This window comes from Xenopus laevis, chromosome 7L (assembly GCF_017654675.1).
Source record: "Xenopus laevis strain J_2021 chromosome 7L, Xenopus_laevis_v10.1, whole genome shotgun sequence".
Classification (NCBI taxonomy): Eukaryota; Metazoa; Chordata; class Amphibia; order Anura; family Pipidae; genus Xenopus; species Xenopus laevis.
Genome location: NC_054383.1, coordinates 80,779,340 through 80,851,428, shown reverse-complemented (window position 1 = coordinate 80,851,428; position 72,089 = coordinate 80,779,340). Strand labels below are relative to the sequence as shown.

The 72,089-nt window shown below is 38.2% G+C and overlaps 1 protein-coding gene across 1 annotated transcript; it reads right to left on the bottom strand.

Moving 5' to 3' along the window:
• Nucleotides 1-19,135: 19,135 nt before the first annotated feature.
• On the bottom strand, nt 19,136-49,955 carry trim29.L (tripartite motif containing 29 L homeolog). The gene is given in 9 exon segments (NM_001086106.1): nt 19,136-19,396; nt 20,294-20,370; nt 23,751-23,843; nt 25,587-25,679; nt 28,291-28,380; nt 31,005-31,191; nt 32,842-33,075; nt 37,806-37,901; nt 49,236-49,955. Coding segments are annotated over 9 exon segments (1,494 nt in total). The 5' UTR covers nt 49,800-49,955; the 3' UTR covers nt 19,136-19,336.
• Nucleotides 49,956-72,089: the final 22,134 nt, after the last annotated feature.

Below are 72,089 nucleotides of genomic sequence, written 5' to 3'. Positions count from 1 at the left end.
TATAATCCTATGTAGCACAATGTGATGTTTGTGAGCAACAGTCTATAGCAAAAAAAGGTGGATTTAAGGTATGAAGATTCAAATTACAGAAAGATTCATTATATGGAATGACTATTCTGCATAACAGGTCCCATACCTGTCATTTTAAAATAAAATCAGATTAGTCTGGAGAAATCGAAGGCATCTGAAGATCGTTAGCATTTTTGGAATTTGCAGATCTGTCAGCCATTGAGCCCTTTACTATAAGCCAATTTCTTCATAGAACTGTCCACATACCAAACACAGACTTTTCTGACTTGTAATGACCAAAGACCCATATTTTTGAGTGACAGCCTGAATGTGAATGGGGTGTAATGGATTGCCACATCATTTGATCCTACTAAAGCAACCTCATACAAATGTAAATGGGTTTTCCTTATTTTTGACATGTGTTTGACCTTGTATCATGTCATTTGTCTTCTTGATGATGGTCAAAGGAGCAGCATGCAATGCAAAGCAGCCAAACCAGCCCTTCAAGTATAATGCATTTTTAACAGTCTGTCCGCATACCTTATATGAATGGGGGTTTGGGAATGTAATAGTTGATCCCTATATTGTAGTGGGTTTAGTACAGATACCAGAAACTGCAATCATGTTTTTCTATAAGGCTTATACAGGTATTTTAGGGAAGGTGGGATATGATTTCTCAGTGACTGCACCTAAAAGTTGCTCCACCTATGCTCATATTTTATTAATGCAGCCCTGGAAACTCCCAGTCTATGTGGAAAAGCCCCTGTATTGTGATTTCACCGAGGTGTTTGCAGGGTAAGAGGTACTGCTGCTCTCACTGGGACTGGAGTGCTAACTCCCATTCTTTCTTAAAGCAGTAGATCACAGCATTTTTTTGACTGCAGACATTTATTATTTTTATCTTTTATTTATACAACACCAACATATCACCCACACTGCTCAGAGATTAATCATCCGTCATATCTGTCCTTGCCTGAGTAAAGCTTACAGTCTAAGAAGGATTTATTCAGACTGGTTTGTTAGCTTTTTTTACAGCTCAGCAATCAGGTAACAAAACATTAAATTGCCCCACATTTATTTATGAATTCACTTGTGTTTTTGATCGCCTGACCTGCAGGTGCACCTATGATTTCATACAATTGCTATAACATATAATGGGGAGGGGGTGATTGGGAGCATTGTCACTCATCCATCAAGCTTTTAATCACCATGGTGACAAAATGCTCTTAGTTGTCCCATGTGCCATTGCCCTAATACCCATACCCAAAGCAGTGGCATACTATGAATATTACTGCCCATCCTATGCCACACCACCATCTGCAGAACACAAGTGAGCAGGCTGGTGATGAAGTAACAGACTGGCAATTTGTGGATTCTGGCAAAATGCCAGAGGGGTGGCTGTAAGATGCCATATACAGTCACTATTTAGTGGGCTAGTGGGGGGCTTTTTGGGCCTCTTTGTACTTGATATGCCGGGTCTATTTGAATCCCTGTCCCGACCTGCTGGGTTCCCTTGTATCCCATGGGGTTTGTTGTTTAGTAGTTACACCCCTGACATACTGTGGTGTTCATGCAAATGACTTGTAGATGTCACTGTGCTCATACTTATATTGTGCATACTTCCTGGTAGCTTTAAAGTGAAAGCTTACTGTTGTGTAATGCCTGCATGACTCTGCTAATAAAGCACTGTTATATTCTACTAATCCTCGGCTACCCAAAACATAACAAATGTCGACAAGGATGGCTCTTCTACCTCTGCAGCAGCATGCCCCTTTTCTTCCAAACCCTGGTGAGCCTACCATACCCTTTACTGCTTGGATCCGTATGTTTGAAAATTACATTATTGCTGCTGACCAAGGGAAGGTTTCTGCTGCTAGAAAGCTTGCTTTACTTATTCACTGCCTGGGAGCAGAGGGACAGCTGATGATACTTATGAACTGCTCTGCTATAAAGAGTAAATGTGGTTGCTGAAAGATATAAATTCCGCCAACGTGTACAGCGTAATGGTGGATCCACAGAACAATTTGTAGCAGCTTTGAGAGAGCTGGTTGTTACCTGTGAGTTTGGGAATCTAACAGATGAAATGCTAAGAGACCAAATAGTGAAAAAAAAAAAACTCACCTCGCATTAGAGAGAGACTGCTCCCAGAGCAGGATTTAACCCTTGCAATGGCTATTACAGTTGCTAGCCAAATTGAAACAGCAGTGGCAGAGGCTAAAACTCTCAGTCAGGGAACTGCTGGGAATGTACAATAATGCACAGTCACAAACAAAATACAGTGCTAAGAAAAGGGATTCACTGCAAAACTGTGCAGCAAATACAAATAAAAAATATTGCTTTCACTGCAAATTATTTTACATGTCCTGCAAAAGCTGTTCAGAGCTGCAAATGCACAAAGGTAGGTCATTTTGCTAAGATCTGCTAAACATGTTCATGAAGTCACTGCTTCAAATGTCACAATATTAAGTGTGGATAAAGCTGGTACATTTATTCCAGACACGTTTATAAGCACTGTTAGTGTCAGTACTGCTTCTGCTGACAAGGGGCACTCCATTAACCTGATGCTTGATACAGGTTCAGCTGTTTCTATACTAACAAAGGATGTTTTCTTCAAATACTTTGCAAAAGATCCGCTTGTTGCACCTGCCCTGAAACTGGTCAGTTACTTAAAGGATCCAATCCCTGTGCTTGGTTGCTTGTCAGTGACTGTACAATTTGAATCAAGTACTGCAAAATTTGACTTTTACATTGTGAATAAGGGTACTGCTATACTTGGAAAGGATCTCTTTGCTGCATTAAACGTACAATTAGTTGATGGTCTGATTACAACAGCACCAGTGCCTGCCACACAACCAGTGTCTAAAATTTCACCACAAAGCAACACTTCACTGGGCTGTGCAAAGAACCTTGTACACAAAGTTAAGTTGAGACCAGATGTAAAACCAGTACCATTTCCGGATTCAGAATGGCAAAAACTTGCTATTGATATTGTTGGTCCTTTTACAAATGCTCCTATAGACTGTAGATTTGCTATAACCTTGATAGATTATTACAGTAAATGGCCTGAAATTGCATTTGTTTCTCATATAACATCAGCTGCAGTAATAACATTTCTGTCTACAGTCTTCAGCAGAGAAGGTAATCCAAAGGAGTTAATATCAGACAACGGACCACAGTTTGTCTCATATGAGTTTGAATCCTTTCTGAGAGAGAGGAATATTGTGCATAGGAAATCTTCAGTGTATTACCCACAAGCAAATGGAGAAATCAAGCGATTCAACAGAAGTCTGAAAGAAGCACTACAGACAGCAAATCTTACTGGGAAAACTGCCAGTTCCTACATAACTACAGAGCAACATGCCATGCAACAACCCAATCATCTCCTGCTGAATTATTACATGGCAGACAGATGCATGCAGACATGTTGCAGACATCACACTTCCAAAATACTGTGCCTACAAAATCATCTACTGCTGACATTGTGAAACATCAACAAGCCAAATGCAAGGCTTATACTGACAGAAAACGTGGTGCAAGAGAAGTGCACTTTCAGCCTGGATCTTTAGTCAGAATTAAGAAACCAGGAATACTGAAACAAGGACAATTAAATTTACTACACCGCTTGAAGTGAGACGCTAGCGAGGACCATACACATATGAACTGTCTGAAGGACGCATATGGAATGCAAGTCGTCTTGCTCCTGTTAGATATGACTTTGGAGAAGCTCCATTTGATGAAGGACATTTTCCTACTCCTGATGTCAACTGCAATAGGCCTGAAGAAAGTGAACCTATAAGGCATACTGAGAGACTCAGAAAACTACCTGCATGGACCAAGGACTTTGTGATTTAAAGAATGTATTATATTGTTTTAAAATGCATACTGTTTAATTGTTGCTGTTATTATAGTTGTCCAAATGCTTTGCTACTATAGGGGAATATGTGGTGTTCATGCAAATGGCCTGTAGATGTCACTGTGCTCATACTTATACTGTGCATACTTCCTGGTAGCTTAAAAGTGAAAGTTACTGTTGTGTAATGCCTGCATGACTCTGCTAATAAAGCACTGTTATACTCTACTCATCCTCGGCTAACCAAAACATGACACATACCCTCTGTTACCAACTTTATCAGGGATCAATTATCCTTCCTAAATAGATTGAGTCTGGAAGTAAAGTGGAGCACCAAAGGAAACATCCCAGACATGCTGAGACCACACAAACTCCCATGCATTGTCCCGTTTGGAATGAGATCAGGCAGTGGAAGACAATACAGCACAAATGATGAGATGGACAGCACTCCAGATAAAAGCAGGTTTATTGCAGCAAGCTGCTGGTGTTGTATGCCTTACGTGTTTATGGTAATCTGTAAGCCTATGATTAAGGGAGCAATTCCCGAAATGCGTTAGGCATACAACACCAGCAGCTTACTGCAATAAACCTGCTTTTACACGGCATGCCGTCTATCTCATTATTTGTGCTGCATTGATACTGTGCGAACACCTGGGCTTTTACAAGATAGGAGCTGCTTAGGAGGGAGAGCTTGGAGTAGTCTTTTTGATTGTTGTAGTGAGTGTAAGACAATAATACTAGCCACTGTATCACTAAGGAAAATGAATAGCATTTAGAGTCAGGACAATTAGTATAATCACTGTGGCAGCATTGATACTTGAAATGCTTAAATACGCTCGATGTGTGGGAACCTACATAATGACAAAGACACAGCAAATGTATTTTGCATTGCACAAGGAATTCATACAGATATTAAACATTTATAAAGGAAGATTAAAAAAAGAGAAGAAAAAGGTAAAAAAAAAAAATGTAAAAAAAAAAAAAAGAAGAAGAAAGTAAGAAAGAAAGAGAAGGTAACCGCGCTCAAAGAAAGAAAATGAAAGCAAGCAAGGTCCTAGAGCAAACTAGGAAGTCAAAGGCTAAACAAAGGGGAACCAAACAAAGAACCATGTGTAAAAGTGAAGAGAATGGAAATGAAGCACAATAAAAGAGGAAAAATTATATTTGGTTTGAGCTATGCTTTCTGAGTAGAGCAGTAAAATGCTCCATAGAAACTGAGTCTGTAAATTGCTTTACCTGCAGGTTTGTTGATAGACTACCCTGAGCAGTAATTGAGTGGATTTATTCAATTGAAACATTCTGCAGGTGTTTAAAGCTGAGTAGTGTTCCTCTAATGTATTAGCAAAGTAAACAGCAACACAGTGCATATGCAGCTTTCATTTACAGCAGACATATTATCTGGTCTTTTATTTGTGCAAGTGCTGGCATAAAGGAGGTGGGCATGGGAGAGGGCTGCTTGCCTGGGATTTAAATACCATTCTATCCCTCTGTTCCTCGCTCATCCCTGGATGGCTTAGCAAGTCAGGATTCAACATCTCATCTCTTTCTTAATTATTCCTGAGCAGCCTTACAGAGCCTGCCTTTCAGGATCTTCAGATGTTTGAATGCTAGAAAAGATTATGTTTGATTGTTTTTTAATCGCAGTAATAACTGTAATGGATGCAGTCAGTGGAATTGGTATGAATGCAATGTGATGGGGACAAGTTATTGCTGCATAAATGTAACAACACAATGGTTATTGTTCTGATTCTGTAGGCAAACATAATGCAACGCTCCTGGTATTTTTGGGACTTACGAAATATAAGAATAATTAACTATTACATAACTAGAAGACAGCATACTTTCCAATGGCTTTTGTTTACAATCCAAGTTTAATCTGATCTTCCATTTGCTTTTTAGTATGCCAGGAGGTTTATAAAGACCCCACATCTCTTTTGGTCCCCATTTCTGCAGGAGACATGCTGAAGGGGTAAGGTGGAGGTAGGCCTCAGTTGTATATGCTAGGACGTTTTGTAATAGCTCTTTCTAAGAGTGAGGTGCTGGATAAAGATAGTTAGCAGAGCAGCCAGAGATTCCAAGGAGGAGGCCAGAAAGGGTTAGTATAGGGACTCTACTGGTCACGCTCAGAAATAGTAGATTCCTGGATTTAGACACCATTGTGAGGATGCTGGGGAATAGTTCCCCAATCTGCCAATATTACCTGCGAGGTGTTGTGAACACTAGAGCTCTAATTGAGAAAGAGTACCATCCAAGGGATGAAAGTATTTTAGCAGTTCTAAAGCAATTGATATGTGTATATGTGTTGCCTGGTTGTCTGACCTAATACATTAAAGTTTTCACTTTTTGCAACAAAGAGGTGATGCAATGATATTTTTTTTTTTTTCTTGTATGTCTATGCAAATCCCTGGCAAGGGTCTCCAGACTGCTTTGCACCCAACTCACAAGATTAAATAAGATGGTTTAAGCAGAAGTCAAGTTTGATGGTTAATTATAGTGAAATTTAGGATGAAGACTTATTGGCAGCATTGAATATACATGGAACTATAACTGAATCGCTGATAGATCAGTTTTTTAATATATCTGTAACCTTGAGCTAAGATGTATTCTGAACAAATGATGGACTTCAGTGGGACTGGAACCAGAAAAGATCAAAAACCTCCACTTGAGTTGGGATAAAAATAAAAGACAATATGAAAGTTGTGAGAAAGGCCTTGTTAAAGGCATTATTGGGTTGTTATTTAAAGGTTTTATATAGTCAGAGTGCATAGCCAGCAGGGCAGTCTAACATCTGCTTCAAAAATTAAAATAACAAAGCTATTGGGTTATATAAATACACTTATGGGAGAGATTAGGGATTTGGCAGAGAAAATGGGCCACTACATGACTAAATCAGACCAGGTGCATTATTAATATTCCACCATTGCATCCTAAAACAAGTCAAAATGTGTCATTATAATGAGATGGAACATTGGTTAGCTGGTGTAAATGTCTGTGTGTTACACAATTCAGCCATTTAATTGCTTTATTTCCAGATCATGCTGCTAGTTATGCCCTGAAACCCAAATCTAAATAATTTCTGCCAGTATGGGACTTTTATCATAATTATTATTAACCTTTATTTATATAACAGCAACATATGCAACTCACAGAGATGCAAATCAGTCCCTGCTCCATTGGAGCATACATCAAATACTCCGATTTGTTTGCATTGCTCGTTGTTGAGGAGGGGAGATCTTAGGGGTTGTTTAGCAATGCCTCCAGTGCAAAATGCAGCCATTGTGTGCACAAGGCATACTGTAAGGACAGGGCTCCTTTGTAATATGTAAATATTGGCTCCCTAATTTAAGCGTCTGAATGATGTGTATATTAGGGGGTGGGATAAATACCTCCTCTAGACCCCCCCCCCCCCAGGAAAATGACACTGCTTCAGCAGACCATAAAGTGCAGGAAGAAAACATGGAGACTTGACTTGCACCTAATTTTTGCACTTTGGTCCCTGTCCTACCAAATGTAAATTACCCCTCTAGTCTTTTTGAGGTCCAAAGGTCAATACAAAGCAAAGTTATTTGATCAATGTTTCTACATGACCTGCTGCAGTTCACTTCTCATTGGTAACAGCAGAAATACTGCCCTTTAGACCAATGCTTTTCATTTGTGTAGGCAAAAAATGTTTTGGTAGGCAAAATAAATGCTACAATTCATTCTTAATGTATAAATATACTTATAGTGGTTTTAGAACATGCAATCTGTTTTTATTTTTGCAATTCTACTTCTTCTACAGTATAAGAGTAACAGTAACCTTAACATCTCCCCTATAATGACTTTGCTGGTTGTCTGTGAGGGTATTTGTATTAACCTATCTAGGCTATGTCTTGAGTTTCTTTTTTGCCTGAGCTGTATATTTTTGGTTCATGCTTAATACCTAGCTAACAAGGTAATCTTGCCTAATTTTGGAGTGTGGGGCTGCATCATTCATTTGTCCCTTTTTGTACTATAAAAGGCAGTACCAACATCTGGAGAAGACATCTTGTAGAACTAAAATAATTTGTAAAATTCTATAAAACCTTATACAACTTAATGCTCAAAGGAAAACTATACCCCAAACAATGTAGGTCTCTATAAAAAATATGTTGCTGATACGTAAAACCCTGCTTCATGTAAATAAACCAATTAGATAAAAAAAAAAAGTTGCTATTTTAAGAACTAAGGGCCTCCCCCTGGAAACCTACGATTCACGGTGCACACAAAGAAACCAAACGAACCATACATGTTAGGTCACATGATCCAATTAATGCTCTGTCTTTTGCTTCCACATCTCTTCCTGTTACAGTTAGATCTGCAGTACTTCTGGTCAGGTGATCTTTCTAGGCAGCAAACAGACAATCAAAAAATGGTGGCTCAAGGCAAGAGATGTAAAAGGGAAATATTTACTGATATATACTGTAAATTCCAGTTTGGAGAGATTCTTTAATAGGCTACTTAATATGATATAAGCTATCTGTTGCTTAAGTATTCAGTTGGGGGTAAAGTTTTCCTTTACTTTTTTATCAAGGGCAATAGTAAACTGCTTAAACTGCAGTCCTTTTATCCGTATAATATTCCATTTGTTAAAATGATGTTGTTGGGAGGTCTCAGCACTAGCAATATATTCACCACCCAATCCATGCATCTCCTTAGACATGCTGTAACAGCACTGGATGGATTTTTTAGCATCTATGTAAACAGCAGTTTTTAAAGATATCTCTAATAAATGATTAGTAGACCCTGTAACACACAAATATGCATTGTGCCATTCTGTTTATAAAATGAGTGGCATGCCATAAACAAAATTATAGTTATATATAGAACAGCTGCATACACATACTCTTATTAAAAAAAACTAACAACAACAAAAATAGAATGGACTGTTTTAACTTAATTACAGTGCACAATAAGGAAAGGTTGGTATATCAAAGCAGAAGGGCTGGTTCTGAGACACACCCTTTACCAGTACAAACTAACCAAAATGATGGAGACAGTATAAAAAACTATGCACAGACATCTTTGTGAGATACAGTAAGAACAGATGCCTATTGTTAGGCAATAACACACACACACAATTGTTCTGGGTGCAAGCAGGATAGCATGCTAATGCCAGCAAAAGGGCAGATTCTTGGCCTGTGTATTTTAACAGGCTGATTTTTTGGCCCTGACTGGCATTAACTGTAAAGGTGGCCATAGACGCATAGATAATGTTATAAGAAATGTAATTTCGTCCGATATTTGGTGCGTGTATGGTGGGAAGGAGCCGACCGATATCGGCAGAAGACTTGGATATCGGTTGGCTCATCGAACGGGCTGGATGGAAAATTTTGATCAGGTGCCTTTGAAAGCACCCAAACATCAGCCATTGTTTTAATGCTGAATCGTCAGATACAGGTGGAATTTTATTGTTTCTACCTGTATATCTGACGATTCAGCTCTACACGTGTGTATTGAAACGAACAATCTTTCTTGGATAAATCTTTTCAAATTAAGATTCTAATTGTTACATCTATGGCCACCTTAAGTCTTTTTGTCACCTCCTACTTATCTATATGCAGAGTTATCCTTCCCTCTGTTCCTACTGCTAGATTATTGAAAGGGGCCATAATGCTATTGCCACATGGAGCTGATTCTTGGCCTGCAGGAAAAATCAGGCCCTACGCTGGCATCTGCCTTCTTCCTAGCCTGCGCTGGCCTGGGTGCAGGCACATGTGGCAGATGTTGGTGCCAAACGCATACACATTTTGTGCCTGCACCAGGCAGTGGTTCAATGGGCAGGCAAGGAACAAGGCTATATTGTAAACTGAAATCATGACACCATTGTACTTTCCTAAGGGACAAAACTAATCGTTTTTAAATGCTTTCATTACACAAATATTAAGAGGAAATGAAAAACAACTGAAGGTAAAATGGATGTGTTGTGGTCCCTTAAATGCTGGCTTTTTTTTCTTGGCTGACTAGTGTTTGGTAGGAAATTCAGTCTCCTTTTTAGTATTTTACTTCCAATAAATTGCCTTGCTATGCTCTGTGAAATCACAAACACTTTAAAATAGAAAGTCATGACCCTTTATTTAATAGGGCGACATACGGCTCTGACAGGACATTAACTGAAGTATATGAGGTGAGATGTCACTTGCATTTCTGACACTTTAGGACTGAGTATGAATGACACAAACTAAACGAGACGTATGGGATCTAGATGGAAATTCTGATATGAAATGATCCCTCACTGAAAATGACATCCTGATAGATACTGTTGAAAATACATAAATGTCAACACAAGTCAGTGATGGACACCGAAAGTCAGGTAAAGAATATACAAGCTTAAAAAGATCATTTATTTCTGGTTTAGAGGTGTAAGTCTGGGCTACTCAACCTGGTGCTCCAGGAATCGCGTGACCTTACTTTAGGATAATCAACTGTCCTTCTGGGCCAGGTTTTCAAGTTTATAATGCAAGTGTAAATTGTGCACACAATTTCTAAATGGATGAAAATTTGGTTCTGCACTGGTGAATTGTACTTAAGTGGCATCTGCATTTGCAATGCATTAGTGTAAGTGCAAACTGAATGGTTTCCAGCACCTTTACATGTAAAGCACCCCAAAGAGGGCCATCTTGCTATTCATTCAAAGCATCCATTATAATTATTATTCATGAAGTGCCAACATATTCCACAGCACTGTAAAATAAAAATGCCCACTACTTTGCAATCACCTTGCAAATACTAGTATTTTGGTAAAAAAAAAAAAAATATTCAAGACGGTGTACTGACAGAAGCACCTCTGACAAATGCATTTCAATAGATTTGCACCATGTAATGGTAAATCTGCACTTTGAGTTATAATGGAAGTTCGGAAGCTCAAGTAAAGTTTGGATGTGCAAATAAATTGATCACTTAAGCAGGAGTGCAATTGAAATAGCTTAACAGGCTGCATTTATGAAAAAATGACCAGTTTCTAGCTGTAGAAAAATAGCCCAAAATGGCATCTCAGGTAAAAGCACTTATTGCATTATGTCAGCACAGTGTCCAGAATGGTGTTTGTGTGTGCAGTGGGTATCTATCTGCAAATGGTTTACTGATTTATAATGAGAAGAAGAAGAAGAAGAAGAAGAAGAAGAAGAAGAAGAAGAAGAAGAAGAAGAAGAAGAAGAAGAAGAAGAAGAAGAAGAAGAAGAAGAAGAAGAAGAAGAAGAAGAAGAAGAAGAAGAAGAAGAAGAAGAAGAAGAAGAAGAAGAAGAAGAAGAAGAAGAAGAAGAAGAAGAAGAAGAAGAAGAAGAAGAAGAAGAAGAAGAAGAAGAAGAAGAAGAAGAAGAAGAAGAAGAAGAAGAAGAAGAAGAAGAAGAAGAAGAAGAAGAAGAAGAAGAAGAAGAAGAAGAAGAAGAAGAAGAAGAAGAAGAAGAAGAAGAAGAAGAAGAAGATCCTATTCAGCTGCCTTGAGGTTTGCTTTGAAAACATTTTCTTGTTTAACATGAATTTCTAAGTTAAACAAGTTGTCTCCCATGCCTGTAAAATATTTTGCTCCACTGAAGGAGCATTCTGAGAATACAATGTGGAGTCCCTGCAAATCTCTAATGTGGAGCAAGCTACATTTGTTACAGGGGTAGGAGTACTATAACTAAATCCCCCATAGACCTTTCCATTTCTCCAGCATTGTTCCATGCATAATCTGAAAGGAAGGACAATAGATTTTCCAACCCCTAATTTGCCATCTAAGGGAGGACTAGGATAAATCTACATTACTGAATACCCTCTGCTCCTTAATTATGGGTCCTAACAGCTGGAGTAACTCTTGCTAACCAGAATTCTTCTTCAGCCTCAGCTGCACTATTTGTCTACAAGAAGGCTAAATTGAGCAACATACATTATCTGCTTTGTGAGTGCCTAGGCTCTCTGATCATCCATTTCCATGTGGTTATTTTTACAATAATTGTATCACTTAATTTAAGGTAACAGTGTGTTTTTCTTTTTATTGACCTGCCAAAGTTTTTTAATATACTGTATATATAAAGTGTGAATTTAGTTTTGAAGTGCATTTCTGTCATATGGATTAAACGGACAGATCGTAGTATTGAGTTAATGAATGCTGTGAAGCCAACGGTTGTATTTGTGTAGCATCTGAACTGAGATGTTATATAGTTAAATCTGTGAGCATTGTATACAATAGTTTATTTAGGGGTTTGCAAGTCAATGTGAAAGAATTAACTATGTATATCCTTTATAAGAAGGGGGGATTGACCAGTTATTTCCCATGTGATGTTTGAGTTTATTCATTCTGTGTACAACACTTCACTGTTTGCTTAAAGAGAACCATAAGTCAATAATATTTGTAATGAGTGTAAGCTTATCTTAGGCATTAGTCAGTGGCAAGTTTGGTCAAATGATATATACTTTAAGTAGCATGTAATGTATACAGTTTACTGTACTGGAATGATGTGCTGACTTAGTTGCTTGTATCAAATAATACACGTTTTTCTAAATTCAAAGAGTATTGGAATAAACAACATATTCAAGAGTTTCACTTGAAGCATCCTAATGCCTACACTTTCTGCTAGTTTTTGGCTCGTTCATCTATCAATCACCCTCCTTGATACTTGCATCCTGCTCCAAAATGTTGGCTGCTTTGTTGTATTAGACACAATGTGCAAATTACCTAAGGATGCAAAGGATTCTTGAAGTTACTTTCAGGTTCCCGTTGTGTATTGTACCAACACATGAACTGACTTTAACATAATAGCAGGTAATGGGTGGTAGCAGCAAGACGGCACAAAGACAGATGAGTTACCTGAGTGGGTCACTTTCCCTTTGACTTGTTATTTATTGCTACAGCGCAGAGTATGGCAAAATGCAGTGCAACTTATAACTCGTAGTTACCTGCAGCTGGAAGGAACCGCAATTTACAAATGGGAGGACTGACCAGCTCAGTCACAATCCAATCACTAAATAGACTATGCAAAATATAACATTGCCCTATAAATACAAAAACACTCTGTTCTTCTGGTTTTCAATTATCAATTATGTTACAGCAGAAAATTGCTACATGCCAGTGACAAGCATTGATTTTCCATTGACTTACCCTGGACAGATACAATAAAACTGTTTTGAAGCAGTAAATTAGCCTGAGAAACAAAAATAATATCTATTTCTGTTCAAGAACATGCAGTGAAACAAAATATCGAAGCTTATTCCATCCAAGGATGCAGGAGACAAATAAATCTTGCATTAGTGGAATTGATTTTATAATTTTAGTGAAGTATCTGGGGGAAAGGAGATTTCAAACTGTGAAGATTACACTGAGAGGAAGCATTGAAAAATGGAGCTCTCTCTGCCTGCTGTGCTCAGACCATTAACAGAATACGGTGTGCTGGGCCGGCCAGGTTGCCAAAGATATAGCAGGTGGAAAATACTTGGAGCAGCACTGAGAAGAAATAAAATACCTGTTTTAGTGTAAGACACAATCCTTCTGTGAGTCGAGGTAAAAATGTTCTCCTTCTGTTTTCCTTATGTTACCTGTCAGGGGGTGGATGTTCGACCTGTCCCTCAACCAATGTTCTGAATTCTGACTTCAAAATATTAGGAAATGCTAACTTCAGATAAAAAGTTTGCTGCATAACTGCCTGATTGGATGAGATAAGTTACTGGACTTAGGGACATACAATATGTGCAAAATAAATGGTGCATTTAGTAGTATATCCTACAGGCTCCATAATACCCACACCTACATGCCCCCTGCAGCTCTAACCCATGTCCCTGCTTCCATGCACCCGGTGCATAGAAATAAAAATGCACCTTAACCTTTTTCTTCCCACTCATCGTATTTAGGCAACACCTGAGTGGGGGTGTAATCATGTGTTTGAGAACAATCCCATCAGATCAGATTTTAACTAGTGATGGGTGAATTTGTCCCATCTAGTCGAAACACAGCCAGGCCACCAGATGCAGCTTAGCCAATCAGATCAGCTCAGCTAAAAAAACACAATAATAGGTACCTTGGATCTGACTGGCCCTGGTGCTGTTGCACTAGCTGGATTATTACTTCCTCTCTGATTAGCCTTTAAATAATAGATCACACTCCATTTATGGGTACTTCAAGTATGGGATCCGTTATCCGGAAACCCGTTATCCAGAAAGCTACGAATTACGGAATGGCCGTCTCCCATAGACTCCATTTAATCCAAATAATTTTAAAAAATGATTTCCTTTTTCTCTGTAATAATACATCAGTGCCTTGTACTTGATCCAAATTAAGATATAATTAATCCTTATTGGAAGCAAGACCAGGCTATTGGGTTTATTTAATGTTTAAAGGATTTTCTAGTAGAAAGATCCGTTATCTGGAAGACCCTAGGTCCCAAGCATTCTGGATAACAGGTCCCATACCTGTATATATCGTCACAATCTCCCCTGACACCAATTTGTATTATTTCAGTGCAATCTAGGAAGCGGTCTGTCTATTTCTCATGGTAAAACTTGCCTTTCATCAAGCAATGACTTTTTGTTCTCAGTCTATAACAATGACGTTGAGCTAAAACTTCCCCAGAGAGTACTGCTGCTGAGCGTGTTTGTTCAGTTATTATATCCCCTCATAACTACATCTTTTCCTTTGACAGCAAACTGTGCTTTGACAGACTGTCCTCATAACAAACAATGTTTTATTCCCATTTTTAATTTACCTGCCAGTCACTAAGCATCTTCCAATTCAATAAAGATGCCAACATTTTACATATGTCTCTTGAGTTTGTTATCTCCAATTAAACCTAATCCCTTTTTCATGGAGTATTAAGACATTATTGGCCCATTTACTATATTCTGTATATACTTGCTAAGCATTGTTTGTTTCTCAGCTGCTTCTCGTTGCATTTATCAGAACTTTGTCCATATCCTGCTTTGAAGCTAATCAATATTTTTAAGTCTCTCATAATACAGAGACTTACAGGGTAATATACTAAAAGGGGCAAAGTTTGCCTATGTTTAGTTAACCACAGCAACCAATCTGATGTTTGTTTCCAATCATCTGACCAGTATATGGTCTGACCCGTATATGCTGTTATTGTAACAGCAAATGTTGCACCTTTTATTATATTATAAGTTAAGTATTTTCTGAACTGATCTTTGGTTAGTTCCTATTCAGCTGCCTTGAGGTTTGCTTTGAAAAAATTTTCTTGTTTAACATGACTTTCTAAGTTAAACAAGTTGACTCCCATGCCTGTAAAATGTTTTGCTCCACTGTTATTGCTTAGCATTTCCAAGCAAGTGATCTGTCATTTTTCTGATAATTTGCCACTTGAAAGTACTTTTTATAAGGGCTTGGTTTATCATGTCAGAGCTACACAGTGCTCCTTTTCATATTAATAGACACAAACATAAAGGTAAATACAGATTCATGTGAAACATAACTCATGCCAATCTGCTTTCCTAAATATTTACAAGAAAAGCCATCCAAGGGCAGTTGGCCAAAAATACCACTAACCCATCATGTAAATGTCCCTCCTTTCTATATTGGAGTCAGTTAAATGTCAAACTCTAAAAGGCCCTGGTGTTTCTACAACTCAATATTATACTTATAGTGCTATATATGGAGATAATTCAGAATTTTGATAATAATGCAATAATCAAAAATGTGTATTAAGTGAGTACATAGTACATACAGCCATGTACTTCCTTAATACACTTTTTTTTTTATTGCAAAATCCCAGTGTTGCTGGTTTCTTTTGTGCTATTTATGTAATATTTACCATGAACCTGGGTGAACATTTGAAGCGGCGTGTATAAATATTCTTCTGAAAGGCTTATTTATCACAGCCAGGTCCGGACTGAGAACTAAAATAGGCCCCGGCATTTCAGGTACACAGAGGCCCAATCAGCCCACTCAGAGGCCCAAACAGCCCCCACCAGCCCACTAAATGCTGACTTTCTATGGGACCTTATAGCAGCCCCTCTGGCATTTGCCAGAACCCACAGATTGCCAGTCCGGGCCTGATCACAGCTGAAGGATGAAAGTTAGGTTGCCCCAACGTTTTGGTAATCAAACTTTTTGGCCTATGCAAATGATGTGCATCCATGATTATAGCTATGTGTCCAATAGCAACAATAAAGGGATGGTTAACCTTTAAGCTTTTAGTATGATGTAAAGAGTGATTTTCTGAGATGATTTGCAATTGGTTTTCATTTTTTATTATTTGTGGTTTCTGAGTTATTTGGCTTTTTATTCAGCAGCTCTCAATTTCAGCTATCTGTTTGCTAGGGTGCAAAATCCCCTAGCAACCATGCACTGATTTAAATAAGAGACTGGAATATGAATAGGAGAGGCCTGAATAGAGGGATCAGTAATAAAAAGTACACAATGCTACAATACATTTGTAGCCTTACAGAGCATTTGCTTTTTAGAAGGGAGTCAGTGATGCCCATTTGAATGCTGAAAAGAGTCAGAAGAAAAAGGCAAATAACTATAAAACTATAAAAAAAATGAATAATGAAAACCAATTGAAAAGTTGCTTATCATTGGCCATTCTATAACATATTGAAAGTTGACTTAAAGGTGGACCACCCCTTAAAAGAACTGTAACATCAAAAAATAAAAGTGTTTTAAAGTAATGAAAATATAATACAGTGTTGGCCTGCACTGGTTAAACTGCTGTGTTTGCTTCAGAAACACTACTATAGTTTATATAAACAAGTTGTTGTGTAGCCATGGGGGCAGCCATTCAAAGAAGAAAGGCTCAGGTTACACAGCAGATAGCAAATAAGCTGTGTCTGTCTAATGGTGTTATCTGTTATCCATTAGTTAACCTGTGCCATATAGCCGTTTTTCAATTTCCACCATTGCTCCACAGCAGCTTGTTTATATGAACTATAGTAGTGTTTCTGAAGCAAACACATCAGTTTTACCAGTGCTGGGCAACAGTACATTATATTTTTATTACTTTAAAGAACTTAAATTTTTTGGTGTTACTGTTCCTTTTAGTTGATTGTAAATACAAGGCTTGTGAGCCCAGTAGTGGGAGGTATGCATGCACATGACCATTGCATACTCTACTATATTCTGGGATGCCATATTGATGCACCCTCAAAATGCACATATGAGCAGATCAAGGGGCAACCCCTCAGAACCCATACTTATTTGGGGGCATCAAAAAGGAGAAGTTACAGTAGTCAATGATCACTATTATACATAATATATATTTATTTTCCATAACATGGTAAGGCAAATTCATGTCAGGAATGCTTTAGATACGGGCAACCCAACTTTCAGCCTTCAGCTATTAGTGAACTAAAATTCAGAGCACTCTTAACAAGCAAAGCTGGAGAGCTGCAGGTTGGAATACAAATAATGGAGGCCCACATCCAGCATTCTGCTTTCTGCATTTCTCTTCTAGCTACACTGTGATTGTGCCAATCTAATTCAGAGGCTATTCTGCCAAAAACATGGCAATTCGACTCCAAAAAGAGTGCAGTTGACACCGTTTTAATAGCTTTACTGTCTTCATAAATGAATCCCAGTGGGCCTGAAAAATACAGCACACTACAATTGCTGCATGGGTTTTAGGAAACCAGATAAATATTGTGATTCCATTCCCAATTAACGGAACTTGCGTTAGATTGTATGGAACACCTTCATATATTAAACAAAAAAAGGCCCATTAAAGCAAAACATAACATGGAAAGTGCATTATAGATTTTAGTCCAGATATATAAAATATGAATAAAGTACATCTCTCCCTTTTCTACTCTATATTTAATGAATCTGATATTAAAGAAGGTTAAAGCTGGGTTATGTTACCATCAATGTTTTAAATGTATGCGTGCATGTATGAGAAAGAACATACTAGACGTGTGGAAGTATGGTTTATTTTATTAAGGAGGCATCAATAATACACAAATGTCTATCGGAATTAAAAATATTATTTTAACATAACATTGTCAGAATAAAAATGAATACAAAATGTGTAGTTAAAGCATCAGAAAGCATTGTTGCTTCACTTTTTCACATTCCACACATTTCTTAACCAGTACATATCTATGTATTTAATGTAAATGTACTAAGGGGCCTGATATATTGTGAAGCTGCTTCCCCTTTTTTCTGGTCCAGTAGTAATCCACTTAGGGAGCAATAGAAAGAAATGTTTAGGTTCAATGAGAAATCATTCCCCTCTAGTCTCCAATGTAGATTTTATGAGATAAACTATGGGATAATATTTTCTCATTGACCAGAATCAAAAAACATCATAAAACATAAAAAAAACACATCTGTGTGGCTTGGATAGGGATCTGAGGTCAAATAAAATGTAATACGTATATTTATGAGGGTTCAATGTTTGCAAAGTTTGCAACAAGCCTAGACACCAATAGCAACCGATCAGCAGGTAGTATTTGCTGATATAAAAGAAATTTGGTTGCAATGAATTACTAGATCTGGGAAACATGTTTTTTTTATGACAATCTCCCATCAAATGACTGTGGAGATATTTCACATCTATAAATATTGTTATACATTTCTGATTAAAAAAAGAAATTGGGCCAGTTGTCATTTCTTTAAATATCACCCAAGGGGTTCAATGACTGTTAAAGCATAAAAGCTGTTTCCGCTAAATTAGAGAAATTCCTTAGCACGTCAGCTGTTTTGAGTCAAATCAGAACCCGTTTTGTAGCTTATCTCACTAGAGCTGCTGATAGTTGTAGTTGCAACACAGCTTGAGTGACAGTGTCTCCTATCTCTTAGCTATAGCCTTGCAGTCTTGGGCTTGACATGTAGAGAAGTGTTCCAGCCGTTCAATTCCTTGCGCTTGCTTGCCTGCTCGCTATCTTAAAGACACTTGCAAAGAACATCTGCTTAATCTGAAAATCGCTTCTTAGAAAATCTTACTCAGAGGGAAATATCCTGTTACCAGGAAAATAAACCATGTATAACCAAGTGTATGACAATGCATGAGTCAACTTACGTTACATGCTTTCACTGACAAATACCATCCATACTGTTAAGCAAGCATGGTACCAGATGGTGTACGGCATATGGGAGTGATTTCCATTTTACATAAGAATGGAAAATGTTCTAAAACTATAGCTTGTATCGCTGCACTAACACACAGATGAACATGAAGGTGCTGTCACAGTGTATTGAGAAGTGACATTCATCCTAGTTTGCCACACACTGTTACTGCAATGAATAACATGCAATGCATTTAAAGAAAGTATTCATAAGAGACTGTACATTCTGTTCCAAGCAGCTTAAACACATTCTAAAAAACGTTTTTTTTCTTTTTTAATGTTGGTTGAAAATAAAATTTACCCACCAGGAATTTATTTTATTTTTTTGTGCCCTGTGACACATTTGCTGATATGTCGGTAACAAAGCTAATCGCCCCCTCCCCCAAACCCCAAGACCAGAAATTCAAACTTTTATTTTAAAGTAAATATCCTTGCCCTGCTGCCATAATCTGTCATGGTCTTCCTAATCATTCACGGCGAGTCAGTATTTGCTGCATTACCCTTGTTAACATAGAAAGGGCGTTGTTGGGTCTGTAAAAAAAATTTAAGTTTATTTAGTCTTCTTTTGTCATAAAAATATTATTATTTAGTATGGAGAGAATTTTGCCTAGAACAGGTTCATGTAAGGAGCAGAAATAACGGCATATGGGAGTAAGCTTTAAAACGTGATGCCATCATTGTAAACATAGCTTTTATGTCCGCTTAAAGGGGACCCGTCACCCAAAAAAAATATTCCAAATCCTATTTTATTATGTTAGTTAAGCAAAATGAACTTTAATTACACTACATAAATTATTTGAATCTTGTTTCCTTCAGTCTGGGAATTCATAATTATAGCAAGCAGGCAGCAGCCATTTTGTGGACATTGTTATTAAGACAAGCCTTACATCATCTCAGAATCTTATTTGTGCACCAGAGTGGGGGACCTGATGTCCATCCCCATGCCCTGGCTACACAATTAAATGGTAAAGAGAACTGGGGGAATGTGTGGAGAGCAGTGACATCTAGGAAGTGCTGAATGGAAAGGGAAAGTAATTGCTTGCCCTGCCTCATTGCCTAAGGCATAGAGGAGGGGGAGACAATATTTGATTGGCAGCTGATATTTTTAAATAAGCTTACAACAGCTATGAATTCTTTAATAAAAAATAGAATTTGGATTTCATGTTTAATTTGAAAATGACTTTTATTATACAGGTTTTTATGTCTGGGTGACAGATCCACTTCAAAAACTGAAAGGAGAAAAATAAATGATATGGGAGTAAACACCAGTAGTGAAACGGGCCTACAAATAGGAGTCACAGTAAAACCACCATTGGGGTTCATGCTCCAGTCTAATGCCTATGCAAGACAGAACATGTGTCATACTTGGCATATTACTTGTGATACTAGTGACAAACAGGTTCTCTAGAAGTAATCGTTGGCACTTACCAAAAGGGTCGGCTTAGCTGATTTCCATGTTTGGGGCAAGGACTTATTTGGCTGGTGCCTTGTCATCATTGGATACACTAGAAATGGAAACAAGAGACAGACTTGAAGATTCTGGTGGGTGATCTTCAGATAACAGGAGGTTATACTCACTAGTGAGTTTCATATAATGAACATGCATTAGTGGAATTGTTCAGAATGCTGTTTGTTTAAATGAATTGAACTACAGTATAAGGTATAAGAAATCATTTAATTCTGCTAGAATTTCAATTTGTGAGACCAGAAACTTATTCACAAATGCAAAGTGCTAAGCATGAAATTGAGTATGTTTACAAGCTAATATACCCATTTATGACATGTACCCGACCCTAACCCAGTGAGCTCCGGTGTTTACAGATCCGCGTCTGACCCTCCCCTCTCTGATGTCACAGTTCAGCCCAAACCCACCCGTGGCCGGAGAAACCTGTGGGTCCCACTGGTTTCGGGCTGGCCCGCACATCATTACTTCTTAGCCATTACTGGAATTACACTGGAATTCTGAATAAAAATGCTCCATGGTCTAAATAATGTTTTCCTGTATTTTAAATGTGCATGCTGTTTAAAGGGTACACACAGAGCCTTAGTACCTACTGTAATTAGCTCATATTAATATCCAGTAAACACATTCTGCAGTGTTAATGGTATAATAAATGTGGCTTAAGCATGGATTTCCCTTATGATGGAAAATTTAATATGCAGTTTACATGAATTAATATGAGTTAGGACGGCGCTATAATCCTCTGTATGTATGATTTTGCTATTATTGGTCATCTTAAACGCACTTCTTTTTAAACCAGAGCATGTAATGCAGAGGGAGGGAAAATTATTTCTCCTTTGAAAACTAATTCTAATGTAATTCTACATAGCATTCCCATCTAAAACAAATCTAATATTACTGGGTTGCTGCAAATTGGAGTGAAAATAGAGTGAAAAAAAGTATATGTTGTATATTTTTCTCTGTGTTAGCTTTTCCCTGAGGCAGGCCACTGTTACTGACCAAAATATAGCCCTAAATTTACTGCGAGTTCAGTATTTTGTTCAGTATACACACAAACACTTGTGCTAACAAGAGCTTCTTGATATTTTATATTCTCCATTATAGTGAGACTGTAATAAAACTTTACAATGAGCTTATTTGAGACATAAGAAGGAATCTCCATTTCTCCATACCTTACAGAAGTAAATACAAAGCCTACTTTTATTTAGGTATGGCTTAGAAACCTTATGGGGAAGGTCCACATAGGCTAACATTGAAGCTCGGTAGGTTTAGTGGCGAAGTAGGTAGTCAAAGTTTTTTTTAAAGAGACAGGTCTTCGACTATCGAATGGTCGAATGATTTTTAGTTTGAATCGTTCAAGTCGAAGTGGTAGTCCAAGGTTGTAGTAGCCTATTCGATGGTCGAAGTATCCAAAAAAAGTTTTTTTACTTCGAATTCTTCACTCGAGCTTAGTAAATGTGCCCCTAAGACTTTTGATACTAGAACATTTTAGGGAATGTTACTCTTAATGGTGTTTGCCAATAACTTTCCTAAAGGGATATATAGTCTGGCTTTCAAAAATACCATAATCCCCTTGTACATCTTACATCATTCAATATTATAGAGAAAGGGACAAGGTTATCTTGCCTCTATAAGGTAAAGCGGTTTTGTGCCAGACTCATTTATAAATATTTCTCTCTGGATTTTGTTGTTGATCAAATGGAATCCCATGTGACCTGCTATAAGTCAGTTACTGTGTTCTTCTAAAGTAATACAGCTACTAGTGCTATGGTGCTTAATTTGATCATTCTTATTGAACTGCTCACTTTGTATCCACCAATTTTGCCCTATCGCTCGATAAAAATGTTCTCTTTTACTCCTCATAATTACTGTACATTACTGATTGGTTCCAGGAATGTTATTGGTAAACATTACAAGCATCAGAATGCTGTCTACACAGAGGAGAGACTCAGCAAAATGCAGTTGGAGTCAGTCAATATGTTTCTGCTTTAAGAAAACACCTTTTAGCAATGAATTGTACCCCAGAGGCAAAAGCTGGAGCAAAAGTGCACCCCATGGTGCTTATTTATACATCACTAGTGTCCAGGGTCTTCACCCAACACGTAGCACCAGTTTGCAAATGAATGATTACAGCACTGTCTAATGCAGGCATACAAAATGCAGCAACCTGCAGCAATTCAAAAAGTTATGGGCTAGGATGCAATTGTGCAAATAACATTTGTGCATGTTGTTTGCACTTTGGATTCTGCATTAACTGCTTTAATATTACTATTGTGCATACAAATGTTTGGTCTATATACACATGCATGACCCAAATGATGCCTCTATAAATAAAAAACTTGTACCTATGTGACAAATACACAAAATATATGAAAATATATGAGTTTCTTTACTGCAGAAGTAAAGTGTAGCCAAGTACAAAGAGAAAACTAACACCACCTACCAAGGCTTTTTCTAATGGAAGTCATTTACAGTGAAATTAATGAAGACAATATACAAAGGTAAAGTTGGCAGAATTACAAAATAAAGATTTATTTTTAGACTCATCTGTTTTGTTGTTAAAGAACAAAGGCAAGCATCGTTTTAAAGGTAAACAGAGAGATATGGGTGTGGAAGAAAGAGGATAATAGAGTAGAAGAAGCAAGATAAATGAGAGGGGCACAGAGAGAAGCCATTAATGGAACAGTAACACCAAAAAATGAAAGTGTTTTAAAGTAATGAAAATATCATGTACTGTTGCCCTGCACTGGTAAAACTGATCTGTCTGCATCAGAAACACTACAATATTTTAAATACAGTAAACAAGCTGCTTGTGTAGCAATGGCAGAATTTGAAAAAAGGCTATATGGCACAGGTTAAATAGTGGATAACAGATAACACCATTGTGTTCTACAGAGCTTATCTGCTGTGTAACTTGAGCCTTTTCTCTTTTGAATAGCTGCCCCCAGTGCTACACAGCAGCTTATTTATATAAACAATAGTAGTGTTTCTGAAGCAAACACAGCAGTTTTACCAGTGCAGCACAACACTGCATTATATTTGTATTACTTTACATTTTTTTGATGTTAGTGTTCCTTTAATGAGCCTCTTTATACATTTTCCCTTTGCATCTGTCTAATAAAAATATGAATAGTTTAGAACAGATTCATGGTCCTCCTTTTTTGTGTTCCTGACATCTATGAATGGGTTACCACTTGCAGTTTTAGCTTTGCCTAAGTTACAAAAGTTGTGCTCAGGGCAGGACACTTAGCGCCCAGACATGGGTTACATTACCCAGCATGCCAGAAAAGATTTGTATCCCTGCGCTAGAATCTATTCAAACATTCCAACCAATGAAAGAACATGAAAAAAGTGGAGAAATGACCTGAAGAAACACAATGCCAAGTTATTACAGGAAGTAACATTCATTATATTTCCCCTTACTGTTCATGTTATAAAGGTTGCCGTCTGGCACAGTGCTGGTGTCTGTGGATGTCACATTAGAGGAGAACTGGTATGCTGAGACCTGAGGGCTGCCTAAAACAACAAAAATACATTTTATATTTACTTTAGATGCAGACAGACAAAAGAAAATAACCGTAAGTGTTAAGTATGGGTCTGATCTTGTATGACGTTAAGTGAACAAAGAGGAGGGGAAGCCCAGGGAGCGGGCCTGTGCTGGAAAGAACTGGAAGTAATTGCATGCTAGAGCCTGCACTGCCTGTTATGACTCATTTTGTAGGTAATCTGCCTGCAGGCACTGCTGCGTGCTGTGCAACCTTTATCCCAACAAATAAGCCACATAGCACAGAAATACTGAGATTCTCAAGAATTTCAAGCGAAATTAGTAAAGGTGAAAGGGAACGGTTTTTAACTAGCTAGAGCATTTCCTCTCTTATTGCCCAAGCTGTGTTGGCAGTTTCTTAGCATTGCTCCTCACTGTGCAATCACTGCTTTTCGCATAAATTGTAATGTAAATACATTTTTCTTCCTTTTTTAATGAAATCTTTGCCATTGCAGAAATAAATGTACTAGATATGGTTACAGCCAAGTGAACAGGATAATGAACTTCATCTTGAGTGTGCCATCTACCCATTCAGCTGTTTATGAGATATCTAGTGTTGCAGTGAATATGTCCAAATTTCTGATACCTGGTTCCTGTCCATTCCATGGGGTAAATTTACTAAGAAGCGAAAATTCACCAGCGACGGCTTCGCAGCCATCACAACTATTTGCCAGGCGAAAATTCGCTCAGACAATGCAAATTTACTAAGATGCGTCGTTTCGTCCCAGGCCAATGAACGCTGGTGAATTCAAAGTGAAGATGCGCTAGAGTTCAGTTCTGCCTAGCGCAACTTCATTAGAGGAGAAGTTAAATGCACCTCTTTATGTTACATGCTTCATCGAATACATTACATTTATACTGATAACTACACATGCCAAGGGAACCCTAATAAAGTCAATTGAGTTGTTATAATGCCCTATACAAAAGCCCAGTGTAAAATAATGTATGTAATAAAATGTATGGGGGAAACCGGTTACACAAAAAAACATTTTAAATACTTTTGCAGCCTATCACCCTGAAAAAAGGGTTGGAAGTTTTTCCACTCAAAAAATATGATGTAAGTAACTGAAGATTGAGGAAGTTCTATGATTGTTCTGAGCGAAAAAGTCGCCTGGTGTTAGATTGCGAATCACTGCTAGCGAAATGACACCTGCAGCTGTTAGTAAATCCACAAAGTCCCTGAAAGTGGTCACTTTGCCCTTTAGTAAATCTGCCCCCATGTGTCTGTTTAACACATGAGACATCCCACCTTTTCTTCACTTTTTATACAGTTAAAAATGATATAACTTATTTTATGAATTTTATCCGTAGAACATATAACCAGTAATATTTAACTTGCAGGCCCTCCAAATGCTGTTGAGCTGCAAAGCACAGGGGCTGATCAAAGGCCAAAAGGCTGATGGGGTGAAAGTTGGGAGTTGTAGATCAATAGCAGCCTAAGGGCATCAGAGCCTACTATACCTGTTAGAAGCCACTTTGATAAATCCACTAGCAGTCTTTGTTAAGCAATTTTTTCCTAACAGAGCGTGAGGTGTTTTCACTCTGCTGCTTAGCCGATAAGGTTTTAGATAATCTGGAAAAACTTACATTCAGCCACTTTTATTTCTTAGAATACCTTTAAATTCCACCCATTTGCACATTGCAATTCATATGCCCGTGCCAAAAGAATTCAGTCATTGCAAAATTGCACGAGCAACAGAGAGCAGAAAGTATACCTTTTTGTGTAAACATGGAATTCATTGATGTAGCAGAACTGTCAGTTAAGTTCCGTCCGGCAGCGGGCGATTGGAACGATGGCCGGCCACCTCCTACACACAAGGCACAAAACAGTTCATTAATGTCAATCAAAATTTTGTTTTGATGCAAATGTTTATTTCATTACCAGCAGTTCCTATTAATTCACTTGTTGATATTCTCTGGTACAAACATTCTCAAGCTTAAGAAACAAGTATTGGTGCCAAGTTCCACAAATATAGCCAGTAATGCTATGAATGAGGCTTTTTTTACATCACTTTTTCATAAGGTTATGTAGGATATATGTCAAAGAGGATGTTATCGAAAGGATTCAATTACCATAATTTCTCTTTCTCTGTTCTCCACTCTCTTCTTCCCTCTTCATTTGTTTTTCCTTTAGATTTCTTTTCCTATACTGTTTTCTTTTCATTATTTATACTGTTTTTAATTGCCCTTTACACCACCTTTTTTCCCAATGTTATTCTACAAACTCCATTTCAAGTACAAATGGCTCAGAAATGAAATCATTTGTAAATGGAAGGTACAGGGTATTAATTCTGATTCTTCCTTATACAAATCTCATCGTGGTCCACCATTAAAGGGGCAATACATTTCCTTTTTACATGAGTTCAATGATAAGGGCTTGTTCTGAGCATATTGAGCATACATTCTTGAGCTGCATAATGCAAACAAGCTACTCCATGTTTGGTCCTGTGAGTTAGATTATTAAATTACCAGAACAAAGATAAACCCCCTGCATAAAGTTCTTCTAATTATTTATGCACTGGTAATCATATGGGGGGAAATTTACTAAAGGGCGAAGTGGCTAACACTGAAAATTCACCAGCGTGACGTAATTTCGGAATTTCACCGATTTACTAACGGTAGCTGGAGTAGTTTCGCTGACGTAATTTCGTCAAGGAGATAGACTCTGGTGCAACTTCGCACTCTAACGCCAGACGAAATTTTCGGTCTGGCGAAAGAGCGTTACTATGCAAATTCACTACGTTTTTGATTTTACTGACCGTTACATCTTTCGCCAGAAAAACGCTGGCGTTTTTTCCTATTTAAAGGGGGATAGACTGAAAAAGATTTTTTTTGGGGTACCCTCCTTCCCCCCTACATTTGCTAACATATGACACCTAAACTATACTGTTGGCACATGTGTAGGGCATTATAACAACTTTATATAATTTTATTAAGGTTCCCTGGCCTTGTGTAGTGTAATGTATTTGCTGCAGCATATACGGCCATTGTACTTTAACTGCACACCGTATGCTAATTAGCCAACGCTAGCGTAATTTCGAACTGCTGAGCGTTATTTCGTCAGCGTTCGGTACCCTGTGCGCAGCTTCGAATCTTTGTGAATTAGCGTTGTCCAGGCGAATTTACGCCTGCCAAAGTGTTGCGATACGCGCAAAGTTATTGCTGGCGAATTTTTGCCGGTTAGTGAATTTGCCCCATAGTGTTTGTGCACCTTTCTACATAAGCCGAACTGAATGAGCTCATTTTAAAAATGGGGTATTTCTTCTCTTTAGATGCATCTACTTTTTTGTCGATGACTGAAAATATTTGTTGCGTCCAAAACAACCTTAACAACTACAGTATATAGCAGCACTACAGGTATTATATGCAGTAAATAACATGGGCATCTAGTAACAAAAAACATCTTAAACTATTTATTGCGTTAACTGTAAACTGCAACCGATGTCAAAGTTTACTTAACGACAAAAATAAAACTGAGCTTTAAAAGGACCTGCAGACAATGTTTGAATTATCCATTGACTTACAGTACTCCTGTCCGTATCAAGGTTAGAAAGTCTTTATTTTCAACACCTTTGTCATTTACTGTGGAAACTGTATAATTATATTTAACAGTAACCTATTATTACCCTTTGTATTCTGGACTCTCATTGTTTTGTGGGATCAGCAGCATAGTGGGGAAAAAAAGATTGCTGCAGCGGAAATGTAATTAAAGTCATAAGCAAATTAAAAATGTGTGTAATAACTAATGCAAATGTATAATTTGACAGTTATTATATTGTACGGTTTTATTGGGCAGAGTTTTTTTTTTAAACACCTGTTTTAAGTTGAAGAATTTTTCGAGTAAGAAATGTTATCACATATATTGAGCACTGGTGCAAATTTTAAAGCATTTCCACATTTGACAAATAGTTACGCTTAGTTACAGAACAGCAGACACGGGGCAGATTTATTAAGGGTCGAATTGAAAATTCAAATTTTCAAATTTTTTTTATGGTCTAAACTGTCAAATTCGACGAGTGAATTGTCAAAACTCGATTCAAATTTAAAAAAAAGTTCAAATTCGATTTTTGAGATTTATCGAACCCTTTAAGAATTCGAATTTGACTATTCGCCACCTAAAACCTGCCGTATCCATGTATAAGTCAATGGGAGAGGTCCAGATGTAACTAGCCTTCCTGACATTCAAGTTTTTTTCAGAGAAAAAACTCAATTCAAGTTTGGTCGAATTTGATTAGAATCCGATTCGAGTTTTCGGGTCAGAGTTTTAGATATTTGATTTTTTAAATAAATATCCCCCCAATTGAATTTCAAGGAAAATTGAATTTTGACCCATGATAAATCTGCCTCCCTGTAGACTGTATAATTCTGGTGTTGCTCCATAGTGCGTGCATTGATGAATCATTAAAAAGAGGAAATTACCTTTCATATTAAAAAGTGCACCAAACCTTCCATAGTCAGAAGTCGGGGCCCAGTCTGTTGTAAGGTCTTTCATCATGTACCTATTCTCGACTGCAATGAAATAACAATGAGATTAGAACATTTATAGCCATACACAATGGAAACTGTAATCAGAGAATATATGAGGGATGAGTTTGTATAGATCAGTCATACTGTAGAATTTGTTTAAAATACTTGGCTTTATGTTCTGCTTGCCTTCATCCTAGAAATGTTCCAGCAAATGCTTTCTGGATGCTAAACTCTGACTACTACACAAAATATTATAAAAATATCATGCAGATAAGTGTGTGTTTGGAGTATTTTGTTTTTATTTATTTTTTAAACTTCGAGTCGCAGTGTGCAGCAAGAATAGGCAATCAGCTGCCCTTGAAAGACTTTTTAAAACTGTAAATTCAGGCTTCTAATACACAGAATGCAAATACACTCTCTGCACTAGGGATATTGCCCCTCTTCACAGACTTCGGAGGACTGTATCAGGCTAAATGGGGCACACAATCACCCCTGCTTGGATTCCAGCTTCTTTTCTTTTCATTTGTAGTTGAGATTGACTTAATGGGGCTCATTTATCAACACTGGGCAAATTTGCCCATGGGCTGTTACCTATAGCAACCAATCAGTGATCAGCTTTTTAAAGCCAGCTGCAAGAAGAACAATGAATGCAGCAATCTGATTGGTTGCTATAGGTAACAGCCCATGGGCAAATTTGCCCAGTGTTGATAAATTTTGTTCATCGATAAATGAATAATAAATCATTGATAAATCATCAATAAATGACGACAACATAAAATTGTTATTTATGAGAAGTATAATGTCACATCTGTGACCCTATTCATGAACATTTTTCCAACTATACCCACATTTCAAAAATTCAGAAAAATCTGATTGTTTAGGTATATTTTGACTAATATTTATACTATAATTTGATCAAACTACTCACACCTCACACATCTGATGAGATGTGGACAAAATAAGAGAAATAACTGAGATTTCACTAACTGTTTATTGTAGGGTCCTGTATAGGCTAAAATGTTTGTGAGCTAAATGTTTGTGAGCTAATCACTTGATAAATAGGCAACAAAGTTAAATTTGGAAGAATGTTCATTGCAGGATAGTTTAATAGTATAAACATTATTTGTTTATTACAATAACTCTAGTTTCTTACTTATCTGGGTGTGAGCTGCCTATCTCTCTTTAATTTCTGAAGACCAAGCATTCTCATTTTGTTAACTGTATGAAAACTTGTTCTAAAGTGCCTTTTGTTTCACTTTTGTTCCAACTTTCAGTGTCGTTTGTTTTTATGAAACATTATATTCTGTATATGGCTCTGGAAAGGCCCACATTTTATCAATAAGTTTAAATTATAATTAGCCAGTCCTTAAATGCTGTATTAGAATTTTGTACGCAATTTCCACCATGACACAAATAATAACTACAAACAAATGTCTATAGATGCAAAAATATGCAAAATCACTACGGTCAAATCAGGTCACAGTTTAATTTCCAAGAACAATATTGCAAATGCCTGTGAAAAATCGGTTTAATTTCTGGTGTTTTCCAAAAAGGGAGGTGACTTGGTTAATAACGAAACAGCATGCCAAGGAAATAACTGCTAGCGTTAACATAAATTTTAGAAAAAGCAATTAAGTCCCCCACATGCCACCTATGTTCTGTGCAATATCCTGAGAAATTGAGAACAGCAGATTTAAATAGCTGTTTATCACTGGCAAAAAAACATATTTTCAGTGTTCCACACACAAATTGATGAGCATATACTGTACAAAGCTGGATTCATTAAATATGACCTATAAAGGCCTGTATGGTTCAAGGGCTCAAAGCCTTTACATGTTACTCCCCTGCTGGTATTTATTTGGTGGGGTTATATATTTCTATGCATAAATATGCTGCTACTGGAGAGCAACAGAGAAGCAATAACTGTGTAGTAACTGATGAACAGGGAACAGTAGACCATTAACAGAAATTATGGTCGACGTATACACCCCTACAGCTACATAAAGAGGCGCACTAAGAAATATTCAGTGCACGGGTGATTCTGGCCTTTAATACTTACGCACAGGGATATATTCTAAACATGTCCATATAGTAAATATAAAATGCACTATTAGTGTCATTTTAACCATATTTTGTCCCTACATGCTTGTCACCAAATTTGGTGGGTAATTGCTTGGATTTGCTCTTTATTGCTTCTTAAATGATTGGTTTACATAGGGCTTTCTCAAAATGTAAACAATTCCTGGTTTTATTGTTTTTCTCATCATGGTAGGTTAGTCGCCCAGCAACAAATCTCTTCTTAGATTCTTAGACTAAGGGCAGAGACACACGATGCTATTTCGAGAGATTAGTCGCCCAGCGACAAATCGCTTTTTCTTCGGCAACTAATCTCCCCGAACTGCCTTCTCGCCGGCTAGAATGTAAATCACCGGCGGGATGGCACTCATCGCTTCAGCTTTCCGAAGTCAGCCGAAGTTTGCTTTTGGGCGACTTTGGAAAATGAAGCATTCCGAGTACTATCCCGCCAGCGTTTTACATTCTAGCGGGCGGGAAGATTAGTCGCCCTAAGAAGAAGGGATTTGTTGCTGGGTGACTAACCTCCCGATATAGAAGCGTTTGTCTCTATCCTTAAAGTCATTAAGTGATTTTTGTTTATGGTTTCTTACCATTCTTTTCAACCAAGTTCTTTGGTCCCTCATTCTTGCTGTATTTCTCCACATGCTTCCTGCCGTTTGTCACTAGTTCCTCTTTCAAACTGCCCATGGCTTGGGTCACCTTTTCTCCATCCAATGTCACTGTGTATGTAGGCAATGGAGGGATTGGGGGAGCATTTCTGATCACCACCTGAAACTCCTGTAGAAAGTTAAAATATTTAGAATATTAGCAACATGATGATGATGATGGTTATAAATTTGCAAGAGAGAAAACAGAATGTCAATCTTAAAGCCCTCCTGAGATCCTCTAATAGAAGCTCTTTTTGATGTGATGAGAATGGCCTACAAGATTCTTGTTAATGTCACTTTCCTCTATTGAAAATGTCATTGCCTTCTTTTTTGGCAAAAATGCAATAGCCTTAAGCCTGAAAAAAAAATGAAGCTAGGCCACATTCAGGTTATTAAGAAATTTTCCTGCGATATGCTTGGTCTAGTGTTTTCTTCTGAGTAACTTCTTTATAACTCAAGTCTACAGTTATGCATCTTATTCTTACATTGCTAATGGCACAATGATACCTTCTGTGGTGCCTAGGGGGATATAATAATAGCAAAATTACATTCAAACTTGGAAGACGTTTTTTTTCAGTTAGTAGCAATAATAAAGCAAACCATCAGCTGTGCATACAGTACATTTATACTCCTTTAAAGAATAAGAAAATGTTTAAATACATTTTTCTACACTTTACAAAGGAGCAGAACGTTTAGGTTCATTGGATCTTTGTCTCACTTCTAGAGAGAGGAAATTTGCTCATTTTCGCTAAAGACACAGGTCCTATCAACAGACCTTTGCATGTTTTTTATCCACAAAGCACAACTGATCTCTCCACCTGAAAAAGTATTTGAAAGGTAATAGCACTTGTGTGATATAGCAAGGTTTTCAGGCACCAAGCTGTGAGACTTTGCTGCAGACTTCTAGTGCAGACCGACATATTTATACAATTTGTTCAAACCTTTTGGAGTATCAGCTTTGAAATGCCATGAGATGAAACAGTTCAGGAAAAGCATTGGATAATAACCTTAAGGGAGGAATATTAATAAACACCGAGCATCTATTTACAAGAGAAACTAGATTGTTGGCTATTCTCCAGAACTGTAACATTTGAAAGAGTGATTACTTTGAGGGCAAAGTGTAATTTTGGCATAGGGAAAAAATTAAAAGGGTGACTGCCTCTAAAGGCAGAAAGTACTTGTAGAAGTGAAAGCTTTTAATAGATGAGTCCTACACAAAGGTCCTATTGAACTTAAAGATAGTGTGAAGTAGCTGGTTTTCTGGTATGACAGATATAAGCTATAATATATTTAATAAATTATATTAAGGCCGATAAATGACATCTGTGCATGGTTCTTTAGGCATAAGTGTGCTGCATCTATTTCACCTTCAAGGTGACAGTAGTAGCCCTGTGTCAGCAGAGTGAAGTAACCCATAGAAACCAAATAACTGTTTGCTTTCATAGAGCTGACCAGAACATACTGCCTGCTAATTGGTTGCTATGAGTTACTACCTGATGCAAACTTTGCACCTTTTATTACATTACACTGATTAAAACCAGATTTTTGTTTCAGCAGACCAGTAAATGCTACTTGTGTTTCAGGATAATTCAGATAAACACTTGGACAATGATCATAGAAACCTTTTATATGTAAACGCTAATTACTGGATTGTCTGAAACAAATTAAAATTATTTGCAGCTTAAATGGTAATTTTCCTTTTTTTACATTTCTATGGGTTTTGCTATTGCTATATAAATAAATGATGATGATGATGATTATCTTTTCCATGTTAACCTACCTGCAAAAACAGTACAGCATCAGTGGTACGAAGAAGTGTATCTCCATCATGTTGCTTATCTTGCAGCTGATCGCGTTTCACTTGTAGGTCACCCACTATCTGCTCAACAAGGTCTATTGCATTCCTTTCTTTTTGCTCCAGCTGAGCCTTCACCTCCTCCTGTTGTCTTTGAAGCTCTCTTATTAAATCTTTGAAGCAGTGATCCACAGCTGACTTTTGGTTGGTTGTGAAATTCTGAAATAAAAGCATAATTTGAGCCATAGGCATGATGTTCTTTCAAATCAGACCTGTCATGTATATCTGTTGGTAATAGGTTATAAAGTAAAAGGTATGTTTAAGTTATATTTGTGAATGTTTACTGGTAACAAACATACTCGATTGCACACAATAAAAAATAAAAAAAAAAACATGCTACCCATACAAGTAAATTCACAAAATGCCTTAGGCACACAATAAAATGCTAATACCCCACCCTTAACCTGTTCCATTGTGAAGTGATGGTTTTGGGGATCTGGGAGGAAAATCAAGTTCCAGATTCCATCACTTCACAATGGAACAATGGTACAAAGATAACTATCACGGTTACCTTTCAATCTTTGGAATCGGGTATGTTTGTATAGGAACAAACTACATTTATATAAATTTCTAGCAGGTCTAGGAACAATGGCACACAGGCCATTTTGATGACTCCAATAAATCCCCAGCACCTTTTATGGAGGGGGCAGGAAGATGTTCATTGCTTCTGCAATACTGTAAAGACTGCTGATCTGGAACAACCTCTCTTTAAAGGCAATGGCACACAGAACATTTTGTCTGCCAAATAAAATCTTGCCTACCATGGGAGAAAAACATGTTCCTTGTTTCCTTTCCACCAGCTAAAATGCAAATTGCTGATAAGGAAACATATGCGGCCTTTACAGTTCTGTATAAGCAGTAAACATCTTTGTGCCCACCCAAAAGGTGCTGCGGCATTAGGTGGGGTGTATTTTTGAGAAGTTGAGTTGGGTGTTTGTCACATTCCAGCTGAAGGCTTGCCAGAGTGTGGAGAGATCTGATATTACACTGCCCTTCCCTTTCCTGATCAGTTAAAGTTAGGCTGGTAGCTCTCTGAGTTGGTCCAAGGGTGGGTTTCCAAAATGACGGTGACCTTGCTTTCACTTGCCAATTGAGTGCAGCACTAGGCGACTGGCAAGAATTCCTGTAATTATGTTTCATAGTGTTTTAAGCTTGTATTTTCCAATTTATTTGTAAACCTTGTATTAATAAAGATGTGGCCTTTTCACATCCATCCTGGACTCCTGTTGTGCTTTTTTTCTGGTGTATGGGCTTAGGACATTGAGCAGGGGAGGGGTGGCAGTTAGGAGATAAGTTAGGGAAGACAAATACATTGTCACTGCCCTAGCCATTAAGATAATTGTGAGCCACCACCATCCAGTTGTATCACAGTTGATTGATTTATATGAAAAGTCCTCAAAAAAATCCATCCATGTATTGGAGATCATTGGCAATCTCAAGCAATTTAGCCTGAGTGATAAATGACTGGAGTGGTGCAATTTGACCACCTCATATGTGTAGAGAAACAACACATAATAATTGTAGTTTGGCCTTTGGATCACCTCTGCAACGCAGCACGCATTTCTCTTTTAGAAATTCATGCTGAATGACTCTTGAGAAAATCACACAGAGCTGAAAATACCTGAAAACAATAAAATGTGTTCTGCTGTATAATAAGCATACATACTGTACATCTAATGCCTTTGATTTTGTTAGTGTATAGGAAAATATACGTTTATACAGTATTTGTGAGGATTCTGAAATGAGTGCTATTTAATGTTTACATTGCATTACAAGTCAATTTTAGCTGCAGCAAGCAAAATGAAAGTCAAATCTAAAGCTCGATTGACTGGGCAAATGGAGATCTGATCCACATTCTCATTTAAATTTGTGATTACCCTTTTGAACTGTCATAAAATCCAATATTTTGGTTAAAATGAACATGGGAAACTCCTGCAAAGTGCACTGAATATTTCCTCCTACTTTACTCTATTTTCATTTACAGAGACCCCAGAGGTGAGAGTAGCACTTAGTGGAGCAAAAGCCCACCCCTTATTGCTCATTTAAAAGCACTTGCATCAAAGTTTGACTGTACTCTACACCTTGTGCTGGATTGGAAATCCTCTCTGCTTTAGCAGAAATAACTATTGACATGGCATAAGTAATCATGTGATGATTTGCAAAACACAGCTTATCTTGTCTTGTAGAATGCCTGGAATGTTTCATGAACAACATAGAAAAATATAACTTTATCATAGTTGTAAGGTATTGAAGGAATATTGATTTAGAAATTTACAGATCCTGTTAAAGGTGAAATGACTCTCAAAAAGAATTGTATTAAAAATGTAAATCTGTAGAAATAAGTCAAATCAACAGGACTTTCTGTGTTTTTCACCAGTCATCCATCTGGCTTTTTTAATTCAGAATAACTTGTACATAGGATCTTTCTTCTGCAATATATCCTCTGGAATGTTGCTCCAATCAGCATTATCGGTTTATCATAATCTGTAAGGATGTCATGAAGTTAGGTGTTGATTGTATTAGCATGACAGGAGCTTTGAGGTGTTTTAAACCTTCCAGGGAGAGGTGCCAAAACAGCATTGTATGTGGCAGACAATAGATGTCTATTCAAACTTGATTTTTCAGTTTTTATATATATATATATCTTTTTTAGCACATCTTTTCAAGCAGTCACTCTCCCAGTCTAGAATCTGCACTTTGCAGTCTTCAAATGTGTGTCCTGACCAGAGGAACTGACTCGTCTGTACTGCTCTGTACGCTGATGTAACTGTTGTTAGGTTCCCCCACATATAAATCAGAGCACTCCTCACTGCACCGCACTGCATACACAATGTTACTCTTCTTGTGCTTTGGGGTTGGGTCCTTTGGTTGAACTAGTTGTTGTCTCAGCGTGTTGCTGGGTTTAAAGCAGATAGGGATGTGCTGTTTATTAAAAATCCTACTAAGTTTTTCCGACACCGCAGCTACATATGGGAAGGTTTAATAACACATCAAAGCTCCAATCTTGCTAATACAATCAACACCTAACTTCATGACATTGTTGTGGATTACGATAAACAGATTATGCTGATTGGAGCAACATTCCAGAGTATATATTGCCGAAGAAAGATCCTATTTACAAGTTATTCTGAATTGAGAAAGCCAGAATGATGACTAGTGAAAGGTCTTCAAGAAAACAAACACAGCAAGTCCAGTTGATTTGACTTATTTCTACAGATATACCATGACCTGGATAAATGAGAATCTTCACAAACATTCAAAATGTAAAACCTACAGTATGTTATAGGCATCTCTACCATCCCAAGTCCACCACAGGCCTTTAACAGTGAAGAATAGATCTGTGCCTTCAAATAAGCCCTCAGTAGCTCCCAATATTCTTCTAGCCTGAATCACTGCAATAGACAGCTGAATTGCTGTCAGTTACCTGAGCTCAGGGACAGACCCATTGTATACTGCATACATAAAAAAAGAAACAAAAGTTATGCAATATGGTCTAACAAGATCAGAAAATGGGGACCTTCTGTCAACAACTCTGAAGGCATGGATCATTAATGTCATAGGGCTGCTGAACCCTAGCACTGGTACTGGAAGTTCTGTAAAATACGGCATTTCTACCAATATTCCTTTTTAGAGTACAAGTTGGGAGTAAAGGTGCAATAAGAAAGGTGAAAATGAGTATGAGGGCCTAAACATCATGGTACATGTGAAAATATGTAAAGCTGGCAGTCAAGAGCACAACAATGAAAATAAACAATTCAGTTTAAAAGAAACATCTAACTCCAGTGGCTCCTTGTTTTTATGTAATGACTGACTTGCCTCTCTGATTTCCCTGTGTACAAAATTTCATACATATCTCTCTTACTCTGTATGCTGCACCTTCAGGAACATTATTAGAACATGATCTAACCTTACTGTCAATGCCTTCAAGGCACTTGTCATTTGAACCCTTTAATTGCAAATTGCTAATTACTGGTTTCCACTCAACAAACTATCTCTACAACAGTCAGACATGAATGTTGTTACCAGGCTCCCAGTGTATTTATAAACAATGGCAACTTTGCACTTGAGTAGTAACCCAAGGCAACCAATCAGATATACAGTATGCTTTCATTATTCGACCTGCAGCTGGTTCAAGGTGCAAATTTGTCCAGTGTTTCTAAATAGGCCCCATGCACCAGAAGTTCTCCAGAGCACTACCCCAGCTTAAGGTATACCTCCATCTGACTTTATAGTATATATAGTATATGCAGAAGCAAGCAAGATTCTTTCATTTTAATATCTATGAAAAGGTCATGGATGCCCATAAAAAAATAACCTTTAACTAGTTGTTATAATGTATAAATGTTTTGTAGCAAAATATTTCTTCTTATTTAAAGGACACTAACATCACATATTATGACATTTTATTCTTTTATGCAACTTTTAAGAGTGTTCTGTTGTTTTCTGGACATTAGAGAATCAGATTTCATATATTGTTATTTATAGTATAAGTTGATTTTGCCTTAGCTAAACCTTCTTATGTCTTTTTTTTATTCTTTATTGTTAAATGAGTCATAGGGATTTCAAGCAGCAACACAACATTGTTAATGAACCAGTTACTGGGCAATTGATCACAAATCATCAAGCAGAAAATGTGATTTACTCACATGTCATAGAAGCTGATGCTCCAGGTGAGTATTATATTCTGCTATAAAATGTATTGGTTTCTAAACTGCCATGTTATGAGAATATAAATTAATTACTAATCGGATATGTGTTGTGACTTTTAGTCTCTCTCTCTCATTTTAAAATATGGGTAAACATTTTATTTTACAGAAATTAAATTTAAAAAAAGCAATTCTTCTACACAACAATAGCCATGTTATCTGTGGTTTGACTTTGGTTCTTACCCTTATGCGGTCCTTCTCTTTCTGCCATCTCTCTACTTCATCATCCACATCAAGGATCTGAAGGTGAAGCTGTTCTTGAATTTCCGACAGCTCTGTCTGTGAAGAAGAAAGCAAAGAGAAAACCGGTCATGTCTTTTTATTAGCTAATGAAGGCAGGTTACAGACATAGATATTTGAATGAGATTTGTTTCCTTCCGTGCAAGAAAGATTCTGTATATTATTCTTCCCAGCACCTCCAAAACCAATCTCCTTTAAATCAAGCTAGTTTGACCTGTGATACCTATTTGACAGACGCACCATGCAGGGAATCAACACAAATACTTAGGCAGCCTCAGTATGAAAGAATTAAAGGGGAACAGGAACTATTATAAACAATCTGCTAAATAGTGTCAGATATTTAATAAATATGTTTTACAAATAGTTATTTTACTTTCATTCATGTATATATTTTAATATATACTATGTTATAAAATGGCTAATTCTAAGCAACTTTTCAATTGCCCTTCATTCTTCCTTATTATATATATTTTTTAATTATTTGCCTTCTTCTTCTGACTCTTTCCAGCTTTCAAATGGGGGTCACTGACCCCATCTAAAAACACACTCTTAAAGGCTACAAATTTATTGTTATTGCTACTTTTTAGCATCATTCTGTTGAGGCTTTCTCCTATTCATATTCAAATCAATGCATGGCTTGGACCCTAGCAACCAGATTGCTGAAATTGCAAAGTAATTCAAAAACGACAAATAATAAAAAATGAAAACCAATTGCAAATTGTCTGAGAATATCACTCTTTACATCATACTAAATTTAATAAAAAAGTAGAACAACCCCTTTAAATAATAGTCCAACCTAATATTTATCTTGCAACTATAACCTGCACAAACCGCAGGACTGAGTTGTTTGCAGCAGCAAAAAGTTGTTAAGTTAAGGAAATATAACTACTTATATATGAAATGATATAGAATAATTTAATTTTGTTAAAATTATTATTAAGCATCCACTTGATTTTTCTTAAGATAGACAGTATTTATAATAAAGTGTCTTAGATTATGTTGAACATGCATGTGCTCTACATTGCTAAAGAGGTATAGGCACCTTTGGCATTCTGGATGTTGCGGAACTCCCAAAATTCTTCCATGTAGTTCTGCTACAGAGGGTATCTATTTCTAGCCTTGTTTTAGTACTTAGATTATTGTTAAAGAAATCCTACACTTTGTATAACCCTCTGCCGGCAGTACATTTGATTATCCGCTTGCATTTATATTCAGTGAACACAGTCTTATTTTATATCCATTCCAAGCAGCAGTAATGTGCTACCCTTTATCATCGTCGCTATTTTATTCCACAAATTGACCGCGGATTTTGACAGCTGAATGACTTGTCTCAGAACTGAACAGCTCTAATTTAATGCCTGTCCTAAAACATTAGAACCTTAGAGAAAAATACCATGTCATTTTTATATGCTGTATGTGCCCTAAACAAAATCATAAAATGGTATCTGGAAATATTCCATTCATTGTATATACAGAGCAGTGTGACTGTAGATGATTGGAAAGGCAATGTTTGCTTAATTAGCACTTTCTCATAAGGCCAGTACTGTGAGATACATTAGTGGCCTATAAGTATTGAATCCCAGGGCAGTGAAAACATTTACCCTGCATTACATTCCACTTCTTAGTGGAAAATATGAGAATTTTTTTAGATTTATTAAACAAAGCTGCTGGGGATTCTGATTGTTGTAGTCCAACTAACTACTGTAGCAAGAGGATCACAATTTGTACACCAAAAGCCCAGCCTTACTGCAATGTGTCTATATCTCTTAGTCCAGCCCTGTAGAAACAAAAATGTTTGGGATAATTTATACCAATATTATTTTGCCTTGTTAAGTTTGCATTGGTATCTGTTTAAAACTCCACCCTTGAGTGTAAACATGTCTGAAACATGCACGAGCAGATCCTACTTGTCAGAATACGGGCTGGCTTTAAGCAATCATGGTGAAATTACACTGGGAGCCATGAAATAGCAGTTGATCACTTCAGGCAAAAATAATAGTTTTTTAGTATGTTCGTGAGATGTTAGCCTTTGAAATGTATATTCCACTGACACAGCTGCTTTATTTGCTCAGTCTAAGGTTTTATTTATGCTTTCCCAAGCACTGGCTTTTATTTAAGGGAACGTATACTGTATGTTAAAGGAGGACTAAACCCTAAAAATGAATGTGGCTAAAAATGCCATGTTTTATATACTGAATTTATTGCACCAGCCTAAAGTTTCAGCTTCTCAATAGCAGCAATGATCCAGGACATCAAACTTGTCACAGGGGGTCACCATCTTGGAAAGTGTCTGTGACACTCACATAGTCAGTGGGCTCTGAGCAGCTGTTGAGAAGCTAAGCTTAGGGGTTGTTGCAAATTATCAAGCAGAAAATAAGGTTAGTCTGTAATATAAGATGATGCTATAGGGCGGAATATTAAATGCTGATGCTAGTTTGCTAGCATTGGTTTCTGTGCTGTCATGTAGTAATTATCTGTATTAATTACTAATCAGCCTTAAACTGTTTATGTTATGTTATAAACTGGCTAATTATAAGCAACTTTTCAACTGGTCTTCATTTTATCTTATAGTTTTTTAATTATTTGCCTCCTTCTTGTGACTCTTTCCAGCCTTCAAATGGGGGTCACAAACCCCATCTAAAAAACAAATGCTCTGCAAGGCTACAGATTTATTGTTTTTGCCACTGTTTGTTACTCATCTTTCTATTCAGGCCCTCTCCTATTCATATTCCAGTCTCTTCAAATCAATGCATGGTTGCTACGGTAATTTTGGACCCTAGCAACCAGATTGCTAAATTTGCTGCTGCTGAATTAAAAAAACAAAATTCCTGAGGTGTGGTGGTATCAATGTTTGAATAGCTTTAAGGCTTATGTCCCATCTAGGGAGTAGTTTCTGCTACAACTATTGCTTGTGCAAAACTCAGCGCCAGTAAAATAACTTCCAATCTGAGATTTACTTTCATTATTCTAACCTCAGCAGACGGATGAAAATGAATTGCTCATCATTATGGCCTACTACACTGAGGCAGCTTGCATGATATTAGTAAATAAGTCACACTGGCTCTTTCAGCTGATCACACATTATAATGTCAGCACTCACCTTCTTTCAACTACTGCATTCTTACTACTTACTGGGAAACATGGTTAGTTAGATAAAGAGGAAGCAAAACAAGCATACAAATGCCTCAAATTGTTGAGTCAGTTAGGCCTTTATAGAAGACAGGGAAATAATTTAACATTCAACCCATTCCATTAAATATATACAAGGGACTTTAAAAAAAAAATAATAAGTCCCTTTAAGAGATGTTTGTGTGTCTGCTCTGCATTGGGATATTTTGTAAAGCAATTCTTTATATGTGTCTGGCCCAGGCAGATAGCTCTTACTTGTCACTCTGGGCTGGAAAACACAGTTTAATGCTCACAAATGCTTGTTATTAACTAGTACATTTACAGTTATTCAGCCCGGTGTTAATATACCCTGTCTGCATAGCGTGTAATGTCATTTGTAATTGAGTGACAAAACAGGAGGGAACTGATTTATGGGAATCAGTGATGCCCAAATTGTAATATTCTAACTTCTAATACTATCCTGCCATAGTAAAAGGAAGAAGCCTGGGTTTATTATGCATGGATGATAAACTGGCAGGCCTCTATAAAATGAAAAAAGGTCTCATGGAAAAACTGTAATACTTCATGGGAAGAATTTTCTATAAAAGACGCTTAAGAGCTGGGGTGGGCAAGGCAGTTGCTTCATACAAACTAGTATCATGGCTTATGGTAACACTATACCATGTAAAAATACATAAAAAGGGGGTTACAAAAATTGTGGTGTGCACTATTATGCTGGAGTTCTGTCGTGGGTAAAAAACATGATGGATTGCATAGAGGCCATATGTAATAAAAGGCATTAAGTTTGCCCAGGAGCAGTAACCCATAGCAACCAATCAGCAGGTAGCACTTACTGGTCACCTGTTTAAAAGCAACTGTCTTATTGGTTGCTATTGGTTACTGCTCCTAGGCAAACTTAATTCCTTTTATTACATATGGGGGATGGGCTCTATTTCTATGCAATCCATCATGTTTTCACCCATGACAGAACTCCAGCATCATAGTGCACACCACAATTTACTAATGCAGATGCATCAGTCAATAGCACCATTCCCAGTTGCATGTGCAGCATCCAAAAGGGGCCCCTTCCTTGCATCTATTCAACCTGTACTTCGTATCTTGCACTTTATTAAGAATCGTGAATAAAGTGCAAAACATTTAATTTAATAAAGAGGAGCTTTTATAGATACATGTACCTTGGTGACTAGAATTTAATTACACAGCAAGGCAGAATATGTTGACACTTGTTACTAATAATAATAATGACCCACAGTTTACACAGAGTTTGCTGGACTATAACACCTGCATATTCCAATACATTATTTGGGTTGAAACATGTTGGAATTTGTAGTTCAGCAATGTTAGGGATGAATTTTTAAAATAGCATTACTTGATTAAAAAAAACTTTTGGGTTCAATAAACTCAAGAAAACTGCTCTTTGCATATCCTGCTCCCAGTACTTTAATCCTGCTTCCAGAGATAGAAGCATAAATGCACTTTTTCTAGTGAAACACAGAAACCAGCATTCTCACTGGTGAATAATATTATTGTGTTTAATTGCAGTATATATTGGACAGAATTGCAGAGTAGCCTTTCTGTTAGGTAGCAACATTGGTAGGCAGGACACAACATTTCTCTCCATAATATGTAGAGTTAGCAGGATAAAGAACAATGTAGAGTTTGATGGAGGCATTACATGCCCTTTAAGATATACGATTTGAGAATATATTTTGTTTATTATTATTTAGCAGACAACCTGCAAATTTTCTGTTGTTCCTTATCAACCTTCAGGTAAGGATTGTAGTGGGATTCTGGATTCCTTATAGAGCTGTTAAAGAGGAGGCTGACCTTTAAGTTAACTTTTAGTATGTTATAGAATGGCTACTTCTAAGCAACTTTTCAACTGGCCTTCAGATTTTCTTTTATATAGTTTTTTAATTATTTTTCTCCTTCCTGTGACTCTTTCCAGCTTTCACACTGGGTCACTGACCCCATCTAAAAATGCTCTGTAAGGCTACACATTTTTTCACATTTCTACTTTTTATTACTTATCTTTCTATTCAGGCCCTCTCCTATTCATATTCCAGTCTCTTATTCAAATCAAAGGTCCAAATTCCCTAGTAACCAGATTGCTGTAACTGCAAACTGGAGATCTGCTGAATAACTCAGAAACCACAAAAAAATAAAGAATAGAATATCACACTCTACATCATACTGAAAGTTACTTTAAAGATGAACATCACCTTTAAACAGCACGCATTATGGGAAAATGCAAATGTGCATTACTCTTATTGCCATTTTATTTGAGCTATACAGATATCTTTACAGGGTTAGTAGTGATCTCACTTTTCTGTATTTGCCACTTAATAGCTCTGGGTTTTTGTATAGTTATTTGATATATTTAACCGTTTCATACTGTACAATCACAGATATATTTCTACTCAGCAAAGATTTCTGTTAGTACAGCAATTAGACTGTCAAGTTGCTACTTGTTCTTGGCAATGTTTTTGGGCAAATAGTGAGTGTATGTACAATATGTAACCAGTAGCTGTGTAATAAAAAAGGTGAGGTAGAATAACACGTGTTGGCAACTAACACAAATAAATATGTAGGGGCACAAATTTTCCCTGCAACAACCCAACATAACAACAGCCCACTAGGCTAGAGATTATTAATGGTGAAATGTAAAGTAGCATGTTATTTTATTATATAGGTATCAAAGGCTTGAGATTATGATGTGGCCAAGTCAAAGCTTAACTATATTCTCCTGTAATATATATTTCACTCAAATGTAAGAAGCTATCAATCCCAAATTAATGTAATGAAAAAAAAAGCCTTTATGTATGACACTCACCCCCTCTTTAAAATATATGCACTACGTTCGTGTATAACTACTATATTATTCTCATGAATTTAAAGAAAAACCTTGAGGTGTGGAAAATCACATGGTTTTCTGTTTAAATCTTCCCAGTTCTACTTGTCTTTCCAGTATACACACCCTGCACAACTTTCTGCTTTCCCTTTTACCTATAAATGCCATTATATTGTGGAACCTCGTGATAGTTGTATTGATGTTCCTTTTTAAATTGAATAACACTAGCAATATGTACTTTTATGTATTTCTCTGTAAAATCTTTAAAAAAAAGTATACTCTTGATATCTTTGGAAAAACAGTACAAGCAGCTATGTGAGGGTAGTCATAATACTAAGTTTAGATTCATATGAGGGGGTTTTTAAAAGGTCACAATATTATTTATTATGGACACTAACAAAAATGCTGGAGCACAAAATTGCACCTATGTAGAGCTCATACAGTTAGAATTGCACCACTATCTATAGGATGTACAAAATCCAGTGCAAAATACCTAGGTCACTGCTCAGAGGCATAAAAACACCTTATACTTTATAGCTGCCCAGAGAAAGTAATAAGTACAGGAGCTTGTGTTCCCTGTAACTTGTGCCTCCTAAATAAAGTGCAAGGAAGGTATATGCTATGCAATGCCCATGTCATACTCAAGTTCTGACTCTCCTGTATGCAACACTGAAAGGTACTGCTAGAATTGCAAGCAGACTTAGACCCAACTTTTATAGCACTGCATCCTGGAGGCTAGGTGCATTTTGAACAAAAAATATTATGCTTTCTACCTGATATACAGTTACCTATGCATTATCCATATTGGGGAACTATTATCTACAATATATGTGACAACACCCAGGCATCAGGAGAACAATCTATTGGAGTGCACCACAGCTGGAACTATATATACAGTATATATATATATATATATATATATATATATATATATATATATATATATATATATATATATATATATATATATATATATATATATATATATATATATATATATATATATATATATTATGCCCCTTACTTTTTATGAAAAAGCTCAGTGAATGCAATGGTTTATTGTTTGTTAGTAAGTATTAATATGATATTAATTTGAGTCAAGGTATTTTTCACTATAGATAGATATTTTTTTTACATTATTTTTATTTAGTGGAAATAATGTATCTTTTTAAGTCCGGCACATGGAACTAAGCAGCCAGGTTTTGTTGTTCTGTATAAATGGCAATAGCTATTCAGCTGAAGAATATTCAGTGTCACACTCCTGTTCCATTTAGTTAAGAATAGATGTGCTGTGTCACTGTACAATTGCTCCCCAGAAAACTATATCTCTAGAAATTCCATAAAACAGAATGACAAGCAGCTCACTCTCCCTTACCATTTGCAATCCACTGCGTTTCAATTCCCTTTCTAGAATATGTTGCTGCTTGAATAAACGATAATCTGACTAGATGTTGCCTTGCTGTACCTTGCATGATGGTACTTGCTGTTAACTACAGTAACATAAATCCAAAATAATCCCATTGGGTTCTTTACTTTTTATATGTTTTGTACTTTTTATATGTACTAGCCTTAAGGCATGGTACGCCTCACTACAGAAAGACCCATTTAACAGAAAACCTCAGGTGTTCTGTATACTGTACATAGAGAAATGTAGGTTTTTTTTGAGTTTATAGTGATTCTGACCTTTTCTTTATATAAAGTACTGCTAAAACAGATTTGATTATTCTACAAGTGCAAACATGTTATGATATAAATACTATATTTAAAATGGTCAATACTATATGAAACTAAAGCATCTTGCACTAGAAATAAACCACCCAAATATTCATTTTGGCCCCTGAAAATCTGGTAATATTTGAAACTGCTTCCTATTCCTGAAGTAGGTTTAGCTAATGCCACCTGCTATTAGGCCCAAATGGAGTTGCCTTTCAAATTTTGAATTTTTAGAATGTAGTAATTGGAATTATCATTCATTCCACAGGAGTAATTTGAAGAATGAGACATAGTATCTACGGCTGAAAAAGATACATGTCCACAGTGTTCAACCTTTTATGCAGGCCCGGACTGGCAATCTGTGGGTTCTGGCAAATGCCAGAGGGGCTGCTATAAGGTCCCATAGAAAGTCAGTATTTAGTGGGCTGGTGGGGGCTGTTTGGGCCTCTATATGGGCTAATTGGGCCTCTGTGTACCTGAAATGCCAGGGCCTATTTTAATTCTCAGACCGGACCTGCTTTTATGTATATATAAAACCTGCCTAACAGCTAGTTGATCCAGAGGAAGAAAAAAAAACACTGAAGTCTCATAGGGGGAAAATTCTATCCTGACCTCAAGATGGTAATTGGACCAGCACCTGCTTCAACTTTACAATAAGAGCTATTTTCAATAACCCTGTATTTTCTCACTTGCTAATAAGCTGTTCAACCCCTTCTTGAAGCTATCTAATGTATCAGCCAACACGACTGATTTAGGAATTCTACATCCCAAACCCTTTTGAGAATATTAAACTGGAACCTCCTTCATTCTAATTAGAATTTATGCCCCTGTGTCAGCTAGAAGGACCTACTGGAAATAAAGCATTAAAGAGATTATTATATGATCCCCTTATATATTTATACATAATTATCATATCCCCCTTATGCGCCTCTTCTCCAGAATAAACAACCCCAACTTGGCCAGAGAATGACCCTCTGGAGTTTGCAGTTTGGTAATACAGCTCCCAAATTTGAGGCTGGATATTACAAATTAGGGAAACCACGAGACAGTGGTAGAGGGTTCTTTCAGCGTTTCTATGTGATTTTATTTGAATTGTATAGATTGATTTTGGAACTGTCTGACTTGGATTGCTCTCACACCTAATGGTGGATTATGGACTTTTGCCAACAATATGAGCAAGGGGGATCTCAGGTTGATCCGACTGCTGCAAGGTCACGAAACTTGTTAGTCTGAAAGAGCACTTGAAAATACACAGCTTTGTGAGTGTATTGAAGAACTTTCTAGAAGATTTAAGCTTCAGCAGATTCGTTTTAACAGGCATTCTTTCCTATGAATTCTTTCCAAGCACTGAACAATTTACATTTAGAATGTGCAATTTCCTTTTTTTCTAGAAAGTTCAAAATTAGCCTGGATAGAATCAAATAAGGCCCTACCAACTGAGCAAAATCTCTGTTTTAAATAAGTATGGATTAATACTCATCCAAACATTTCATTTTTATAATACAAAAGTCCAATATACTGCAACACACTGCAAATTGTATAATATTCAAAAGTGTATTTTATTGGCTCAAATGTGAGCAGACATGTGGCTAATTTTTATAATACAGGAATGGGATCCTTTATCCGGAAACCCATTATCCAGAAAGCTCTCAGTTACAGGAAGGCTGTCTAACATAGACTCCATTATAATCATATAATTCAAAATGTTAAAAATCCTCTGTAGTAATGATACTGTACTTTGTACTAGATCCAAACGAATATATAATGAATTCTTATTGGAGGCAAAACAACCATACTGGCTTTAATTAGTGTATGACTAATTTTTATAGACTTAAGGTATGGAAAATTACATAAAGATCCCTTACCCAGAAAATCCTCAGTCCCAAGCATTCTATTTAACAGGTCCCATTATCTACAAGCAATACACAGGTCCTAGCATTTCAATTATTTAAGCAAATGAATTACTGGTGAATTAAATAGAATTTTCCTTCTGCCAACTGATAAAGACGTTCCAACTGATAAAAAAGGACATAACTAAAGTTTACATTTTAGGTAGATGTTTTTGTCAGTCACATCCTATAGATCTTACAGAAGCCTAAAAGAAGAGAATTGCACATCGTTCCCTAAACTAGCAAGGCGTGGTTGAGGTGACGTTGGTCTGCCCAATGTGCAGTATTAGCTGCAGGCAATTCCCTTGTCTAAATGATGCTCAGGCACACCCAAGGCGGGACAGCACAACAGCCATAGGTTTAAAGACATTATAGAGGCATGCAAGAAATGTTGTAATTAAGAAGACGCCCATAGTTGTCCTGTTCAGACAAGACCATCAGAATTTCTGCCTTTCACTTTAACCCTTCTAGAGCAATTAAATATCAGCAAAAGAACTGTAAGAGGATTTTCCAGCTCAGCTTGCTTCGTAACTTGTTACTTGATACTTCCACATATTTGAGAACAGGCAATTTGTATTCTGATATTCCATACATATATACAGGTGCGTGTTATCTGCAATGCTGGATAAGGGATCTGTATGTAATGTCATGCACCAAGGCTACAAACAACATCTAAGCATTAAAATTAAAAAAGAACTCCTTGAAAAAAAACATACAGTTTAAAATATGTCAGAAGTAAGAATTATTTGTTTAAAGAAAGCTCTATAGAAAATGACATTTTAATATTAAAGAGCTTTCTGGATTATGGATTTCTAGATCCGATACCTAAGAAAGGTTCCAACATACTAACTGAAAGTATTAATTCAATTGGCTGTAGCCTGACAGTTTTTATCAAGTTATTTTAACACGAGTTAGCATTAAATATGGAGATTGTCAGAGCCTAATATATTAATCTTTAAATATAAATACCATTGATAAATTCAATTAAAATAATCATTAACACCATTATTTATTCATAAAACCACAATAAGTTATGCAGCACTTTATAATAACTTAAGAGGACTTATAATAAACAAACCAAGAACATCTTCATCCTTCTTAAAAATCACACTTGGAAACAAACACTGGTCAAGCATGAAAGCGCATCAATGGCAGAATATTATTCCTTTACAGACAATAAAGAGTGAAAGGAAAAGTCTCCCTGTGAATAGCAGAAACCACATAGCCTAGTTCAATGGTAAAAGCATACAATATAGATTTTGTAGCCCATAAATTTGCGTATGGTGCTATGGTCCATTGTATTGGACTACGACTCCCAGCATGCTTTAACGTTTAAAGCTATACCATTGATACATTTTTTTCTCAGTTTCAAAAGTAAAAACACTATTTTAATTATAATTTAATTTAAATTATTTCCAAACACATTTAAGATTTCTGAGGGTCTAGTTTCCGCATATCCCGTTTCTTCTTAAAAAACTGCTTTGGTTGCAGAAACAAACCTGCATTTTGCAGAATTTCTGATTATTTATAAGCAACCTTTATAGCAGAGGTTTGTACTATTGTTAGCTGTTCACTGAGGAACCCCTATATTGTCCTTTGAGGTCGATGTCAGGGGGTACAAGGGACAGTTCTTGGTAAAGTTTTACATCTTGCATCTCCAAACACAGATAAAATGGTGGCCATTTATTTACAGTATTATTTACAGTCTTTATAGTAGGTGCTCCATAACCTATACTAGTTTACTGTCCATGATGACCTTACTTTGGGATTACTATGAGAAACAATACTCACCTCCTTAACGTACTTCTCAGCTTCTACAGTCACTGTGGTATGGTTCTTATGCTCTTGGAACATACAAAGGTAGCATATGCAAGTTTGGTCAGTTTGACAAAACAGCTCCATTGTTTTGCTGTGGAGCTGACATTTTCTGGCCTCAAAGTCACTAATGGGTTCCAAAAGCTTATGGTCACGGAAAGCTGCACCCTCCAAATGGGGCTTGAGATGGGTTTCACAGAAGGATGTCTGACAGACCAGGCAAGACCTAACAGCCTTCTTCTTATCATCAATGCACGAATCACACAGAACATCATCAGGTTCTATGTTAGAGCTAGTACTTGTACGGTCAGAGTGCCTAACTTCAGTACTCTCAGTGCCAAAACTCACTTTGCCACCCTTTACTCCTCCTGGGCTTATGCTGGTTTTCAGGATTGTTTTTGTACTGCCTTGATCAAAGCCAGGTCCATTCTGAATGTCCTTATCATCAATAATACTTATATTTGGAGATTCAAGGTGGAAACTGCCATTGGCTTCTTCAGAAATTGAACCATTGGGTTTGTTGGTGTCTTGTTCTTCCATTATCACTCTGTTTGGCCTTTGAAGTTTAGGTCTTCTCTTGTAATTCTCTGATGCTTGCAACCCTCTGAGATCCTTTTAGATGAAAGAATGGAGAACGAAAGCAAATCTGCTAAATGTGTTCTTGTCTGACTCACACCTTTCTGCATAAGACACTCGACTCCTATTGGAAATCCTAAGCAAAGTAGATGTGACAGAAAGAGACGTTGCTGCTTCAGGTAAGGTTACACAATCTGATCCACACCCAGGAAGCCTTAGGAACATTCTTGCCCTGCCCTCTTTAACAGAAAGAGACCTCTTCCTTAATTATTTATCATAGTGGCTGTAACCTGTTCGTCCGCTTGTGCTTTTGGACAATTACTTTTTTTCAGCATATCCTAAAGGCTAAATGTACTCAAGTTTTTCCTCTAAAATGTAATAAATGAATATATATATTATACAGCATGTATAATAAAAGCACAATTCCAATAAAGAAATATCATGTGCTTGGATGCTGGTGCTTCCAGATGACTGTACTCTGTTTGCAAATCACCTTGTATGTGATGATGGGTTTATATTTCCCCTATATCTTGGGGTTTTGGGGAGGTTCACCTTTAAGTTAACTTTTGGGGGCAAATTTACATAGGGTCAAATATCATCTGGCCAAGGAGTGCCCAAATTAAAAATCTGGCCCTGATAATCGTGTATACACTACAGAAGTATACACTACTATGAATCTCTATTTTACATTTTTCAGGAGAAAACTGAAAAAAATGGTGTAAAATCCAGGAAAATTTAAAATCAAGGAGATGCATCATGCATTATAAATTGATGGGACCACGAAAACAGTGTAAAGTGAGGGGGGACTTAAAATCAGGGTATATAAAATTGAGGTATTACTTTTTATCAATGTGTATGTTAATATGAGGTTTACCCCTACCTCTGCTGAGTCAGCTAAACACAGTGCTGCCCCTAAGGTTGCCACTGGGACGATATTTTACCAGTCTGCCCAGTAAAGAAGAAAGAAAGATATCAATATAGGAAGGCCCCTCTCCCCTCCTTGTTTATCCACTTATTATAACACACTTATTAACATAGCCATACAGGACAATGGTTTGAATGCAACTCTGGTTTAGGTGTGGGTTGGGATAAACATTTTACAAAAGAGGAGACTGTTTACTAAGCAGGAGGCTTTGTTGTAGGAGTCTCCAAACTGCAGCCCTCCAACTGCTACAGAAAATATAATACGCTGGTCTCGGTGCCGCTACAATATATTATAAGCAAATAACCCAGTCGTTAATAACAGTAATGTGTCAGGCTTCTTTGGGTTATCCATGCTCTCTTACCTTCTAGGCAGAGTTCTCTGTAAAACACAGTACTTGAGAGTGGGGTCTCATTTAATATTGGCACAGTATCAATATTGGCACAAATCATTCACCTTATAACAAACTTTCATATTTTTAATTCAAATTTATTTTTCCCCCACAAAATGATGCAGTTGAGCAGTTATTGCTTAGCTTCTATGATAGCACTAATTATCTCTGAATGGAATGGGCATAGTTGCCAGATTTCCTCAGACATCTCAGTTAGCCACGACATCAAAATCATGAAAAAAAATCATTCAGTCGTACGGCCTCTTCTGTTATTCTTGGAGAGATATTGTCTGCCTACATGCTGTACCCTGACAAAATGACATGCTTATGTTTTATGTCACTGACAGAGGGTCCAAATGAGTTGGAGCAAAAACCTGCTGTAGTAGTGATGGGCAAATATAGGGGCGTTTCGCTTCTCTGAAAAATTAGCGAATTTCCCGCGAAACGGCGAAAAATGTGTCCTGCACCGGCCTCCAATTTTCATGGCGGTTTCACGATTTTATTCACTGGCGGCAATTGCGGGAATTCGAGAGAATATGTTGTTTTAAGTGAAAATTGCCCTCGATTCCCAGTCATCACGCTTTTGCATATTGACCTAAATTAAGATGTGTCTCCTTACTCTTTTACTGACGAAGCAGCTGATCAGACAACAACCTGCGCTGGGATAATGAGTTGTCTGTGGCGAAGCAGTGCCTCAACTGCTGCAGGCTAACTGACACACAAAGCAATAATGAGTCTACAGGAGGTGCGTATGAACACATGGCTCCTGATTCATTGTTAGTCATTAAACTGTCATGGCCTTTTTCAGTTATGCTTTAATTTCTCTTTTCTCCATTTGCACATATGACCTGAACTGAACTGTATTGGACAAATGTCTCAATTTTACCTTGTAGGCCTTCCTGTTTATGAATGCAATATACAACAGCAGTAGGTAGGACTGTGGGAAGTCTCAGCCTCACAGCTCAAATGCATATTTCGTGGTGTAGGAGGTAATCTGAATTTAAGGATTATGACCCTGATTTAAATAATACTCTGACACAGTCTGATGGTAACTGGATGGTAACTGTTGTGTAGTTATAACACCATAGCTTGATCAGCTAAGGCTCCTGCATGGACCATTGGTCAGTAAGCATAACATAATGTGGTCAGTAAGGATAACATTTAATTAATTTTAAAGCTGACCCTACAAAAGTACTTTGAACCCCAGGCTGTGGATTTCTCTAAAAGCAGATGTAAGTTATATGCATATATGCTTAGCACCCCAAACAATAACAATATTTAGCGTTTTGATGGAAATATGCTACAGCTTTATTAACCAACTTGTAAGAAATAAACTAACATGACTATAACATAAGTAGTGCAACAATAAATAATAACAGTCCATTTTAATCATATCAAACCCACATCAGGAATGCTTGCCAAGACCAAAGGTCACCAACCAGGCTACCCGCCATGCCAGCCACTTTTGCCAAAGCATTGGGTAGGCAAGTGAGAACAGGCAATCATATCTCCATCCTAGGGCCTGAGGATACCACAAATCACCATTAGCACCCTTGTACATAAAACTGAGTCATAGGCTCCTCACTCTTGGCAACCATTCCTCCACAAGCAGCAGAATATACCCATCCTGTGGTGGTATTGCTATAAGAGTGCAGTGACATTGTTTCTCACAATACCACCACAATAGAAAGAGGCCCTCCTTCCTGCTGACTCCCTTCTTCCCTACAACTCCACTCAGCCTTCTTCCTGACCTGAGCAGAACCAAACCCAACTCTCTGTTTACAATAATTCACTCTATCTTCACCCCCTCCCCCATTTACACATTGTTTTTCTTGTCTAGTCTGCCCATTCTTAACCCCAGCCAAAGCTCCAGAACCCTTCACTACTTTCTTCAGTTGGAGGCCCCTTGTTTTCTCAGCGACAAAGAAAATAGTAAAGAGTAGGGGGTAGATTCAATAAACGACAAAGTGGCTAATGCTAGTGACAATTCTCCAGCGTTGCCACCCACAGAGACATTGCCAATTCAATAACAGCCGCAAATTCGCTAGCGAAACAACCCATCACTGGCATTCTTTCGCACTCTATTTCCAGGCGACTTCTTGCTCTGGCGAAAGGTCGTTAATCCGCAAATTCAGTATGCAAGTGCGTATCTTAATGAACGTTACCTCTTTTGCCAGAGTTGACTTCACCACCTCAGACCAGATGAAGTGCTAAAGAGAAGCTAAATCTTCCTTTATCTTCTGTCACTTACATCATATCCTGTGTGCCGAATATACAATAAAGTTCCAAAAACGCTGGCGATGTTTCCTTTTTTGAAGTGGGATTGCCTGCAAAAGTCCTAACAAACTTTTTTTGGGTAACCGGTTTTCTCCAGACATTTCATTACATATGGAACATTCATTTTACAGTGGGCTCATGTGTAGGGCATTATATTAACGCTCTTGTCTTTATTAAGGTTCTCTGGACATTTGTAATAAAAAGTGGTAACTTCAAGCATTTGCACCAACATTTATAATAAACCTTCATACAACTTGAAATTACCTGGTTTATGCAAATTGACCTAGGCCCAAGATCACTAGCGAATTTTCACTAGGCACAATGAATGCTATCGCATCTTCGTTAAGAAATGCTTGCACTGCCGAAGTAACGCTAGCGAAAAGTCGCCAGTTAGGGCGTATCGCATTTGTGCCTGGTGAACTGGTGCGAGCTGTGGGAAGATGATGCTGATGAAAAATCTACCCCTAGGTCACCCCCCTGGTAGAAAAGTGTACAGGGCCTCTCACTTTTATTTATTCCATAACCAATCCTGCACAATTAGAAGTGGTCCGAAAAACATTGATATTTTATGTCCCATCCCATAACAGGTTGAGGGAACTGGGGCAAGGTAGAGCGAGGTGTTTGCAGAACTCCATTTTCAGTCTACTGAATGGTATATCTGAGGGTCCAGTGACGATTAAGGACATCTTTCAACAAGAATTCTGGCTAGAGTACAAATGCAACTATCTTCAACACCCCAAAAAAGACCCGAAAAGCATTAATTCTGTTTTATATATTTGCATAGTTGTGTTTTACAATCACCAAAGAACAAAGCACAATACAGGAATGTCATGTTGCTGAGCTGTTTTACCATTGAATCAGTGCAACGGTCTTGGAAAAAAACAATGGCTGCAATATGGGAAACTGGATCAAACATTAAAGTGCAAATGTTTATATTCCTAGACTTGAACATGCTGCAACTCTGGGAAGCCATTAGTCTTCATATGTAGATGTGTTTTTTTAGTATCAGTATGTAATCTGTTATCCAGAAAGTTCCAAAGCAAATAATTTAATCCCTTATCCAGAAAACCCCAGGTTCCATTCTGGAGGTCTCATACCTGTATAACAACTTCTTTTGTGTTTTCTTTTTTTTTTAAAGGAGTGTCAGCTTATTTGTACAGAGGCAGTAGCTTGCACCTATTGCTCTGCTTTCATATGCAGAGTGTAGACACACAAGCTTGAGAGCACAATTCAGTACAACTGACCAGAGCAGATATTTCCTGAAACTATGCAAATGCAGAAATTTATTTGAACAATTCCAAACAGTAAAATAAGGTCAGGGAACAAGTTAAGCTTCTCATCACACCTGCCTACTCTTTTATTCTGTATGGAAAAACCTGTATGGCTAGATTTCTAAAGTGCAGGAGAAAACACAGTCTAATCATACAAAGAAATCTTATCTCCATGGATCATTCTAATCTATCAAATCATTTTTTAATCTCTTTTCCAGGCTTTGCATAATAAAAAGTTCTAAATTAAAGTATATTTATTTTAAAAAAATAGCCTGTCTCTTTTCTTGGATGTGATTGTATTATTTTTATCACAATGTACTTATTTATTTTTTGCAGTCTTTCTTGTTCTAGCACCATACAATAGAATAGGAGCTTCAAACTCCTGGTGGTGCCTAATTTGTTAGGCACCCCCCAGTGATTATAATTGCTTACATCAGGGCTGGCACTCCTCCACTGAAAAATACACCTGCCCATGACATTATTCTAGTGAAAACCGTACCCCAATCTTCTTGCCAGGGAGCTCCTTGCGGTTGGTCGAGGCTGTTCACAAGGGCAGAAGGATTCGCAAGAGATTCCTGGGAAAAGCAAGAGGCTAGTGGTGCTCACTAGAACAGTATCCTCACCAGGGCATTTTCAGCAAAGAGAAGCAGTGGTTCAGAGTCTGAGATAATCAGTTATAATCACCTAACAAATAGGCACCCTCAGTGATTAATCCATTCCTTGTCCTTAAAAAGAACCCAGTAAACTTCCCCAGTAGATTCACACCCAATAGAATGGCAGATCTAGTACGCTGAAAAGCTTAAATATATAGTTATATATTATTTTTATAAACAAGTGTAAAGCATATTCTGCAGTGCTGTATAATAGAAGGGTGTATATATCAAATATGCACATTACATAAAAATACAGGTGGTAAAGAGGGTCATGCTCATTAGAGCTTACAATCACAAAGGAGAAATGGGTATGACACACAATGTGAGGTTGCGTAAAAGAATCCTGCAACAAGACGTGAGAAGCCGCAAGAGTGTAACAAACACATTTAAAAAGCTATTAGTTAAAATTGTTTTTAATTGTTTTCATTAAAAAAAATTAAAATGAAATAGTTATATGTAATGTTATCCACCACACTCTCCTCTTTCCCCTACGTAATCTCTGAATTACTTTTTCATAATCATCCCCAGGGCGGCATGAGAGCTGCAAAAGGCTATTTAAAAAATGCGTGCCCCTTCATCAGGTGTGCAGCAATCTATTAATGTATACTTTAAATAGGTGCTCTAATGGTAAACAATTTCCACTTCATGGGAACATCCCCAGGCAAGTGCTTTCATGTGCTGGTCCTGTCTGTACATCAACATTGAGCAGGGTGCAAATCTCTCCCGGTACTACAAACACCAGACAGCCCTGACAAGGTGAGCCTGCGAATATTCTATATTGTAAAAATGGAGCAGAAGGTTTTCTGCTTCAGAGTGTTTAATCACCTAGTGCAGCTCTACAAATAGAAGTTAAAACAAGCAGATCTCTCCCCGATATGCCCACATTGAGGTGGGTAAAATCCGGCTGATCTGATCGTGGGCCCTAGGGCCCAACGATTGGATCATAATGCAGCCAATACCGACGGTTGAATCAAGGGAACAATTCAATGAAGAGATGAGACATCTGGGCGATTTTTGGCCACATATCAATTGGGTAAGGCTGTCGGAGGGCCACACATGGGCCAATAAGCTGCCAACTCAGTCTGTCTGCAGATTTTATCTGCCCATGTATGGCCAGCTTAAAGGAGAACTAAACCCCTTCGGCGCTAAAATCCCTCCCCTGTGTTGCCCCCCCTCCTCCCCCCTGGCCTATCTCCCCTACCGGGCAAATGCTCCTAAGTTGCTACTTACCCCTCAGCGCAGGTCCTGTCCACGGAGTTCATAGGCGCCATCTTCTCCTGTGCGGTCTTCTTCCTGGATTGCCCGCCATTTGGCGGCGCATGCGCAGTAGGAGTATTAGCTGGCTCAGCTCTACTGCACATGCACCAAAAGTCACAAAGTTTTCCGATTTCTTTTTTTGGAAGCTTCGTGACTTTCGGCGCATGCGCAGTAGAGCTGAACCGGCAAATGCTCCTACTGCGCATGCACCGCCAAACACCGGGCAATCCAGGAAGAAGACCGCACGGGAGAAGATGGTGTCTGTGAACTCCATGGACAGGGGTATTTGCCAGGAAGGGGGAGGTAGACCAGGGGGGAGGGAGGGGGGCATCACAGGGGAGGGGGGAGGGATTTTAGCGCCAAAGGGGTTGACTTCTCCTTTAAGACTTTTAGGAGGGGAAACGTCTACAGACTAGATGAAAAAGGGATATCAAATCGTTTAGCCACTCCAACAACACAAGCAGGATCCAGACTCCTCGGGTCACAACTCCTCCTGTGTGATAATACACAGAAGTGAGATTTTATTTTCACTTAAAAACTATATAAAATGTTTACTTCATTAGAATACTGTTAAAATGGATTTATCTATTAAACATTGAGCACAGGTAAAGTATTATTTGTGGTTTACAATTTGAAAATAACAGGTTTTCATTTTTTACAGAAACAAACTGTGAAAAAAAAGTGAATCTAATTCCAACCCCCCCATTGATGCAAGATAATTACACATGCAACTTCTGCGAGATTTGTGCTGAAACTCTAAAAAATAATGTTCCACTGTGGGTAAAAAAAAACCCTGTAGTTTGCAGAATTCTCTTGCATTAATATATATGTTTTGCAAATTTGCACTACCCATTAAAGAACCTTTTAGAAACAATGATTAAAATATGCATTGTTCATAATACAGTAATAGGACCTATTATTCAGAATGCTTGGGACGTGGAGTTTTCCAGATAATGGTATACTAGAAAATCATATAAACAGGGATTATTTATATCTTAGTTTGGATCTAATACAATGTACTATTTTATTATTAAATAATTTTTTAAAAATCTGGATTATTTGGAAACAATGGAGTCTACAGGAGACACCTTCCTATAATTTGGAGCTTTCTGGATAACAGGTTTCTGGATAACGGATCCCATGCTTTTATTTCCATCCGATAAACAAAATTTAGTGTTTCTTTAATTAGAAAGTTACTAGACTTTTCTGGGAAATCCTTTATGTTGTGGATCTCAAATTACTGATGATTTTATTTCTGTATGAATTATATTTTGGTTTCTGGTTTTAAGTATATTTGTGTACATAATAGCAGAGAGTTCTTGTGATTCTTTGTCCTGACTGCTGTGCAAAAAAAATCTCACCAAAGAAGCTTACTATGCACAGAATGCAAACATTGACATGCATGACATAGATATGACATAGATACCTTTGGAATGTATAATACTATAGTACCTGTAAAATAGTTATTGGTATTATGCGGCAATTGCAGCACAAGTGAGAGTTGGGTTTCCCTATTATGTGTAACAGTTTAATGATATAGTAGGTCCTACAGAGGAAATATCTTTGCTGCTTATCATCATCATCATCATCATGCCAAGGGAGTTGCCTTATAATATTTCTCGGGTGTCTGCGGTAAAGTACAGTCAGCCACACACCTGCCACTCAAAACAACTGCTGACTGGGTAGATAATTGTCCTAACTAAGCAATTTTGACTCCTGATACAAATGTGCTGCAGATGATCTGCCCAGGATATAGGGGGCACATTCTACACAGAAGTTCAGGAAGTATACACATCTCCTCGTTAAATCACCAGTGGGGTTATGCATTTTCCCAGATGCAGTAAATTAAGAGGTAAATCTGCAAATACGTTTCTGAAGAAATGGGTGGAAATAAATATATGCTATTGGTTTGAATGCAAATAGAAATAGCAGCTACAAATAATAAATGCATAGATGAAAAATGAGGGTTTGTTGATAATTAAACACTAATTATTAGGTTCAATCCAACAGATTAACTTTAACCCCTGTTTCCCTTGCCTAACCTTCACAGCACTGCGAGTAAAACAGATTATTTCCAGTCATCTGGTTTATTGCAGGTATTGTAAAAATGTAGATTTGTCTTGGACAACAAATCTTTTCTTCTGCCAGGAGCTGTAAGGAATTATTGGGAAAAGACATGCAATTTACTTTCTGTGGCCGTATAATTCAGAGACACAAATGCAAGCATGCAGATAGCCTATTTTGATCTTCTCAGATGTCATCAGAATGCCTGTGAGGAGTGAGCAAGGAACTGGGGTACAACAGGGCCATGACAGGGCTAGTAAGTAGGGAACTGGAGGAATGTCTTAGGGATTTTGGGTGTTGTAGTTTGCTGGGTTGCCTGAGAGGAAGGGTGAGCACACAACAGTTAAAGCAGGAAAGAAGTGAAGTTGGGGTTCCCTTGAACAGCTACCACCCTCCCCATAGCAAGAAGGGTAGCAAAGTAGGGAGGTGGTATTAGTATAGAGTCGCAGCAGGAAGGGCTCCCCTGGGGAGGGAGCCTGTGATAGAGGTATGAAGTGTAGGGTGTAACAAGGGTTGGGCCTGGGGCCAAATTGATGGAAGGTGCCCGGTAGAAGGGGCGTGAATTACACAGGAAAGTCTTGCCTGGGAGGGGCAACAGGTGGGCCCATCACTCTTGGTTGCCTTCAGGGGCAATCAGAGGTTATAATTAAGTTAATTGTTAAATATGATATAATTGTAATTGTTTAAATTGTCCTACACATTACTGATGCTAATGTATTGGTTATCTATATAAATTTGTTAATAAAAAAGTTGCAGCCTTTTTCATTAAAAGGATCTCATGTAGCCTGGTAAGTTATCTTAAAGGGATTCTGTGATGATTTTTATGGTGTAGTTTTTATTTATGAATTTCAATGTCAGGTCCCAGCAGATCTGGCTCAAGCTGAGCCGACGTCTCCTCGGGCCAATATCCCCACACCGGCGCCTGTTGCTAGTTCAGGCACGTGTTCTGATTCGCGCGCGCGTTTTGACGCGGGCGCGCATTTGCGAGCGCGCATTTACGTGCGCGCGTTCAGACGCGGGCGCACGTTCTGACGCAGGCGCACGTTCTGACACCAACATGCGTCCTGGGGTTAAAAGGTCACTCTGGCCTAGGCTCAATGCGAGGTGATCGTCTCTACTGACACTAAGCGTATTTCTACTGATGATTTATTCTGATTACGACTACGGCTTGTTCCTGACTACTCTCCTGATTATCCCTGGATTCCTGTATTTGCTTCTCCTGATCTCGACCTTGGCTTCCCTGACTACTCTACTGGATTTCTCTCAACTGGCGCCTGTTTCTTGATTGTTTCCTGTGTATGACCCGGCTTGTTCCTGACTTCGCTTCTTCTACTGCAGATAAGTGCTGAGTCCTTATTACGAACTGTTATTTCTGCGGGCTCACTTAGCACTCCTGCTATTCCTTATCTGGGACCGTCCTGTACCAACCTTCAGGGCGCAACTCAGTGGGAAGCGTGGGGGAGGCTCATACCTTCAGACTCGCCTTGATTCCTGACAGTATCACCTCGCCATGGAGTCTGAAGAACCAGCCCTTTCCCCTTTAGAAATCGTTGCTCAGCAATTGGCTGGCCTTACTCGGGCTGTTCGAGATTTACAGGGGGGCTATCAACAACTGCAGACCCAGATGCAAGACATGACTGTTGCTGCTGCTCTTCCTCCTGGACCCTCAGTTCCAGCTGCTTTTCCGGGTGTAGCTTCTTCTTCCACACATCCGACGCCCGAGCCCAAGATACCACTTCCTGAACGCTTTTCAGGAGATCGAGCTAAATTCAGAGCTTTTGAAAATGACTGTCGACTCATGTTTTCCCTGAAAAGTCAATCTTATGCTACAGAACAAATCAGGGTGGGAGTGATTATGTCCCTATTGTCCGGAGAACCCAAGACTTGGGCTCATCGTCTTTTTGAAACCCAAAGTCCATTACTGGCTAGTGTGGATATATTCTTTTCAGCTATGGCTCAGATCTATGACGATCCTAAGAGGTCCGACACTGCTGAAACTATGATCAGGACTCTTTGTCAGGGCAAACGCCCAGTAGAAGATTATGTGACGGATTTCCGTACTTATGCCACCGACACCGAGTGGAATGACAAGGCCCTCAGACATCAATTCCGCTTGGGTTTGAGTCCTACTCTGAAGGATGAGTTAGCCAGAGTAGGAATACCTGATTCATTGGAGTCCTTGATTGATCTGTGTGTACAGATTGATCGTCGTCTAAGGGAGAGACGCGCAGAGAGAGCTGCAACACCTTCTTTTGGAGCATCCTGGGTATTACCTAAGGCCCCTCTGTCTCCACATGTCTCTGCAACTTCGTCGTTCATCTCCTCCCCTGCTTCTATGACAAGTGCTCCTGAACCTATGCAGATTGGACTTATTAGAACAGCCATCTCAGCCCAGGAGAGGTCTCGCAGAAGAGAGAACAATTTATGCCTTTACTGCGGTCTTTCTGGTCATTTCCTGAGGAACTGTCCTACCCGGCCAGGGGGTAAGCATATTCATCCAACCTGTCTTCCATCCTCACCTTCCATCTCTCGAGAATTGCCTATGCTCATTGTTCCTATTTCTCTACAGTGGCCCCAAGGGTTTCTAGAGTGTAAGGTCGTCATAGACTCGGGAGCCTGTGGTTGTTTTGTCGATACGGAGTTTATTAAAACTCACAATATTCCGACCCGACCCAAGACTCAGCCATTTCTTGTAAGGACAGCAGATGGCTCCCAACTTTCCTCTGGACCAGTGATGTTAGAGACCACACCACTTATTGTTATTACTGACTCTAATCATATTGAGACTTTGTCTTTTGATGTGGTGTCTTCTCCTCTTTTTCCTTTGATTCTTGGTTTCCCATGGTTGAAATTACACAATCCCTCAATAAATTGGAGCACTGGGTTATTGCAATTTTCGTCTGTGGCTTGTATTTCTCATTTCATCATACCCAGAACCACTTCTAAAGCATTTGCCTTGTGTTCACCGTTTTCAGGCTATTCCTTCATTTCTTCAGGACTACATGGATGTCTTTGATCAAAAAGGAGCTGACACATTACCCCCTCATCGAATTTATGATTGTCCTGTAGATTTGCTTCCTGGGGCTCCTATTCCTTTCGGACGCATCTACCCTCTGTCTGAGCCTGAACTGTTGGTCCTGAAAGATTATATCAACGAGAATTTGAAGAAAGGGTTTATTCGCCCTTCCACTTCACCTGCAGGGGCGGGTATTTTCTTTGTGGAAAAGAAGGACCATTCCTTACGTCCCTGCATTGATTACAGACACTTAAATCAGATCACTGTAAAAAATCGTTATCCGTTACCTCTTATTCCTGAATTATTCCAGAACCTTCGTGGGGCTAAGATTTTTTCTAAATTAGACTTGCGGGGGGCATATAATTTAGTAAGGATTCGTCAAGGAGATGAGTGGAAGACAGCTTTCCGAACACGTTTTGGACATTTTGAGTACCTCGTTATGCCATTTGGTTTATGCAACGCTCCCGCTACTTTTCAGCATTTTGTTAATGATATTTTCAGAGATTTTTTGGATCAATTTTTGATTGTCTATCTAGACGATATCTTAATTTTTTCTTCCTCCGAACAGGACCATGAGGTTCAACTAAGAAAGGTTTTTAACCGTCTGCGAACTCATCGTTTGTACGCCAAACTGGAGAAGTGTGAATTTTGCAAATCTTCAGTGGAGTTCCTGGGGTTTGTGATCTCTTCTGATGGAGTCTGCATAGACAAGAAGAAGGTGTCCGCTATTCTAGATTGGCCTGTTCCTTCTTCCCGGAAAGCAGTACAAAGTTTCGTCGGATTTGCTATTTTTTATAGAAAGTTTACTAAGGACTTTTCTAAGATCATCGCTCCTATCACAGATTTAACTAGTTCCACTAAAACCTTTCAGTGGACTACACAAGCAATGTGTACTCAATTCGATCAATTGAAACATCTTTTTACATCTGCTGCTGTCTTAAAACATCCTAACCCTGTACTGCCATACATTCTGGAAGTTGATGCGTCTGAAACTGCTATTGGTGATATTTTATCTCAGAGGACCGGCAATAACAACGCTCTTCATCCTGTGGCTTTCTTTTCTAAGAAACTCTCCCTTTCGGAGAAGAATTATGATGTTTCTGACTGGGAACTCTTGGCCATTAAGGCAGCATTTGAAGAATGGCGTCATCTGTTGGAAGGAGCGTTGCACCCGATCATTATTTTTTCAGACCATAAAAATCTGGAATATCTACGGACCGCCAAACGTCTTAAGCCAAGACAAGCCAGGTGGGCATTGTTTTTTTCTCGTTTTAATTTCCATATAACCTATAGGCCTGGCTCTAAGAACAAGAAAGCTGATGTTCTTTCACGGTTACACAGTCAGGAAGAGGATCCTTTTCCTCCGGATACGATACTACGTCCTCAAAATTTCTTTCTTCTACAGAGTGAACTTTTGTCAAAGATCAAGGAGGCGTCCTCTTTATCTCCACACGGGGAGTTACAAGTTTGTGATGGGTTATTTTTTTTGAAAGACAAGGTCTTCATTCCAGAATCGCTTCGCTTGGAGACTCTAAAATTACTTCATGATCACCCATTGGCGGGTCATATGGGTTATGTCAAGACTTTGGATCTTGCTCAGAGATTTTTCTTCTGGCCTCACATGGCTAAAGACTGCAAAGATTACGTATCCTCTTGTGAGACTTGTGCCCGGTTTAAGGATTCACATGTTAAACCTCTGGGGTTGCTACGTCCTCTACCAGTGCCTACTCGATTGTGGGGTTCCATTTCTGTTGATTTCATTGTAGAGCTTCCTCCCTCGCAAGGATACAATACAATTTTTGTAATTGTGGATCGACTCTCCAAGATGGCACATTTTGTTCCCCTCTCCGGAGTACCTTCGGCATCTTCTACGGCTGAGGTGTTTATTAAAGAAATTGTCAGGCTCCATGGAGTTCCAGATGAGATTGTGTCAGATCGGGGAGTACAGTTTACGTCTAAATTTTGGAGAGCATTGTGCAAAGCTCTAAAAATCAAGTTGGCCTTTTCCACGGCTTTTCATCCACAATCCAATGGGCAGACAGAGAGGACTAACCAGACGTTGGAACAATACCTCCGTTGTTTCTCGTCCTTCCTCCAGGACAATTGGAGTGAACTTTTACCGTTGGCTGAGTTCTCCTACAATAACGCTCTTCATTCCTCCACCAAGCAAACTCCTTTTTTCGCTAACTATGGTTTCCATCCACACGTGCTTCCTAACCTTCCTAAGGGAATAGAGGTGCCCGCGGTTCAAGAGAGACTTTATTTTCTTCTTGATAATACCCTAAGAATTCAACAAGCAATGTCTCAAGCACAGAACAACTTCAAGGTTTTTGCTGATCGTAAGAGGAGGAAGGGTTCTGAGTTTCAAGTTGGAGACCTGGTGTGGTTGTCTACCTGGCACATCAAACTTCCGTGTCCGTCTAAGAAGTTGGGTCAATGATTTTTGGTTTCCATTATTCGACGCGTGAACGAGGTAACTTTCAAGCTCAAATTGCCAGCTACTTACAGAATTCATCCTGTTTTTCATGTAGCTTTATTGAAACCAGTGGTGAAGAACACTTTTTCGGGGAGAGATCACAGTCCTCCAGCTCCAGTATCTATTGAAGGTGTCGAGGAATTTGAAGTAGAGGCTGTCTTGGACTCTAGATTCCGGCGAGGTCGGCTTCAATACTTGATCCAGTGGAAAGGTTTTCCTCCAGAAGAAAATTCCTGGGAACCCGTGAGTAATTTACATGCTCCTCAACTTATTGAGTTGTTTCATAAATCTCATCCTGACAGGCCGGCTCCTACATGCACCCGGAGGTTGCATATTGAGGGGGGGGCAATGTCAGGTCCCAGCAGATCTGGCTCAAGCTGAGCCGACGTCTCCTCGGGCCAATATCCCCACACCGGCGCCTGTTGCTAGTTCAGGCGCGTGTTCTTGTGTTTTGACGCGGGCGCGCATTTGCGTGCGCGCGTTTTGACGCGGGCGCGCGTTTTGACGCGGGCGCGCGTTTTGATGCGGGCGCGCGTTCTGACGCCAACATGCGTCCTGGGGTTAAAAGGTCACTCCGGCCTAGGCTCAATGCGAGGTGATCGTCTCTACTGACACTAAGCGTATTTCTACTGATGATTTATTCTGATTACGACTACGGCTTGTTCCTGACTACTCTCCTGATTATCCCTGGATTCTTGTATTTGCTTCTCCTGATCTCGACCTTGGCTTCCCTGACTACTCTACTGGATTTCCCTCAACTGGCGCCTGTTTCTTGATTGTTTCCTGTGTATGACCCGGCTTGTTCCTGACTTCGCTTCTTCTACTGCAGATAAGTGCTGAGTCCTTATTACGAACTGTTATTTCTGCGGGCTCACTTAGCACTCCTGCTATTCCTTATCTGGGACCGTCCTGTACCAACCTTCAGGGCGCAACTCAGTGGGAAGCGTGGGGGAGGCTCATACCTTCAGACTCGCCTTGATTCCTGACATTCACTTTTTACACTGCAAATATTTCACTCTAGCATATACAATTTCATTTTTAACCAAACAGGTGTATTTTTTTTAGTTGTAATATTGGTATGTAGGCAGCCATCTCAGGTCGTTTTGCCTGGTCATGTGCTTTCGGAAAGAGCCAGCACTTTAGGATAGAACTGATTTCTGGCAGGCTGTTGTTTCTCCTATTCAATGTAACTGAAGGAGTCACAGTGGGACATGGATTTTACTACTGAGTGCTGTTCTACTTAGATTGGATCTTACCAGGGAGCTGTTATCTGGTTACCCTTCCATTGTTCTGGTGATCGGCTGCTGGGGGGAAGGGAAGGGGGTGATATCACTTCAACTTGCAGTGCAGCAGTAAAGAGTGACTGAAGTTTATCAGAGAACAAGTCACATGACTGGGGGCTCCTGGGAAACTGACAACATGTCTAGCCCCATGTTAGATTTCAAAATTAAATGTAAATTAAATATAAAAAAAATCAGTTTGCCCTGTTTAAAAACAGATTTCAGTGCAGAAGTCTGCTGGAGCATACTGTCACCCACAAGCGTCAGGATTTAACGCTGTCCACGCACCCCTTTCTAGTTTACATTAAAAGGGGACACACCAAAGGTTTGGTCACCATGTTGTATGCTAAATTGCTGCAAGGGGTGCATGGAAACAACTTAGATGGGCTACGCTCTAGATGGGAGGTGGATGTGGGCACAATCTTAGATGAGGAATGGCAAGAAGCGCAAGAATCCCCCCAGTTAGTCTCCCCCAACCATAGACTACGGCTAATTCAACTATACATACTTCACAGAGCTTACTACACCCCTGTCAGACTTCACTACATTAATGCCAGCACCCCGGATGTCTGCACTAGGTGTGCTCTGGACAAGGGAACTCTGATACACATGCTCTGGAGTTGTGCCAAGCTTACTACATACTGGAGGGAAATACTAGATACCTTAGATGGGGTGCTTCAGGTGACAATTGCCAGAACTCCTAACACCTGCATCTTGGCCATAATTCAGGACCTAAAACTGAATCAATGTCAATCACTTTTCCTACTGGAGGCACTGTTACTAGCCAAGAGGCTAATTACCCAGAACTGGAGGGCTGTGACTCCTCCTACCTTCTCTGCCTGGAAAGCAATAATGCAAGATACTTGTAACACTGAATACTTAATGTACTTAAAAAGGGGAGCCCCCACAAAATTCCATAAAATTTGGGGATCCTGGACTGACGTTTACCCCCTACACCCAAGACAACCACTAGCAGTTTGAATCGAATAGGGTTCAGGAAAGGTAATTGGTTTTTATATCTCACTTGTCTGAATAGATATGAATCCCTCACTGGAGGGAGTCTTGATATTGTTGTGTATTGAAATACTGCTGACGAAAGGTATCTTGCATGCTCTGTTTCTTTCACCCTGCTTGTTCTAGACATGTAACATGTGCACAATGTTTTTCCGTGGTTTGTCTTTACATTGTAAACTGCGTACCTTATTCTTTCAATAAACTACCCGAATTTAAAAAAAAAAGAAGTCTGCTGGAGCAGCACTATTAACTGATGAGTTTAGGAAAAAAATGTTTTCCCATTACAGTATCCCTTTAATGAAAGGGGGAGGCGCTTGGTGTTGTTGTGAGGGGCCCATTAGATTAGACACTGCTCCTGTCAAATGCAACATACTGTGGCAGAAGAATTTGGAGAGGAAACACGTAGAAGAAACATCAAGGTTAGGCTGATAAGGGTTCAGGCCAAGGGCACATGGAGCACATCATTTGCTGTCATGCACTTCTTCCACTGTCATATGCTAAAAGGAGCTGAAAACCCCTCCACAACAGAAGTGAAAGCCTTCTCCAACAAATGGTATAGACAGGGTTTATGCTACATATAACATTGTCATAAATAAAAATTTAAAACTTTAACGCTAACAACATTGTTTGCATTTCAGAGGGCTTTTGTCAAGTTTTACATATAATGGGGTATCCAGTAAATACATATTTTGTTTGTGTTCAGTGCTATCAACAGGATCCTATGATATCGATTGCACAAAACATATAAACACATGAAAACAATGAAAACAGGATAAACCTGGAACCTGAAATTAAAAGCCCCCGCCTGTTGTTTTTCCTCCATTCATTTTCCTATTTAAATACCTGTTTGACTTGGCAGGAGGGTGCTTTGAATAATACAAGAGAAACAATATTCCTGCCGTTGGAACTTTACTAGCATAAAGCAATTTCTAATCAAAGCAAATGGATACAGATCTAGAGCAGCAATTATTTCTTATTAGCCGTAATATAAAAATCATGCAAATAATCATACCTTGCACACAAAGGAACACAGAATAGCTAAATGTATCTTTATCTCAGAAGCCATAACGAAACTAGTGATGAAAATTTAAACCAAAACTGTTCCAGAAAAGGGCTTCTTTTTGCTGAACAGAAATCATTACAAAGAAATTAAACCTGTTTTTAGCAATTTTTTTTTTTTTAAATGCAATGTACAATTCTATCTGGTTGTTGGGGCCACTGACCATAAAACACAAAACCTGATCCCCTGTAAGAATTACTTTTTATTGTTACTTTTATTGCTTATTTAGCTAGTTAGGCCTTCTCTTATTCCCAATTCACTATGTAATAGCAGAAAGTGAGAAAAAGCTGCATATACAAGTATGGGATCTGTTATCCAGAATGCTCGGTACTTGGGGGTCTTTCCATTATTAAGATCACAATACCTTGCTTCTAAAAAAAAGGCATCTAATCATTAGTTAGACCCAATAGGATTGTTTACATCTTGAGAATGATTAAAAGTCCTTTGTTGAATTACTTTATTATTTAAAGTTTCATTTGTCAAAAAAAATACAGTTAAAACTGGTTCAAGATAAAGTTTACTCAGAATCTTTCGAAGCACTTTACCCCCGCTCACAGCAATACATGTCAGCCATTAACCAGCTTCTGCAGGAATTTATGAGTTCCCTTGCTTCTGTTCAACCTTGAGCATCCCCTACTGAATATGTCTGGCTTCTTACTGCAGGACCATATATTATAAAATTTCATTTACGGGTAACAGATGGAGGTTCATTTGATCATACCAGTCTTTGGTGAAATAAACTAATTAACTGTGAATGAATTTTAATGGCACCTGTGTGATAGGTTTAGGAGATTTTTTTTTTTATAAAGAGAAAGGGGAACCTTTAAGCAATTTAGTTTGTGAGTTGAAAGCACAGTACTTAAAGCCAGGAAAGAAATAATTCCTATATGTATTCACCAAAACAGCTGTGCACCGCAGGGCTTTATATATGAATACTTATGTGCCAATGTATATGGTACCCACACTGAATGAAAATTGGGGCTTATCCAATAACAGTCTCTAGTGGCTGCAAGAGCCAATACAAATCGCTTTAGGGACAGTGAGAATATGGGGAGGGTTATTTACTAAAATCTTTAAATAAAAAAAGTCCAACCAAAATAGAATCCATGATTTGACCTTATTTATTATTAAAAAAGCATGGTTTAATCAGATCAGGGGAAAACTATATAGAATCGAGCAGAAACCCAAATCATACGTTTTTTTCTGAGGTTTTTCCTGAATTGCTCAATTTTTTAAAGGGGTTTTCCTAAATAGCCTGAATTTTTTGGATTTTTGCCTGAAAAGCCCAAAATAGTCAATTAGGATAGGATAGGGACCTCTCCCATTGACTTATACTGTATACAACCTCAGCAGGTCTGAGATGCTTAATATTCAGATACTGACTTTTTGCATCATTGGACATAATACACAGGGCCGGACTTACTCTTTAGGCATCCGTTCCCCCGTCTCATCATCCCCCGTCTCCTTACGCATCCCTCCCCATCTCCTACCCGCCCACTTCCTTTAGTGCGAGTGCGCACAGGCAGACGCAGAAATCATCTGGCGGACCGGCACTGGAGACATATGGGAGATTTTCAAATCACCCAGTCTCCAGTGCTTGTACTCGAATGCGGCCACCCCTAAAATTCTGCCGCCCTTTGTGGCCTCGTCACAAATCTGGGCCTGATAATACATAAATCCAAAAAAAAGTTTACAAAAAACAGAAAAAATTGAGTTTTGCACCAAAAAGCTTGACCAGACTTAGTAAAACCCCTAAATGTCCACTCAAACAATTCTAACATTTCTAATTCTAACAATTCTAAAACATGTTGCCTGCAAGATATCATTGTAGTATTGCACAGAAAATGTCTTCCCTTGATGGCCAGGGAACATATTCTGGACTTATAGAACAGCTGAACAGGTTTTGGCTCCATGTATGGTATCATACAGCCACCATATTTCTGAGAGACTGAGGTATGATTCAATGCCACTGGAGTTTGCCCCTCCAGACTGAAAATCCTAAGTGCTTGTAGGAGAATGACATGAAATGGCATCATCCATTACTATGAATTATCTCGTTTTTGTGTCTGAAGATGTGTATACATGCCAGGATTTGATCAGACAGCTTGGCCAATTTGAATTTTCTTTTTTTTTTGCAAAACCATGTGAGGATTTGTACAACTCCAATTCTATCGAGATTGTAGTTGCTCTATGAAAATTTCATTTCACCTGGAAGTGAATAAGACACTGGCAGATGGAAAAGTGAGAGAAGCCCTACCATCACCTTAACATTTTGTGTTTGCTCTTATTTTGTCCTGCTTTATGAGACTGTCCATTGCAGCTAGAACCTAAAAAGAAAATGTCTAAGGTTTATCTGCTGAAGGATAATTAAAATAGTCAAAGCCCTGACAGCCACTTCTAGGCTCTAAGACTGGGGACAAATAAAAAACCTTTATTAGTGAATTTTAAACCGAACTAGACTCTAAAGGCACATTTGGAATTCCCTTATCATTTTCAACAAGGTGAATGAGTGTCAGGCAGAACACACACTACAAAGGACCTACAAATTGTGGAATTGTGGAGGGGCGGCAGATTTACTAATCAATTGCTGGTCCCATAGCCAGAGATGGACATCATGCAGATCAACTGCGGATGTTAGTGGGATACCTGGATAGCTACATTAGTTAGGGTGATTTAATTGTCCATTTAACATTAATCTTAAAGGCTAAAAGTAATTCAGTAGTTCCTATTTGATATACACCTATATTAAAGGGAAAATATAACCAACTTTTTGACATGTTAATTCAATTGGGGTTATGCATAAAAGGTGCATGAATGATATTTGATCCATCAAAAATAAATATGAAAATATGTGGTTACACAAGATTGAAAGGAAACCACAATATATTTGACCACACCATTTTGTAACATCCCTTAGGCTCACAGTGTAATGCAACCCCTCCCTTACCTTTATCCATTGTGAAATGACCAACTATGCCTTCCATTGTAGATAGTGTGCATATATGCTTACATAAGAGGCATATTATTCATCTTTACTGTACAATACATAAAAACAAAGCAATATTAATGAAAATTTTCTGCAGAATAAATCCATGGGTTTGCAATAGGAACATCAAGGTTGGGGGCGACTAAGGGACATGGGGCCTGGTGTGCAAGTCTGGAACACAAGGCCCTATGTGGATTCAAAGCTTACATTTTTGGCTAACTAACTATATTAGATACATTTTTTATTTTGCACAGCCTATCTATTTACCCAGTTTTTATTTTCACACTGAACTGTTCCTTTAAGGGTGCTGTCCTAATACATGGGTCTTTATTTCCCCTGAATAATGTGCCTGGTTGGCAATGGATATTGGCAGGTCCAGATATATTTTTCAGTTGGTTCTGGTTCATTTTTATAGAGGGGAGAGCAGGGTGAGATATTTTATGTTCTATTAGTCAGTTGTTACAAGAGGCATAACAACTATATCAAAAACAGGACACTGCATGGAATAACTGCATAATCCCCTGTCATTCCTTTGTGAAATTCTAACTATTTCCAACTCATCTCAGTTTATTGTACAGCACATTGTAGTGCAATGATTAAAATCTCTACGATCTTGCATTTAGTATGGTGAACACTGCCAACGGTATTTAATATGCACTGTTAAGCAGCAATAAAATATATTTCCCAGGTGTATAAAAGCTTGAGGATCACTGACTCAACTTTTGCAAACAAACAGTAATATAGCTTCAAAAGTATTTTACACAAGGAACACCAAATAGCAGATGCTCATTATTGACATAGCCCATTAAAGTATTTTCACATTTCTATTGTGCTCTCTTGTTACACAGAAAATTGATGTTCAATTAATTAAAATTATTAATTGTTTTGGACTCCTCCCAAACCCCCCTGCTGACAGTCAGTTTGAAGATGAAATATAATAGACTAGATGCTTATAAAACACTAACACCATGGAAGTTAGGGTAAATGTTGAAATTAGACAATAAATATATACAGTAGTCAACTATTAATGTTTGAGTTATATAAATCTTAGTATAATTACACTTAACACAAGCAGCACAGATGGGAGAGAGGTGGAAAAAAGAAAAGAACATCAAACACTTCCATTCATATGAAGAACATTTCTGTATTAAAAAAGACAACATGCTGGTTCTTGAAAAACATGACAGTCCAAAATGTCAGGCTATTATGAGATGAGACATTTGAGTAATTTTCTTTCTTTCTGGTTTCTAAGATTCAAAGATCTTCCAGTTGGTAATTTCAATTTTTAATTTCTGGTTTTCGTTTCTTGAATAATCATTATTGAATATCAACAAGGTTATGAAGGAACACAATTTTCACTTGCAAGCACACATACACATATACAAAATATACTTTAGCATATCTCCCAACATTCTGATATAAAAATAGAGACCTTTCATGGTATATACTTAATTCATACAGAACACACCGAGGTATGCCTAGCCATGCCCCGATCAACCCAAATCCTGCCACTCTCTCAATCATTTCCCCCTGCCAAGCACTGTCCTGTTGTCCCTACTCAAGACACCATAAGTATTGCAACTTCTA